This window comes from Lontra canadensis, unplaced genomic scaffold (genome assembly GCF_010015895.1).
Source record: "Lontra canadensis isolate GAN:19392208 unplaced genomic scaffold, GSC_riverotter_1.0 scaffold28, whole genome shotgun sequence".
Classification (NCBI taxonomy): Eukaryota; Metazoa; Chordata; class Mammalia; order Carnivora; family Mustelidae; genus Lontra; species Lontra canadensis.
This window is the reverse complement of record NW_022631022.1, coordinates 2749409-2820179: the sequence shown is the minus strand read 5'-3', so window position 1 is coordinate 2820179 and position 70771 is coordinate 2749409. Positions and strand designations below refer to the sequence as shown.

At 43.0% G+C, this 70771-nt stretch overlaps 2 protein-coding genes and 1 non-coding gene across 9 annotated transcripts; 1 reads left to right on the top strand and 2 right to left on the bottom strand.

Moving 5' to 3' along the window:
• The first annotated feature begins 18735 nt into the window (after positions 1-18735).
• DIS3L (DIS3 like exosome 3'-5' exoribonuclease) lies at positions 18736-51796 on the top strand. Of its 4 annotated transcripts, none has more exons than XM_032864644.1 (17): positions 18736-18945; positions 20300-20453; positions 31143-31271; positions 33132-33267; positions 36260-36436; positions 37579-37657; positions 38565-38744; positions 40817-40986; positions 42075-42236; positions 43898-44145; positions 44713-44805; positions 46446-46979; positions 48768-48922; positions 49023-49201; positions 50336-50481; positions 51178-51352; positions 51440-51796. In XM_032864644.1, exons 1-17 carry the CDS (start codon positions 18807-18809, stop codon positions 51746-51748), a joined length of 3165 nt encoding a protein of 1054 aa, XP_032720535.1. In that variant the 5' UTR covers positions 18736-18806; the 3' UTR covers positions 51749-51796. The 4 variants fall into 4 exon arrangements, with proteins under 4 accessions (XP_032720535.1, XP_032720536.1, XP_032720537.1 ...); XM_032864646.1 differs by lacking the exon at positions 18736-18945 and adding an exon at positions 19269-19461; XM_032864645.1 differs by lacking the exon at positions 36260-36436.
• A 1910-nt stretch (positions 51797-53706) lies between these two features.
• On the bottom strand, positions 53707-70138 carry TIPIN (TIMELESS interacting protein). 4 transcript variants are annotated; one of them, XM_032864650.1, is made up of 9 exons: positions 70030-70129; positions 68736-68893; positions 67165-67300; positions 66962-67040; positions 66476-66551; positions 62527-62649; positions 62234-62297; positions 55953-56159; positions 53707-53889 (listed from the first exon to the last, which is right to left on the bottom strand). In XM_032864650.1, exons 3-9 carry the CDS (start codon positions 67295-67297, stop codon positions 53708-53710), a joined length of 864 nt encoding a protein of 287 aa, XP_032720541.1. In that variant the 5' UTR covers positions 67298-67300; positions 68736-68893; positions 70030-70129; the 3' UTR covers position 53707. The 4 variants fall into 4 exon arrangements, with proteins under 4 accessions (XP_032720541.1, XP_032720539.1, XP_032720542.1 ...); XM_032864648.1 differs by lacking the exon at positions 68736-68893 and having other exon boundaries at positions 67165-67305; positions 70030-70138; XM_032864651.1 differs by lacking the exon at positions 70030-70129 and having other exon boundaries at positions 67165-67308; positions 68744-68981.
• Positions 61247-61380, bottom strand: LOC116872145. Its single transcript, XR_004383609.1, has one exon.
• Positions 70139-70771: the final 633 nt, after the last annotated feature.

The following is a 70771-nucleotide window of genomic DNA, read 5'->3' as shown; positions in this document are numbered from 1 at the left end:
TCTTACTGCAGCCGAACCCAGACAATCATAACTGATCTTACATATATGTGATGTCTGTATCATATATGTGATATATCTATCCTATATATTCGTGTGTGTGTGTGTGTATGTGTCCTATTCTTCTAAGATTGAAGAAAGCTTAAAACAAGTAGTTTGAAAGAGGAAAGTGTGGTTTGTTACAGTCTGCTCAGTAGTAATCAACGATATGACTAATAATACATTTCTATATCCTGTTTAGTTCTTTATCCTTTTTGCATTTTCACCAAGATGATGAATTGAATGCCAGTGGAAATGAAACATCATGTTTCCAATATCACCAATCTCACACTAGCCATAAACTAACAAACATGTTTGGTGAATAGGGGGGTCCATGGTCTTGCTTTTAAGTCTATAAATACCACTATGCTCTGCGTCTATTAATGAGGCAATGGGTTTCAGGTTATTCTCTATGTACATTTGAAATAACAGTGCTCTGTGGGCTCAAAGAACAGCCCTTCTCTCTTGCCTCTGGATAGGGGGGATTGGCAGGTGCTGCTGGTTTCAGGGAGGGAGGAAGTGCTTTTCTCTGATCAACAGTGATGCCTCAAGCTGATTAAAGAACATTGTTTGTGGAACTGGAAGAGGATCAAAACGCCTTCAGTTCTCCAAGCCAGAGAAGATAAGGCCTTGAAGGCTAAAATGGTAAACATTAACAAGAGCCTTATAGTTCCAGTGAAAGATATTGAAGATCCAAGCTGTTTCTCTCCTGGGCAAAAGAATATTTTTTAATGATATCTCTTAAAATGTCACATTTAACAGAAAAAAAAAAAAAAAGGAAAGGAAAAGAAAACCCTCCTGCTTTCCTCCATCCGAACACCAATCAGAGAAGCTTCCTTAATCATGGCTCTGACCCCACTGCAATTCTACAGGGAAGCAAGGCAGCAAACACTGGCTGCCTCCACCCTCCCAGGTTTGATGACGGCGGCTACTGCGCAATGAAAGACGCCGATGATCGTGACATCTTGCATTTGAAATTCAAATCTTCAAAAAATGCCACAGCCTCTACCACCTGTCACAGTGGGGTTTTAAGAGAGGATCCTAATCTGGGGGATACAACATAACTCCTCTTAGGTGCAACTAAGGGGGAAATAGAAGAAGATGGTTCCTACCCACAGGACGTGCCGGACACACTGCCCTCTCCAAGTCCTGTTAGCAGAAGGGGCTGGACTCCCTGCAGTGAATCCTGGGAGAATCTTGGGCCCCATGTAAACAGGTGCTACTTAAGACTAATACAAGGTGGGTTTGTTTTGGTGGAGTTTTTCCCTTCCTTCGCTTCACTAACAAAGCCAGCATGGCATTATCTCATTCATTTTTGTATAGGTTTTAGATCACAATCTTGGTTCTCTTGCTTTTTTTCTTTTTTTTTTTTTTAAGATTTTATTTACTTATTTGTCAGAGAGAGAGAGCACAAGCAATGGGAGTGGCAGGCAAAGGGAGACGCAGGCTCTTCACTAAGCAGAGAGCCCCTATGCAGGACTCGATCCCAGGACCCCAGGATCATGACCTGAGCCAAAGGCAGACGCTTAACCGACTGAGCCACCCAGGCATTCCCTCTTCTTTTTAAAGAACATCATCCATACTGCTCTCAGATACTTAATACCATGGTTTTAAATTGAGTTCAAATGTTTATTATAAGTCATTATGGTAATGCTAGGTTCTGAAAGTCTGTGTCCTTCCAAAATTATGTTGAAACCCTGATCCCCAAAGGCGATGGTACCAGTGGTAGGTGGGGCCTTTGGGAGGTGCTCAAGCCAGAAAGCTGGCTACCCCCTTGCACCCTATGAAGCTACAAGGAGAAATCTGCAAACCAGAAGAGGGGCCTCACAGGATCATGCTAGCTCCCTGACCTCAGACTTCCAGCCTCCAGAGCTGTGAGAATTAAATTTCTCTTGTCCATAAGTCCCTTGGTCTGTAGGATTTCGCTGTAGCAGCCTGAAGGACTAAGACGGGCAGGCAGAATTCGAGGATATCCCCGCAGGTTGCTGTGCCCTGGTGCACAGGCACCTTCTCCACGTTATTCAAACTCTAATCTAGATGCCGCTGTGAAGGGGTTTTGCCGAGGCAATTAAGTTCCCAAATCTGTTGACCTGAAAGTAAAAGATCATCCTCTGGTGGGGCCCGATGGAATCAGGTGAGCCCTTAAAGGGCCCAAGTCCTTCCGGTGAGAAGACTGAAAGTGTGAGAGGGCCCAGGGAGCGGCCACGTGGCCAGGAGCTGCTCGGGCCTCAACCCTCCACCTGCAAGCCCCTGAATTCTGCCAACAACCACGTGAGCTTGAAAGAAGAGACCCCCTTCCCCCCACCCAGCTCCAGGAAGGAATCAGCCCAGCTGGCACCCTGATGTCTGTCTTGGGAGACTCTTGAGTAGAGAACCTAATTCAGCCAAGCCCAGACTTCTGACCTGCAGAAGCTGCAAGATAATAAATGAGTGTGTTTTTTTCTGTTGCGGAGTTTGTCGTCAATTTGTTAGGTGGCAATGGAAATCGAACACGAGCAGACAGAGCGAGTTTGCTCTGGTCTAAAATGCAAAGGGACTTAAGCATAAATATAATTTTAACTTTTAGCCCTGGTGCTTCTTCCTTCAGAACTGGATGCAAACATGTAGTTTCATATGCCTTTTCTTTATTAAATAATGAAGGTTAAATCGAAGTATTTAATACTTTGTTTATACTTATCCCAAACCTGGAAGGCTTACTGGAGGCTAGGGTCATGGCTAAGTACTTCTTATTCTCTTTTCCATTTTTCTACAACCTTTCTATCGTGATGAGGAGGCTTTAGAATTCAAAGTCCATCCTTGCATGGATCAGGACAAATTCGAACACATGCAGTAACAAAACAGTAAAACAAACAGGAAAACTCCTTGTAGTACATTCATCCAATGAAATAACTATATGCCATGACTGGTGTTCCACTGGTAATAATAATCCTACAAGATGGATGAAAATTTAATTTCATCAAGTAACATCAATCCAAAACAAAAATAAATGACAAATGGTAATGTTTCTATTTTTGAATTATAAATGGCTATCCATATAACTGAATTTTTTTCTAGTCTGCTTCAAGACATGATGGATTTTCTTTTTTTTTTTTTGTATTAATCAATGAAGCTTAGTTTCTAATTAATTTCAGAGCATCCAGACCTTTGAGCTCCTTGAATAAAGGTATTGTTTAATACTAGGGTTTCTTGTTTATTTTTTTTGTCTCAAATAACTGGATGCATTTTAATGGTGGTATGTGAAAGGCCAAATTTCAACTACTCAAATAACAACACAGAAGGGACTTTAAGCTAAAGCACCCTCCCCTCCCGACCCCCCCCCCAAAATCAATGAAACAGCACCCCTTAGTGGTAGAAGAACAAAACTGTCGGTAGGTTAACAGTAGAGTAAAAATCTTGCTGAGCTAAAAATTGGTTAAGTACAAAATAATTTTCTCTTTAAAAAAATTAGAAAGAGTAAGGCAGAACACTTTAGAGCAATTATTGCAAAGTGGATTATGGGGAGTCATAGGGTGTTTTGAAAGCCAAAAGGGAGCCATTGTATCTGCTGGGAAAAGTGAAAATCAAAGATTAACAGCCTTTAACATATAGGGAATTGAATTATCCCTAATACTAGCAGCAGAGTGGTCTCAGCAGCCGTTCATCCTCCAATGACTCTTCTGCTGAGGTGGAGTGCCAATGAAAGTAAGCTGATTCTTCAGATAAATGGGGTAATTTTAGAAGCTTCCATGACCCTTTAGAATTGTCGACTCATTAATACTAATACTCAGAAACATCTGTCCTGCTAGCCATATTTTATAGTTGAAATCATGAAGGCTCCAGAAGATAGAAAAGTAGTAGGGTCAATATTTGAATGTCCTTGTTTCCAATTCCCTAAACCTAAAATAATTGGGTTCATCCATGGTCCAGTATATGGAATGTACCCCATTCTGTAACTCTCCCCATTTACTAGCTGAAAAGTGGCATGGCTGAGTTACTACTGCTTTGGCTGTGTAGCCCAACCACTTGGGTTCCAAGTCCACCTTTACCGTGGATTGAGTGTGTGGCCTGGGGCAATTATTCAACCCCTGTGTGCTTTAAGGTCCTCCCTTAGAACATGTGGCTGATAACAGGATCATGGTCAAGGCCTTTTTTTTTTTTTTCCAGATTAAATGGGAAAACAGGAAAAGTGCCTTGAGCAGAGCCTGGCACCCAGTAAAAGTCTGAGAAGCATGAGCTATAATTAGCTGACACAGCATAGATTGACAAGCTCTTCAAGAAGTTGCAAATGCTGGGCTCTATTTAAAGACCTCTAGGGGTGCCCGACTGGCTCCCTGGGTACAGCATGTGACCCTCAATCTTGAGGTTGCAAGTTCAAGCCCCACATTGGATGTACAGATTACTTAAAAGTCAATAAATAAGGGGCACCTGGGTGGTGCAGTCAGTTAAGCATCCAACTCTTGGTTTCGGCTCAGGTCATGATCTCAGGGTTGTGAGATAGATGGAGCCCCTCCTTCTCTCCCCACCCCATCCCCTCAAGTTGGGCTCCATAGTGGGCATAGAGCCTAATTAAGATTCACTCTCCCTCTCCCCCTCCCCACCAAAATAAATAAATTTTATAAATAAATAAATAAACATTTCCAGGATGTATACAAACTACCAACGATGGTAAATTACTTGGGAGGAATAGACGTTGGATATAAATTGAACTTCAATGTTTTTACTTGGTATACTTCAAAATTGGTGGACTGTGTTGCAACAAGCATCTTGTGCTATTTTAATTTTAAATAAATACAGAGTATTTCAAAGCCCACTTCAGGAAACCCCTGAGCCCTTGGAGGTCACCTTCCAGAATTTCTTTTGTACATTTAACCTCTCTATTCCCTTAGCCCTTTGTAAAGATGCCCCACCCTCTGCAGGCTAACCTTTTGATGAGACCTTTTGATTATAATCCAGCGGTTGCTGATGTCTGCACTCCCGGAGCGCATCTGCAAAAAGGCATGCAAATACGGCAAGCTCCTGCAGTGTAAGCACGCTGGGCTCCGCTTGAAGAAGACCGCAGTCATGTGCCAGGGAAACCGAGCCACAGGCAGAGATTTCCATCAGCAATAGAGTGCTGAAAGCTGTCACAGCGTTCTGCTATCTGGGCACCAGGCTGTCCATCAGTGCTTGGATTGACAAGGAAAGGGAAAACAGAAGAGAGAAGCAAGCGCCAAGCATTCTTCCCATTGTGGCCCTACTGTGGCACGGTAGCCCAGCCCCAACCAGAGCCCCGAAGACCACCGCTGCTTTCAGACCTCCTAGAGGAGAGTACGATTCATGACTGCTGTAGAATCCTTGAGCAGCTTCCCCAGGATGTTTAATGTCCAGTGAGAGGTTGTTTAAACAAAAAGGCAGCTCTTCAGCAAGTTTCTTAATCTCCTTTGTAAAGTTGGAGGGTATTAGGGTAATGCTAGCTGCTGTAACAAAAGTTCATGGCTCCCTTACAAGAGTGGCCTGTGGATGTTCCTGGATTGGAGAGGCAGGAATTTGCTCTGTACAGTACTTACAGGACCCAGGTTGAGAGGATGGGAGCAGGTCTTCTGTCTTCAGTACTGGCTTCCAAGATCCCCTGGGCTTTAGCATCCAGCTGGTGGAACAGGAAAGAGGAGTGTTCATGGGAGGTTTTCATGGGCTAGACCTGGAAAGGGAGCTCTTACATTCTGTGGCCCTACCTATCTATGTGCAAAGGAGACTGGGAAATGTGGTTCATCTGTGTGCCCAGAGGAAAAGAAGACATGGATTTGGTGAACAGAGAGCCAGTCTCTACAGATGAAATTACACACTTACCTTGAAGGGTTGTGATAAGGATTAAAGATGACGTGGGGAAGTGTGCTTGGCTCATTGGTTATTGGGGAGGAGAGTAGGGATGTAAAACAGAGGTAAGCAGTAGAATGCCCAAGCAAGTAGTAGATACTGGGATGAGCTGGAGAAGTCAGAGGCACAAGGTTAAGGTGATGGCAGAGCAGGCTGAATTAGAGCTAAGGGGTTTGAGTTGGGGGTCCTCAGGTTGTCACTAATGCTGCCCACCAAAGGGTTTCAGTTCTCTGCCTTCAAGCTATAAGGTAGGAAGGTACTACCCCCTCCCCTTGTCCCTACCCCCACCCCCTCCATCCCTCACCCACTTCCAATCCTCTACCTCTCCATCCCCCATCCCTCACTCCCACAGGACTCCACCCACACTGCTGAGGGTGTGGTCACGTGACTAGTTCCAACCAACAGGCAGAAAGGACATGTATCACTTCTGGACTGAGTTTTTAATTGCTGGTGTAAGACTGTCTAGAGGGCTCTTCTCCCTTTGCCAATGAACAGCAAAGAATATTCCGGAGAGGACCAGTTCCATCAGCCTGGGGCCAGAAGGGCAACGCCAGAATGGAAACTCTCGGCACTCATGTAATATCTTGTGTTGTTTTAAATTGTTGGGAATTGTGAAGTTGTGTATTACTGCACCATAACATATTTATTCTGACTGATACAGAAATCTTTTTTGGGGCAAGAGGCATCAGATAAGTCTATGAAAAAACAAATCAACAAAAAGTCATTCTTGTCCATTTTAGATCAGTTCTAACAATAAAGGGATCACACTTTTAAGGACATAATTTGTATATTATTGCCTCAATGCAAGGAAAGGAAGTGCTTTATGGGCTTTGCATTATTTTAAATATTGATAAAATCAACTTTCAAGAGAACTCCAGCTAGACTCTCTTCCTTGAAAGATCACTAGTCCCGGGGCACCTGGGTGGCTCAGTGGGTTAAAGCCTCTGCCTTCGGCTCAGGTCATGATCCCAGGGTCTTGGGATTGAGCCCCACATCGGGCTCTCTGCTCAGAAGGGTGTTTGCTTCCCCCTCTCTCTCTCTGCCTGCCTCTCTGCCTATTTGTGATTTCTGTCTGTCAAATAAATAAATAAAAATCTTTTAAAAAAAAGATCACTAGTCCCAATTTAGAAGAAGTTTCCCCCCACCAAAGATTTTATTTATTTATTTGTCAGAGAGAGAGGGAAAGAGAGAGCACAAGCAGGAGGAGTGGCAGGAAGGGCAGGTAGAGGGAGAAGCAGTCTTCCCCGTGAGCAAGAAGCCTGATGTGACACTCGATCCCAGTACCGTGGGATCATGACCTGAGCCCGAGGCAGATGCTTAACCAACTGAGCCACTCAGGCGCCCTTCAGAGCTCCTTTCTATTTGTTATATGGGGTACTGCCCAAGTCATAAATGATCGAATAAAGTTAATTTGATAATTTCCGTAGTTGAATTTCATTTTTAACAGATCTGGGCATCAGGGGGATCAAAAGACACTTTCGACAACTTTGACAACAAAGAAACATAAGCATGATACCAACGAACCTTTTGAGAGCTCTTTCTTGCTGTTTCCAAGGGCTGTGGGTAAGTTCTTTCAGTTCTGATCTCCACTGTCTTTGCATGGAGCTCCCAACCTTATTGGCTTTCCAGTCTGTGATTCCCCTTTTTCAAAACCCAGTCTAGTTTGCAGTCCTCATTTGGGGGGGTTGCTATTTTAGTCCTTTCCCCAGTATCCAGTTCCAGATTGGGAATTGCGGGTGGTGCACATAGGACCCTCTGTTGGCCAGTCCACAGTAACATCTCTTGGTTATTGCTGGTGTGTTTTCGTGCACGTGTTTGTTTGTCTAAATAGAGGTTATTGTTAACAGGGACCTCGGAAGCCAAAAATCCACAAATTTGGTGGGCATGGGTTGAGCACTTAAAAGACATTAGAGCACTTGCCAGCTAACCCAAAGACTCTTGGGTTAGGATAAGCTGGTCATGGAATGAGATAGATTGACACTAGACTACCCACCAACCTCAAGAAAATCTCTGCGCAAGGAAGGTAGTAAAACACCACATAATCTCTAACCCAGCAGTACATCCCTCTTAGATATTGGCTTGATTCCAAGACACCTAGAAACTTCGCAGGAGGAAGAAGGAGGAGGAGGAAGAGAAGAGGAAGGGGAGGAGGAAGAGGAGGAAGGAGGCGGGAGGAAGAAGAAGGAGGAAGAGAAGAATGGGTCTTTAAATTCTAAGAAGTTGAACATACCCACTTTCCAGCACACGTATTTATTTTCTGTCCAAGAACTATAGTTGTGGAAGCTGTGGATATCTACAAAAATGGCAAAAATCTCACTAAAAACAAACTAGAATTATATGGCCATTATGGGGAATGTTCCAATTAGACAAGATCCTTCATATAAGAAAGGATTCCTGAATTAACCGAATAGAATGGGATACCTATTTTCACTGGTATGTAGAAGCTTTCAAAAGTCTTCAAGATTTCAAAATTGCTTCATTAAAAAATTCATGGCAGGGACGACTGGGTGACTCAGTTGTTTAGGCATCTGCCTTCGGCTCAGGTCATGATCCCGGGGTCCTGGGATCGAGTCCCACATTGGGCTCCCTGCTCAGTGGGGAGCCTGCTTCTCCCTCTGCCTCTGCCTGCCACTCCCCCTGCTTGTGCATGTGCTCTCTTTCTCTCTGACAAATGAATAAATAAAATCTTAAAAAAAAATTCTTGGCAAATGGCTAATGAAAAATTAAAGACACAAGAGGTACCTCTGACAGGACTCCTACTGCCGCCTTCTGCCCTCATTTACCTGAATACTTATGTTCTACTATTTCTCTGGCTGAATTACCTTTCCTCTCTGAAGGACTATTCAACAATTCCCCTTAAAGATAAAACCAACTGGTATTACAAGCCATCTTCCTTCGGTATCTCTCACTCCTTGGTCAAATGCTGAACTAAGGATCACAGTTAAACAAATTGCCCAACCCTGGGGAAGATCCCCAAATGGTTTTTTGAAAAATTTAGAGTCGTTCTTGGGGCCTGTGACCCAGGGGGCCACATCCTTATGAGCTTGTACGCATGTGGGTAGGACCTAATGAAGCCCAAAAATGGATGCAGGAAGCAAAAGGGCAAAACCTCAAGGATGATATTCGAGATCCTCCATCTTCAATATGTTCCCCTCATGCACCAGAAAAAGCTTGCAATGCTCAGTGCTTGCAATGTAGTTATAAGCCATTCCAGGGGTGTCGGGCTGGCTCAGGCTGCAGTGCATGAGACTTAACCTCAGGCTTGTAAGCTGGAGCCTCATGTTGGCTGTAGAGATTACTTAAAAATAATAAAAAATCAAAAAAATCTAGGGGCACCTGAGTGGCTCAGATGGTTGAGCATCCAACTCAACTTCAACGCAGGTCGCAGTCTCAGGGTCCTGAGATCAGGCCCGCGTCGGGCTCTGCGCTGGGCATGGAGCCTTCTTGGGAGTCTCTCTCTCCTCCCACTGCCCCTCCCTCCGTTCCATCTCTCTCTCAAAAATAATAATAATAGATCTTTAGAAAAAGCCATTCCTCCAGTCTTCCCTGGCCACATCGATTGGGTTATTATTCAAACACACAAACAAAAGAAAGATAAACCTGTGGACAACTTGGGAAAACCCACCATGGAGGCCTCTAGGTTCCGTGCACTAAACTAGGTCACCTAACCTGCTCTGCTGCCCTATTTATAAATGGATGATCCTTTGAGATTAGTGGATTGATAAAAAGGCAGAAAATAGGATGCGAAGCCACCAGTCAGAATGACGTCATGACCACAACTGAGCACTCTGAAAGGACTTTGAAGCAAGACCATGAAAAAGTTCACTAGAACTACTTGGCCTTACGGCTACAACAGCTCCAAGGCCAGAGACTTAAAATGATCCCTGGGCCTCCAGCATTACACCTTCCTAGGGGTCCGTTATCAAAACCCTGGGCTTGAAATCAGCATCTCTACTGTAATCAAGGGGGACACTGGAAAAGAGATTGTCCTCCAAGGCCCAAAATAAATTCTTCCGCATCAACGCAAATGCCTTCATATTTGCCCCCAAATAAGGCCCCCATATGGTCCCTGCCCAGAGGAGATGGGGATTCCAAACTGCTACAGTAATCCCCTTCAACAGCCTATGGGAAACTCAAATTAAAATTAATGAGAAATCTTGCCAAATTCTGGTCGCTACTGGAGCTATCCCTTCTATTTTAAGCCCCACTCTCATAGGAGAGCAAATCCCACAGAATGAAAAGAAGGTTTCCATAGGAAGGTTATCTAATAAAATTCAGAGAGAGTTTCTATCTCAAGCAGTACAAATGACTCTGTGACCTTTCACTGAAAAACATTCCTTTTTGCAGTGTGATACAGCCCCAGTTAATCTATTAGGTAGAGATCTCCCTTCTAAATTAAAAGGGATAATGTGTTTTGTCTCCAATGGAGACCTCACCTTAGAATCTCCTGACCAACCTGAGCCTGATCTTTTATGTTCCCTACAATGTCCTTGACACAGAAGAGGAGGAAATTTCAACAAAGTCCCTGATGTAATCAAGGTGCCCCAAAACCCTGTGGGCTTGTGCTTTTTAAAATAAAGATTTTATTTACTTGAGAGAGAGAGAGAGAGTGAGCACAAGCGGGGGGAGGGACAGAGGAAAATCTCAAGCGGAATCTCAAGCAGACTCTGCACTGAGCACGGAACCTGACGTGGGGCTCGGTCTCACCACCCAGAGATCATGACCTGAACCGAGATCATGAGTCACCTGAGCCGAAATCATGAGCCAGATGCTTAACCAACTGAGCCACCCAGGGGCCCCTCTATGGGCTACTTCTAATATTGACATTGGGAGAATAAAAAGTTCAGAGCTTATAAAAATTCAGATAGACATAACTAAACCTCTTCCCAAGTGGCCTCAATATCCATTAAAGTTTGAGGCCACACAAAGCCTCATACCAATAGTAGAAGACCTAATCATTCCTTGTCCCAGCCTCTGTAACATGCCCAACTTGCCAGTCCAGAAACCTAATGAGGACTTGAGATTTGTCCAGGGCTTGAGAACCATTAACAAGGTAGCTATTCAGGGCCTGTGGCTGGCTCTGTCAGTAGAGCCTGTGACTCTTGATCTTGGGGTTGTGAGTTCAAGCCCCATATTGGATGTAGAGATAACTTAAAAGTAATATATTTTTTTAAGATTTTATTTATTTTTTTGACAGACAGAGATCACCAGTAGGCAGAGAGGCAGGCAGAGAGAGGGGGGGAAGCAGGCTCCCCTCTGAGCAGGAAGCCCAATGCGGGGCTCGATCCCGGGACCCTGAGATCATGACCTGAGCGGAAGGCAGAGGCTTTAACCCACAGAGCCACCCAGGTGCCCCACCTTAAAAGTAATATCTTAACACACACACACACACACACACACACACACACACACACACACGCACGTGCGACAGTTATGCCCCATTTCTCAGTTTTTCCAAGCCCAAGCATCCTTTTATAGCAAGTTCTACCTGACTCAAGGTGGTTCACTGTCATAAACCTTTGTTCATCCAAAGTCCGTAACAGCCATTTGCCTTTACTCATACTCTTTAAAGTGAATGTATTTCTAGCCCTGCCTGGCTATTGGAGACTATGGATTCCTAATTTTTCTCTGTTGGCTTCCCCACTCTATGAACATCCTAAAACATCAGTCCCTGAATGCCTGCCTTGAGAGGATAACAGGAGCAGTCCTTTCTAAAACGAAAACAGGTACTGCAAGAATCGCGTGTCTTGGAGCTACCTAACTATTCAACACCCTTCTCCTTATTTGTGCATGAGAAAACACGAGCCTGGAAATGTTTGTGCAAGAACATGGCAATGAACACAGACCTACTGCCTTGGATAGCATACAGCTCGACTCAGTTGCTCCCGCCTGTCCCAGTGGCCTTCAGGCTACAGTCTCAGCTACAAAGTTGGTAGAAGCCTTAGGAAATGACATTGATTTATACTTCACATACCTTTTTAACTCTGAATTGACTCAGTATTTCTCTGCAAGCGGACTCCTCCTCCTCCATCCTTCTGCTCCTGGATCCTTCTGCTTTAGCCACCTAATTTACATCTTAAATGTTGCAACATCCTTAACCCCTCCAACTCTACCACCCCTGCCTGATGGAGGTGGGCCCCACTACTGTGAGCTAATAATGTCCCATTTCGTGAAAACTCATCCTGATTTACAAGACGCCCCTTTGACTAATCCTGATCTAATTTTGTGTGCTGATGAGTCACACTATAAAAATGAAAAAGGGATTTTCCAAGCTGTTTGTGCTGTTACTATCCAAGAAGAGCTACTTGAAAGCGATAACCCCCCACAAGCTAAATCCAGCCCACAGAGCTCCATGCTTACTGGAGCCTGCCAGTTATCATCAAAAGGATGAGTTGTTAATATTTATGCTGAAAATGGTATGCCTTGGGGGTCTCATCCATGATTTGGAGATGTTCTGGAAACAAAGGGATTTTCTTATATCTATCTGCTGGGACCCCAATCAAAAGTGTACAACAAATAAATTACTTCGTACTGCTATTCTCTCATCTTCTGAAACTGCTGTCATCAAAATTGAGGCTCACACTAGAAAGGCAGAGCCTGAGCACCAGGGAAATGCCCTGGTTCACTCTCTTGGAAAGGCAGTAGCAACAGACGCAGATGAAGTTCATTCTGCTCCTGACCCCTCCTTGCCAGACTTTTGCCATCTTGACGTCCTCCTTGTAATGTGGCGGTCTGCTCCTGAATCAGAGACCACAATGGGTAAACAAGCACCCAAGACGGCTGCTTGGTTCTTCCCTGACCCTCCGACAAATCTCATTTTCCTGTTTTTGCATTGCTTTACTGCTTGTGGACCTCTACCACGGATGCCTGACCTGTCAGATCCATAATCCTGGGAAAACTATGTTTATTCCCAGAGGCCTCAAAATTGCCCCGGGGACCCTCTGGGCACCTGCAGTGGAACATCATTCAACTGCCACCTAGTAGGGGTTATCGATACGTCCTTGTTATTTTATATTTTCCGAATGCGTTGAAGCCTCCCCCTGCCACAGAGCCGATGCCCTTACAGGGGCAAAGAGATTGTTGGAAAACTTGTTTCCCACTTGGGGTTCACCTTGCATAATCTCCAGTGATCAAGGCAATCTACTCTTCTGTGGGCAATCTACAAGCTTTAACAAAAATCTTAGACTTCTGGGCATTATCACAGTCGCTAGCACCCTCAAGAAGGTGAAGAGAATGAATGGGATCCTTGAACTTGAAAATCTCTTAAACTTGGGGCCACCTGGGCAGTACAGTTGTATGTGTTCGACTCTTGGTTTCTGCGCTCAGGTTATGATCTCAGGTTGTGATCAGGTCGTGAGATTGAGCCCCGTGTCAGGCTCTGTGCTGAGTAACAGAGTCTGCTTAAGATTTTCTCTCCCTCTCCCTCTGTCCCTCCCCACCAATCTCTCTAAATAAATAAACAAATCTTTTTAAAAAATCTTAATTTCCTGAAACTACTAGACTCTGTGGGCAGGAAGTATTGCCTCTGGTCCTCTGGACTATTTGCAGACCCCCTTTGGGAAACATAAACTCACTCCCCATTAAGAGGGTTACCAGCCAACTAATGCCTATTGGTATACAATGGTTTGCTGATCCCTTGTTTTCTCATGCTAGTATGACCAATTACTGTAAATCTGTAATATCTTATGCCAAAGCCTGTCATGAACAGGTTAAGGAAGCTTTCCCAGATCCCAGTTCAAAGGGTCCTCTTGACCATAGTCTGGAACCTGCTCACTGGGTATTCTGGAAATGGCATCAGAAGAAGACAGCTCTTGAAACCTATTGGAAGAGACCTTCCCAAGAGCTCCCTATGCTGCTGTGAAACTAGAAGGCATTGAGCCTTGGGTGCATATCTCCCAAGTAAAGAAGGCCCCATGTGACATCTGGTCCTATGCAGATGCTGGAAACCTCCCAATCAAATTGGTGAGGAAGACAAGCAGCTGACATCGAGATAGACCGCTTCCAAGATGCCAGATCAAGACTTCATACTTTACTTTTTTTAAAGATTTATTTATTTGAAAGACAGAGAGTGGGGCAGTGGGGGCGGGGGGGGTGAACAGCAGGAGAGAATCTTTTTTTTTTTTTAAGATTTTATTTATTTATTTGACAGAGAGAGATCACAAATAGACAGAGAGGCAGGCAGGCAGAGAGAGAGAGAGAAGCAGGCTCCCCACCGAGCAAAAGAGCCTGATGCGGGACTCGATTATAGGACCCTGAGATCACGACCTGAGCCGAAGGCAGCAGCCTAACCCACTGAGCCACCCAGGCGCCCCAGGAGAGAGAGAATCTTAAGCAGATTCTCTGCTGAGCCAGGATCCCGCATGCGGAGCTTGATTTCATGACCTGAGCCAAGATCAAGAGCTGGACAATTAGCCAACTGTGCCACCCAGGGGCCCCAAGACTTCATACTTTAAACATGAAATCCTTTCTTTTCTTTCTTTCCTTTACTCTGGCAATGGCCTGGGAAGATAATATCATCATCTGTATCTCCCAGACCACTGTGACAGAGGGTAACCTTTCCAATGACTGAATTTGTCATCCAAAACTCCAATCTGTCCTTGAGTCTAGAAACCCTCTGGTCGTTCCTGTGACCAAGTTCTCTTCTATTCCCAATGCCACCACAACAATAGACACCCCCGTTAGAAGTCTCTTATCTAGTTCAACTCTTATGACCAGAAATCCAGTGCCTTGTTTTTACCTTTCTCTAATTATAAACTGTTCCTAGCCAAGTAGACACAAATACCTACATAAATCTCAGCACATTGGCATTGGCACTCTGACGTTCTCGTGATAATTTAACTCAGATCTGCCTCCAGTCGCAAAAAGAACTCACCAGCGGCACCCATCTTTGCAAGGTAATTAGAACAACAACTATGTGGTGCTAGGAGATTTACTTCCCAAATACACTGAAAATCCACCCGAGTCCTGGCTTGAACCGGCAAATGCAACAGTCCCTGTGTGTGACTCCACTGATGGTACCACCAAATCCAGAATGGGCTGCTTTATCTCTGTCTGTGGTGGTTAGCATTCTCCTTGAATCACATAGCTGGGCAATACCTCTGAAGTTCCCTAACTGTGCCCCTAACTGTTCCCAAACAAACTAAGCTACCTCACTAGTCAGCACCCCTAAATTTATTGTCAAGTTAGAAAGGACCTTCCAAGAAACCTTTAGGATTCAGGATTTGCTTCCTTTCATAGGGCCCTAGTTCCTCAGTTAGGAATTCATGTAAATACAAATATGATCAGTAACCTGCCTTTAACTCTTGAAAATATTGCAGAATGTGCTAAGACAAGAGCTGCCCAATAAAAATCCTTAGACTCTGTGGCCAAAGTTCTTCTTGATCATAAGGTGGCCTTCAAGTTTCTTGCAGCTGAGCAAGGAACTGTCTGTGCTGTGGCCAATACCACGTACTGTATTGGATTAACACTTCTGGAGAAGTTAAAACAATTACATATGAGCACTATGCATGCCACGTGGCTTAAAAAGGTGATGGCTTCAATTGGGGTCTTTGACTTTCTTGATTTTGATTGGGTTGAGTCTTGGGGACAGATGGGGTCCGTGATCAAAGGAGTGAGACTGATACAAAGCGAAGGTCAAGCAAAGCTTTATTTCGTGCCAGCACCAAGAAGCAAACCGACCGGCTGGGGCCATGTCTTATGCGAAAACCCACAGCCTCACAGACTAGCTTTTATAGAGCAAAGGCCATGTGGTTGAAACTGGCCAATGAGACTGTAATACATAGGGGCGCCTGGGTGGCTCAGTGGGTTAAGCCGCTGCCTTCGGCTCGGGTCATGATCTCAGGGTCCTGGGATCGAGTCCCGCATCGGGCTCTCTGCTCAGCATGGGGCCTGCTTCTCTCTCTCTCTCTGCCTGCCTCTCTACTTGTGATCTCTCTCTGTCAAATAAATAAATAAAAATAAATAAATAAATAAAAATAAATTTAAAAAAAAGAGAGACTGTAATACACAGAGAACGTTGCATAGTCATGCTAGGTCACACACGGGTGGCCAATTGAATTACAATTTACCCTATAGTAGCTGTTTGAACTAGCCTATCACTCAGGTCAGAATTGGTGCCCAAAAGGCAGGGTTTACATTCTTTGGTGCTTAGGGAGATAGTATGTGTGCTTTACCAATTGGATGTCTCCACTTGGCCTGACTCGTCCTTGCGTTCTGAGCTCTGTTATCTCCACCTGACCTGACCTGTCCTTGTATTTGGGCTCTGTTATCAGGGACTGGTCAACCATATTTTACTGGTTTCCCAGACTTGCTTTTAAGTAAGTTCCCCTGGGGGAGGGGCGGCAGGGTCACTTTAAGTTTTATTGCATAAACAACAAAATGGCTGTTTAGCCAAGATGGAGTCGCTCTGGCTAAGTAGGCCCCTACAGGGACCATGGCTACAAAGTGCACTCTAAGCACTGAGAATTCTTCTGCTTATAAAAATTACAGTGGTGGGGTGCCTGGGTGGCTCAGTGGGTTAAAGCCTCTGCCTTCAGCTCAGGTCATGATCCCAGAGTCCTGGGATCGAGCCCCGCCTCGGGCTCTCTGCCCGGCGGGGAGCCTGCTTCCCCCTCGCTCTCTCTGTGCTGCTCTGCTTACTTGTGATCTCTCTGTGTCAAAGGAATAAATAAAATCTTAAAAAAAAAAATTAACAGTGTTCTCCCTGGCACACTATATTCCCTCAAAAGCTTTAAATGCGGGGCACCTGGGTGGCTCAGTCGGTTAAGCGTCTGCCTTCCGCTTAGGTCATGATCCCAGGGTCCCAGATCGAGCCTCACATCAGGCTCCAGCTTGGCGGGGAGTCTGCTTCTCCCTCTGCTCCTCTCCCCTCCTCCTGCTCTTTTTCTTTCTCTCTCAAATACATAAATAAAAATCTTGGGGGGAAAAAAAAAGCTTTAAATGCAGGTGTATAGCCACAAACCACCAAGCAAATGATCTCCCTAAGACTGGAACTCCAAAAAAGGAATGACGAGAACGACCACCTAGAAAATGGTGAGCCTGGAGTCCTGACAGGCAAATACCACAGAGATTCAGCCAAAAACATCCTGACCTGTGAGAATCACACAGAGGATCAGTAAAAGCTGTGAGAACTCCCAGAGCGGTAGCTGAGAGGTGTGCTAATGCCTTTAATTTTGATCACACTTTTCAGTTGAGAGAGGAGGGAGAGGGAAAAAGAAAGGAACAATAGGCCCCAAATTGCCCCCGTGACAGCAAACCGAGCCTTAATTGCAGTTTCAGCCTCTCCCAGGAATGTGACCTTACTCAGCCTATCTGGAATTATCTAATCAGCACCAGTGGGGTAGTCCGCTTGACAGACTCCCACCCTTTCCGCAAAGCAGAGTAACCTTGTCTGAAACAATCCACTGTTAGAAACTTCCTTTTCCACTTTCCTTCTGCCTAAAAAGCCCTTCCGTTTTGCACAGTTCTTCGGTGCTCCTTTTCTGTGTTTGCTAGATGCAATGCCATATGATTCATAAATCCTTAAATAAAGCCAATTTGATCTTTAAATTTACTTGATTTTTCTTTTAACCAAAAGGAAGCTCTGATGTTCCCAGCCACCAGGGTAAGCTGCATTAACTAGAGCTCAACAAGTAGACTATAAAGTCCTTATATGCGGGACTTCATATATTTTACTCATCTGTGAGTAACACAGTAATTAGTTAAGAGCCTGCTTTGAATTCAGCCAGATTCTGGCTTGAATATTGATTCTACCACTTAATAACTGGGTAACCTTGGCCACTTACCCTCCCTAACCCTCCTTCGTCGCCTGTAAAATGGGGATAATAATGCTTGACTCCATTGACTTGAGGAAATTAAATGTGACACTTGTATGTAATGCTTCTGGTACAACTCAAAATACAAATGCTTGTTGAGTGCTTTCAAGAACAGCAGCTGGTATCCAACCAAAAGTGTGTGATCTCATAAGAAACTGTCTGAGTCTCCAGATTTAAAGGAAAGTTGCTTTGCCAGAGGCTGCAAACGCCATAGAGTTGAGATTGAACAGATAGTGTTAACCTCAAGGAAGTGGATTGGTTTTCCTTTTATCTGCATTGTTTGAATTTTTATATGGATTAAAAATGCATGAAATTAAAAATAAATACGACTTTTTTTTAAGATTTTATTTATTTATTTGACAGAGAGATCACAAGTAGACAAAGAGGCAGGCAGAGAGAGAGAGAGAAGCAGGCTCCCTGCTGAGCAGAGAGCCTGATGTGGGACTCGATCCCAGGACTCTGAGATCATGACCTGAGCCGAAGGCAGCGGCTCAACCCACTGAGCCACCCAGGCGCCCCTAAATACGACTTTTTTAAAGGGAAAAAATTGCTGGGTTGGCAGGGTTTCTGGCTTGCTCGCTGAATCTTTTAGCTCTTTTAGGAAAGCAAGAACGAGGAACAGAAAACACCAGTAATTACCCACCCAGCAGCCCCCATGCCCATAAGGACCTCGGGGTAGAAACAAAATCTAGTAATTGCTCCGAGTTGGACCAGTACCTTGTTCACAAGACTTTAGCTTCCACAGGTTCCACACATCTTATCTCCCTACGTCGTTTGGGCGGAATCCACCTCTCCCTGCCCCCAGGCCACGGTGGGCGGCGGCGGGGAGACCCAGGCGGGGCTGGAGCACCCCTCCCGCCGCTGCCTCCGGCTCTCAGGCGCGGCCTCTGCCGTTAGGGCGGTTCCGGGAACCCTCGGGGCGCTCTGGCGGCTGCCAGGGGTGCCGGGGTGCTGGGGTGCCTGAGAGCCCGCGAGCCCGCATAGACGAGGCCGCCCGGCCGAGGGGGCGGGCCTGTAGCCGCGGCCTCGCTTCCGCCCGCGCTGGGAGGCGCCCGCCACCTCCCAGCCGCTCTCTGGGGCCGGCCTCGCGGGCCCCGGAGCCGTGAGCCGCCGAGCGCCGCCGGCATGCTGCAGAAGCGGGAGAAGGTGCTGCTCCTGAGGACCTTCCAGGGCCGGACGCTGCGGATCGTGCGGGAGCACTACCTGCGGCCCAGCGTGCCCTGCAACAGCCCGCTCTGCCCGCAGCCCGCCGCCTGCCGCAACGGTCAGGGCCAGGGCCGGGGCCGGGCCGGGCCGGGTCGGGCCGGGTCGGGCCGGGTCGGGCCGGAGCGCGGAGTGCAGCCCTGGACGGCGGGAGCGAGGGCTACGGGGGCGGAAGACGCCGCGGCGCTGTTGGGGGCGGGGCGCGAGGTCGCGCGGGCGCCGAGGCGGAGGCCCCAGGGCCTCCGCTCGCCCAAGCAGCCGCTCGGGCCTGGAGTTGGGGCTACGGACCGGGAGCGAGAGGCCCGCGGCCCCGGAGCTGCCCCGACGACCGCGGCGCGCTGTTTCCTGGGGGTCTCCACCCCCGCCCTCCCGACGGCCCCCCTCTCAAATGGAAGGGCCCAGAGCCTGGCGCCCCCGCAGCCTGGAGTCCGAGCGAGCGGGGCTTCCCGACGGGCCCAGGGGCGCAGGAACTTGCCCCTTGTGCAACTCCCAGGATGGTGTGGTGGTGAAATTGAGGGGGGTGTCGAGCTGCGCGCCCCACGTGGAAAGGTGGGGCGCCATCCTGCGGTGCCGAGAGGTCCTGCTGCTTCTCGTTTGACACTTTACTTCCCACTAAGGTTCCGACCTGCTAGCCCAGGCGTTGTGACTTTTAGCCGGTGGAGAGCCCTCTGCACTAAAATTTGTGAATTGTCTTGGGTCCTCGTTGCACGGGAAGGTCACGGGGAAGTTGGATTTGGAGCTCCCGTGCGCTAGACTTTACCCCACTTGGTTTCTCGGCTGGAAGGGTGGCCGATTGAAGGAGAAAGATGACTGGTTCTCTACACTCTGGTGGGAGAGGAGCCTGGGGGTCCTTAGGATTTGGAGTCCTCATTTTAAGGTTAAAGTCAACATTTCAGGTACACCTTGGCTAAGCAGCTCTCTGAGATGCGGGCTGAGTAGAAAGCCTAACCACTGCCCTTGCCTTCATTGAGTATCTTTTTCAGTCGATTCCGGCTTTCTGGTCCCTGGGGACTTAGGAGCGTGTACCCAAGCTTGACTCAGAACCAGCCTGAAATTGCTAGGCAGAAACACGTGGTTAACATGTCTGTTTCGCGGGACCCCATTTGAATGTGAGTGTAGGTCAGCGAGTTAACAGAAATATTTAGGTTGTGCTGAAGATTTGCCTGTTTAAAAAAAAAAAAAAACAACAGTCATCTTCTGCACCACTGGCAACACCATAAACCACACTGAGCTTTTACTCAGCACAGCTTCAAACAAATGCAGATGCTGAATTTACCTGAGCTTTGGGCCTCTACCCAAGTAGATTTGTTGTGTCCTTTAAAAACTTCAGGATGTAATTAAGACTGGAAGTTATTTTGCAGTGATAAGCCAGGTTCACAATTGTCTAATTGCTTACATTTTGAATTATGTTTTAGATGGGAAACTCTTGTCTAGTGATGTGACTCATTATATGATCCCAGATTGGAAAGTTGTTCAAGATTACCTGGAGATCCTTGAGTTCCCAGAGTTGAAGGGAATTATTTTCATGCAGACAGCTTGTCAAACGTTGCAGCATCAAAGAGGCCGCAGGTATCCGTTTTGCATTATTTATTTATTTCTATATGGCATATTTTTCTTTTCCCCTTTAGAAAAGATCCGTCGTTGGAGGGGATGGGGAGGAATTCATTATTTTGTCTGAAAGGACTTTTTGAACTAATATTTGGTATTCTTTTCGCTGGTGAGGAATGCATTGACATTATTTTATATTTCTGCTTCAACACCTGGCCAAGAGATCTGACTGTAGATTAATAAACTGCAATGTCCCCAGTATATGGGTATTTAAGATTCTTGGCTTTGGGTTTGCATGTATTTTTTAGCTATATTGTTTCAGAAGCCTACACTTTTTTTGGGGGGGGAGTATTTTATTTTTAAAATTTAAACTGTTTATTATGGATGCAAATTGTACTTGTAGTGATTTATTTAATGAAAACAGAAGTAACTTGTTTTATTTTTACATTACTGGAATAACTGCCAGCCATACTCATTGTATTTGCTAAAGGATTTCTGATTGAAATCAGTCTAAAATGCTTACCTTATACCTAAATGAAGAACAGTTGTTCACCTTTTAAACAAATACCTAAAAACTGTTTTGCTTCATTTGACATTGGGAAAGGATTTATGACTTGAACGTGAAGACTGCATAGAAACAGCATATTAGAATTATACATCCAACCTCTTAGTACCCCGAGTTATTTAAAAAGCAGGAACTGTGTGTTTATTCTTTTTTAAATGTTGTGGTTTCCTCAGACTTGGTGGTAAAAGATGAAGTGTGTTTATTTGTATATGAAAATGATGAGTTGTCCTTATTATAGGCTCAGTTCAAAAAATGTGCATTAACTAGAGTACAGATTTTTCAGATAGAATATTTTTCAATGAGTTTGAAGTTGATTTTGCTCAGACACAAAGATATAGATGTTTATACACATCCAGGTTTGAATGCTACTCCAGGGGTCGTATTTCAATTTCTGCTACAAAAATCAATTTGTTGCTATCATTCGGATTGCAAGCACTCTGCCGAGCCCTTTCAACTTCTGTTTTCTGAAATATTTTTAATATTAAGGGTGGTTTTAAAAAACCAATTCCTGGGACATTCAAAAACAAAGAATTGGAATTTAAATGTCTTTTCTCCTGAACATTTCAAAAGTAGTTAACTTGATGAGAAACTATTGGATTTCCACCGCTTTACCGTGTCTCTAAAAATACTAAATGTGAGAACAAAGGATGAGCAGTTGTGAAATAGGCCGATATGATATCACCCTGGTTTTCCTATTTGGTCAGCACATTTTGAGCTCAGAGTTCCAGGCCTTATGGAGTACAAAAAGAAGTACAGTTGATCCTTGAACAGCATAAGGATTAGGGTCTCAGAGCACTGGACAGAGAAAAATCCATGTATAATTTTCAGTTCCCTCAAAACTTAATAGTCTGCTTGGACCAGAATCCTTACCAATAACGTAAATAGTTGATTAACATATATTTTATACATTATGTATATTATATGTTATAAACCGTGTTCTTAGAATAGAGTAAGCTAGAGAAAAGAAAACATTATTAAGAAAACCATAATGAAGGGACGCCTGGGTGGCTCAGTCAGTTGAGCACCTGTCTTTGGCTCAGGTCATGGTCCCAGGTTCCTGAGATCAAGTCCTCGGCCCCCAGGCATCTTCTCCCTCTCCATCTGCCCCCAGCTTGTGCGCTCATACACACTCTCGCTCTCAAATAAATAAGGTCTTTAACAAAAACCAAAACCATAATGAGGAGAAAATATATTTACACTGTATTTACTAAAAAAATTCCATGTGTCAGTGGATCCTTGTAGGTCATACCCAGGTTAAAGGGTCAGCTGTATCAGTCCCTCTCAACAAACCTGTTGTCTTGGTGGGTTAGGTGTGAGAAGGTGATGGTGGCACACCCTTCACGTAGGCAATATGACTTAATGTGGACTACGCAAAGTGCAGAAGTGAATACAGTGTGTGAGGGTTCAGCCCAAAGCCCTCTGAAGGAAGTAGGTTTGAGATTGGTCTTAAGGGACGCCTAGGTGGCTCAGTCAGTTAAGCGTCTGCCTTCAGCTCAGGTCATGATCCCAGGGTCCTGGGGTCGAGTCCCACATGGGGCTCCCTGGTCAGCAGGGATCCTGCCTCTTCTTCTGCCTGCCGCTCCCCCTGCTTGTGTGCTCACTCTCTCTCTCTCTCTCTCTCTCTGACAAATAAATAGATAAAGTCTATTTTAAAAAGAGAGAGATTGGTTTAAAGCTGGGGTACTGAATGTAACTGATAAAGGGAAAGAAGAGGCAGGCAAAGGAATTGGCATGTTTGGGGCTTGGTCTTCTGTTTACCTGGTAAGCAGCCAGCAGTTATATTCATGTTCAAAGAACTAAATGACCAAAATTACCAAAGCCCTAAAAAATGTTTTGTGTCCAAATCTGACTTTATAATTGATCACAGCCCTTGAATGTAGAAGACCCAGGAAATTCACTTTATTAGTTTGGACTTCATTAAGTGTTAAATGTAAGTCGTTGAACTTTTTATATTTAACCATAAGTGGCCTAGCAGAGGCCCTCTGGTGTTTTGTCTCATTTAATGTTGGGAAATGTCTTCTTATGTTTTTCCGTTCTTCTTTGGAGATTTTTGAGATGCTAGTAAATAATTCATTCTATTTGATATGTTTTGAGGAACATTTTTGCTTAAAAAAGTCTTGTCAGTAAAAAAAAAAAAAAAAACCTGGTTGGACTAGTGTCTGGTGTAAGGCTGCCTTGCTTTCTCTCCTTTTGCCCCCTTCCGGAATTCCTTCTTTATTAGACTCTCAGCAGTTCATGCCTCTGTTTCTCAGTATGTAACATAAGATTAGAATTAGGGAATATTACGGTTGGAGAAGATCTAAGAAGTCAGGTGATCTAACTCCCCATCCAACAGATCAGTGTTACTCAGTCCTTGTTTCTAAGACTTTTTATCAACTTTTTTTTCCCCCTGGAACCCAGTCTTAATTTGCTCTACTGTTACTTAAATATGTTTTAACATAAATCTGGATGTAAAGTCCTCAGGCTTAAGTACTTCCTGCAACCCTAAACCCAAATCAGACCTTCAAATTAAATAAGCAAAGCTTACAAAATAAGAAGACTGCAGATGAACGTTAATTTAACATGACAGATGACATTGTTCTCCTGAAATGAAATCACCAGAGTTGAGTTTCCCATTAAAAAGACATAGCCTCCAATCTGGTTCTGTACTTAATATGATTTTGTATTTTGATTTTGATACTGTCAGTGCAGAAAGGCCTGTTTTTCTAAGTATATTCCGGAAGACACTATGAAAGAAGTCACTTTTTTGATTGCTCGGGATAATCTTGTTCCATGAGGGATCGCTTGATGCCTCCGGGAGGCCGTCTTGTCCTTTGTGTTCATTCCTGTATGCAGGTGTTCGTCTGTTTATTCAACAAACATTTGCTGAGAGGCGGTGCGCGCTCACACCGAGGCTGCCGCACTGAACAGAAGGAGACACAGTGTTGGGGGGGAAACAGTGGTCCTCAGATAATCACACAAACAGATGGTGAGCTGTGGAGAGCTGTCACAGTGCCACGGGCCCCGAGGGATAGGGGCTTGCTTTCAGGAGAGCCCCTGTTCATCAGGGAGGCGAGGAAAAGCTTTCCCGAGGGAGAGACCTACGCTGGGCTCTCCAGGGTGGGTAGGAGTAAACCAGGCAGAGAAAGGAGAAAAGCTTTGCAGGGGAGGTCGGCTGCTGTGCAGGGTGGTGGAGAGGGAGGTTTGCTCCATTCAAGGAACTGAAAAAAGCCCCTGGCGTGGATGAGGGGTCTCAGGGATGTTGGTGCACAGTCGTAAGCTGGGTATGGTAATATATATAATCAGATGCCTATTTTGAAAAGACAACTAGGCTGTGGAGAAGAGGCTGTTCCTTTAGTTCACTTGAGAGGAGTTGGTAGCTTAGAGATGGAAAGAAATAGATACTTCCAACAGCATCTTAGTAGGTAAAAGTCCGTAGAACTTGCTCAGTCTTTAACCCAGAGAATTGAAAACATATCCATGCAGAATTTGTCCAAGAATGTTCTAGTAACTATTCCTAATAGCCCCCCAAATGGCAACGGAACCAAATGTCCATCACCTGATAATGGTTACACAAAATGTGCTTATCCGTACAGTGGGATATTGTTCAGCCATAAAAGGAATGAAGCATTGACATGTGCTATAACATGAAAATAGGCCAAGTGAAAGAAGTCAGCCACACAAAAAAAGTCATTTTTGTATGATTCCATCTATATGAAATGCCTGGAGGGGCACCTGGGTGGCTCAGTGGATTAAGCATCTTCCTTCTACTCAGGTCATGATCCCCAGGTCTTGCCATCCAGCCCTGCGTCAGACTCCTTGCTCAGCCAGCAGGGAGCCCGCTTCTGCCTCTGCCTACCATTCCACTAGCTTGTGTTCTCTCTCTCTCTTTCTCAAATAATAAAATCTTTTAAAAAACGAAATGCCGGGGTGCCTGGGTGGCTCAGTGGGTTAAGCCTCTGCCTTCGGCTCAGGGTCCTGGGATCGAGCCCCACATCAGGCTTCCTCCCCCCCAGCCCCTGCCTGCCCTTCTGCTTACTTGTGTGCGCTCTCCCTCTCTCTCCCTCTGTCAAATAAATAAAATCTTAAAAAAAAAAAAAAAGGAAATGCCTGGAATAGGTAAATCCAAGAGACAGAAAATAGACTAGTGATTGCCAGGGGAATGGGGAATGAGTGCTTGATGGATCTAAGTTTCTCTTTCGGGGTGATAAAACGTTTGGACTTTGTGGTGATGGTTGCATCACTCTGCCCACACAAAAGGCTATTGATTGTTAGGTTTTACAAGGGTAATTTTATGGTATATGAACTATATCTCAGTTAAGCTGTTATTTAAAAAATAAAACCTATAAAACTTAGTAGTGGCGCTAGATATGTAAGGAGAGGGGGAAGGTGGTGTCAAGGCTAACACCAAGGTTTCAGGTTTACATAACTGGATAGAGAAAGCACTAGAGGAGGTCTAGAGGGGTGGAGCTAGAGGTCATGAGTTTGAGGTTGTCTTTGAGTCTTCCAAATGGCAGTACAGCTAAATGGCATTCACATGGTCCAAAGTATACTCCATTGAGAATGTTTTAAGAGTACCACCCTGGGACAACTGACTGGCTCTGTGAGTAGAGCATGTGACTCTTGATCTCCAGGTCATGAGTTTAAGCCCCACACTGGGTATAGAGCTTACTTCAAAAAAACAAAACAAAAAAAACGAATACACCTATTATAAAGGAAAACACAAACTTTTAAAATTCTTGTGGAAAACTGAAGGACCTCTGAAAATAAGTCTACCAAAGACAACCTAGCAGGGTTCTGCAAAAACTGATAGAAGGAACACAGTATTGTGCATCTGCCTACTGGTTGGGGGAAGCCCACCTCTCATCCGCAGAGCATACAATCAGCAGGCCAAGGTGGGTAAGCTCACCATTGAGTGAAAACAGTACAAAAATCAATCTAAGGAAGGTAAGCATAGCCTTGCCGCTAAGAAATTGTTTGAACTCTTTAAATAATAGAGCTCTGGGGAATGCTTAAGCCAGTCCAGGGAAACTAGGGTTCTTCTGTAAGACTGGACCTTTTAAAATTTTAGATCGTTTTGTTGTACTTTACTCTCTGAAACTGCTGTTCTCCTGTCATCCAGGCCAAACTTGTTGAAGGCACCATGACGCTCTTTGCCAACTCCAGGTGACGTACTCATACATCTAACCCCATCGTATGCACCACCAGCCCTGACCGGCAAAAAATATGACTATATTGTATGCATGCCCCATTAAATTACAACCGTAAGCCCACATGCCTGCAAGGAAACCCGACTGTCACACTCCGAGTGATTCACTCTTTCCTGCTTTCCCCATTAATATTCTTGTGCCATTTGTTCATTCGTCTTACCGGCTGATAGGTAGCTGACAAATGGAAGCATGCAGGACACGTCCAAGGAAAATATATGGGAGCAAAACTTTAAATTGAGAACATCCTTTTTGTTATGTTCCATGTTTTGCTGTGTCATTCCTCTAATTTGGTGGTAAACACCCAGGGTCTGGCTTATGGAACATCGGTCCCTGGGGGAGGACAGGGCTGGAGGATCCCGGGTGCAGAGGGCAGGTGTCTGGACAAATCCGGGGATGTGTGCAGAGCTTGGCAGAACAGTTACAGGGTTCTGAAAATGTCAGGGTGGGTCCTGACACACTGCTGTCTTATATTTGGGTCGCTGTTGTCACAAGAAATTGTGAGTTCACTTAACGCATTTGGGAAACATTTCTCGGGCATGTGAATCTCACTGTCTGCTCTCCTGAACTTTGTGCCTCCCTCTGCTCCCTTGGGTGCTTTGTCTCACTGACTGGTCCTTCTCTCAGGTGTCCCCTCTTCCCAGAGGCCTTCCCCAGCCCTCCTGTGTTCTCTGCACCCTGCACTTTTCCCCTTCATGCCACTTCTCCCACTGAAATGAGTGGTGGTTCTTTTGTTTTGTTTTGTTTTGTTTTTATTTTGTTTTGCCACTTAGTCTAGCTGTTTCTTAAAACTGTAGTGAATTAGTGTCAGCTTCACTATTCTAACAATTTTTCAGCGAATAGCTCAGTGGCAGTGAGTACATTCACATTCATACAACCGTCACCACCATCCTTTCCAGAACTTTACTCCATCTCTGTAAACTGAAGCTCTCCACCTGGTAAACATTAACACCCACTTCCTCCTCCTCCAAGCCCCTGGCAGCAGCCATTCTACTTTCTGTCTCTATGAATTTGACTAAGTACCTCATCTAAATGGAATTATACAGCGTTTGCCTTTTTGTGTCTGGCTTATTTCACTTAGCAGAATGTCTTCAACATTTATCCATTCTTTTTTAAGATTTTATTTATTTCAGAGAGAGAGAGAGAGATTGGGAGAGCATAAAAACACCAGCGGGATGAGGGGCAGAAAGACAACCAGACTCCCTGCTGAGTAGGGATTCCCAACACAGGGCTCCATCCCAGGACCCTGGGATCACGACCTGAGCTGAAGGCAGACACTTAACCGACGGAGCCACCCAGGCGCCCCAAGGTTTATCCATGTTGTAGCATGTGTCAGAACCTCCTTTTTTAAAAGATTGAATAATAGTCCCTTGTATCTATACCCCACATTTTGTTTATCCATCCGTCTGTCATTGGACCTTTAGGTTGCCTTCTTGGTAACTCTTGGCTGTTGTGAAGATGCTGCCCTGAACAATGGAATAAGGACATCTGCTTAAGACCCTGTCTTCAGTTCTTTGGGGTATATGCTCAGAAGTGCGGTTGCTGGGTCATGCAGTAGTCCTTGTTTTAATTTTTTTTTTTTTAAGATTTTATTTATTTACTTGACAGACAGATCACAAGTAGGCAGAGAGAGAGAGGAAGAAGCAGGCTCCCCACTGAGCAGAGAGCCCAATGCGGGACTTGATCCCAGGACCCTGAGATCATGACCTGAGCCAAAGGCAGAGGTTTAACCCACTGAGCCACCCAGGCGCCCCTTGTTTTAATTTTTTTGAGGAATGTGTGATTCTGTCATGTTCACTGTGAGCAGGGTGCTGTGGATAAAGGACAGGAAGGAGATGCCTAGATGGAGTCCCCTGAGGTCATTCAGTGGCGCACAAGACCTGCACATAGAAGGAATGCAGCAGGGGCCCCTGGGTGGCTTAGAGGGTTAAGCCTCTGCCTTGGCTCAGATGGAGCCCTGCAATGAGTTCTCTGCTCAGCAGAGATCCTGCTTCTCCCCCACACACACCTCTCTGCCTGCTTGTGATCTCTGTCTGTCAAATAAATTTAAAAAATCTTAAAAAAAAAAAAAAAGAAGGAGGAACACAGCAAACATTTGCCAAATGAAGGATGCTTAATATGGAAGAAAATTAGCAAACAAATGAATGCACTAAGTTCAGGTGCTTTTTTAGGGGTCTAGAAAAATGTTATGGTCGATAAAGGAAGCAAAAACCATGGAGGATAAGATCAGGAAAAATAGGCAATATTTTTTCAGCATTTTCTCTGAAATAATTACAGTTGCTTATAAAGTCTCTTCTAAAATCTTTTTTTTTTTTTAAGATTTTATTTATTTATTTGAGAGAGAGGCAGTGAGAGAGAGCATGAGCGAGGAGAAGGTCAGAGGGAGAAGCAGACTCCCCATGGAGCTGGGAGCCCGATGTGGGACTCGATCCCGGGACTCCGGGATCATGACCTGAGCCGAAAGCAGTCGTCCAACCAACTGAGCCACCCAGGCGTCCCTCTTCTAAAATCTTTTATTGCTTAAGAAATAAGGCTCATTTAAAATTCATGCATTACAGAAATGTGTAAAGCAGAAAGTGGAAGTCTTCACCTTACCATTGTGAAGGGACTATTCGCTGTAAACAGGGTGGTGTAGGCTCTTCTATGCATATTCTACAAAGTTTTATTATTTTTTTTCAAAGATTTTATTTATTTGTCAGGGGTTGGGGAGAGCACAGGCAGGGGGGGAGCAGCAGGCAGAGGGAGAAGCAGTCTTCCCACTGAGCCAGGAACCCCATGTGGGACTGGATCCCAGCACCCTGGGATCATGACCTGAGACGAGGGCAGACACTTAACCAACTGAGCCACCCAGGCGTCTTTATAGAGGTTTTACTTTTATTTATTTATTTATTTATTTATTTTTTACGATTTTATTTATTTATTTGACAGAGAGATCACAAGTAGGCAGAGAGGCAGGCAGAGAGAGAGGAGGAAGCAGGCTCCCCTGCTGAGCAGAGGACCGATGCGGGACTCGATCCCAGGACCCTGAGATCATGACCTGGGCCAAAGGCAGAGGCTTAACCCACTGAGCCACCCAGGTGCCCCTTTCTAGAGGTTTTAAAACTGACTTTAAATATATCTTTGTGAAGGTGGGAAAATGACCAGTTACATGTCCTAAGCATTTCTGAGTTGGGGGGCGGGGTGGCTTTTGTTTGTACATGTGGGATGCTGTTAAGGAAAGCTGCCGCTCACAGACCTGAAACTAAATCCTTTTGTTTGTTACGAAATTGTAGAAGTGCTATTACTTGGTGATTCTTTTTAAAATAGCTCAAAATTAGAATTACTAAGAAAATAAAATCAGTGTTTCTTGTTTTCTAATTAAGTGCTAAGATGACACAGATATTGGTGATTAGCATTTATTTAAAGAAGAGAAGTTGGAGAGTTCTGCCTTTGCTTTAATGAGAAGGCTCTTTTTTTTTTTTTCTTTTTTAAATCCACAGCAGTGGGCTGGAGGTGGGAATGGAAGGGCACAAATTTTGTTATATTAAAACACATGTTAAATGCCAATCATCTGCCTTGGATAATTTATATGTTAATTTAACGTCTGGTTTAATATCAGTCCATTTTTAAATAAACAATAGGCCTCCTTTAAGATAAGTGAACATTTCTGTATTCCATATTACCTAGACTATTAAAAGGCACTTTTTAAAAATTAATTTTTTTTATTAACATATAATGTATTATTAGCACCAGGGGTACATGTCTGTGAATCATCAGGCTTACACGTTTCACAGCACTCACCATAGCATATACCCTCCCCAATGTCCATCACCCAGCCACCCTATCCCTACCCCCGCCCCAACCCTCAGATTGTTTTGTGCGATTAAGAGTCTCTTACGGTTTGGTTTGTCTCGCTCCCCGATCCCATCTTATTTCATTTTTTCCTTCCCTACCCGCCACAACCCCCTGCCCTGCCTCTCAGATTCCTCACATCAGAGAGATCATGTGATTGTCTTTCTCTGATTGACTTATTTCGCTCAGCATAATAACCTCCAGTTCCATCCGTGTCATTGCAAATGGCAAGATTGAAAGGCACCTTTTTTTTTTTTTTTTTAAGATTTTCTTTATTTACCTGACAGAGGGAGAGAGATCACAAGTAGAAAGAGCAGCAGGCAGAGTTGGGGGGCGGGGACAGGGAGCCCATGCAGGGCTTGATGCAGGGCTGGATACAAGATGCAGGGCTGATCCCAGGACCCTGAGATCATGACGTGGGCGGAAGACAGAGGCTTAACCCACAGAGCTACGCAGGCGCCCCTGAAAAGCACCTTCTTAAAATAAAAACAAAGCAAAGCATCATCTTAGAAACTGACCCACACGCGGCTGCATATTTGGTGTGAGACTTTGGCTAGCATTACTGGAAGGATCTCCTGATGGGAGAAACCTAAAGTTTATTCTTTATCTGACAGATGAAGCTAGACCTCATTCGTGTGAGTGAGGGGGCTGCCTAAATAGAATTCACAGATAAACCCCCAAATTTATTTCCTTCACATGTCCTTTTCCAGGCTGCCAGCAAAGAGTAAAAGGTACTTGTGCCTAATGCCATTTATAGAACAAAGTGAGGTACAGAAATAAAGCACTAAACCCTGCTTGCCTCTGGTCTCGCACGAGCCTTTGAAGAGGGGGCTGTGTGGGGCAGGGTCATATAATTCCATAACAAATGGCCAGAAGTCTAGAAAGGAAAGGATGGGGTGATTGATCCACAAGCTAATTAATGAGGTCCTGCCTGAGCACATTCTAGCAGGCAGAACCGAGAAACAGCAGCCCAGTAGTACTACGTGCACTAAGACCAATATAAATAAGTGTTTCTTAGGTTTTAAATACTCAATCTTTTGTCCTAAAATGCCTCATCTTTGATCCTTAGCACGAGCTGGCAGTAGATGATTGCCTGCTATCTCAGATTTCTTTTTCTCGGTGTCCCAGACAGTATAACAAATTGCGACATCTCTTGAAGGATGCGCGTCATGACTGCGTTCTCTTTGCTAATGAGTTCCAGCAGCACTGCTATCACCCTCGAGAGAGAGGAGAATCCATGGAAAAGTGGCAGACCAGGTATGGCTGTAAGCTTGCATGGCTCTCTGAACCAGCAGTTACTCTAGAACTCTGATACTGAACTGCTGACTGTGTCACTATTTTAGATCTATCGTTTGAATACATACGCGTTTTAGAAATTGTCATAAGGGAGCCACAGATACTCAGAGTGAGTTTGTCCTAGATCTTAACAGCTGGCTTTTATAACTTTAATGCTTGTGTATTTGTGTGTGTGTGTGTGTGTGTGTGTGTGTGTGTGTGTATAAGGGGGGGAAGAGGTCCACTTTGAAGCTAAGATCATCTCATTTTTCTGGTATAGGTTCCTCTAATATCCCAACCAGTCTTGTTAAACAAACTGGTAGGTTAATTCTGGTAAAGCTGTTTTAGAAAGTGTAATGTCACCATTTAGAACCGCCTATAAGCAGACCCTGAAGCAAGGAGTTGGGTGTGGGTTGTCGATGTAGGGGGCAGTTCCCTGAAACGGGTGAGGAAGTGCAGGGCCTGAGACAGAAGGAGGGAAAGCAGTTATTAAGGATGTGGGAAACTGAGGCTCAGTCCTACTGGGAACTTCTGAGAAGCTGTAAGTATGTGCCTCAGAAGGCGTCTAGAAGGGAAGAGGCGAGGGTGGTAAAGAGACTTCTGCCTTCAGCTGAGGGTCTTTCTGCAGGGGTGTTGACTCCACTCAGTGGGCCGGGGGTAGGATGGGAGTGCCGCCCCACTCCAGCTGACGTCCGGAGTGGGCCTGGGGCATAGGTGCTGAGCACCTATAACCTCTGCCACACTCTTCTGCAGAGAGCCCTTGAGATCTTGAGCTCTCAGCTGTCTTATCCATACAAAACATTTAAATTGTCTTTTTCCTTGTAATTCTTGATCTGTCTAGCCATTAAATATTTAAACTCTCTAAAGTGAAATAAGCACTGATGCGTACGGAGTCCTTAATTATAGTCCTAAGTTCCCATAGGGCTCGGTACCAGAGAGGGATAACAAATCGTTCTCTATATTAGGTCACATGTGAGTACTGAGAATGATCGTGCTTCCTAACTACTAACTACACAGGCTTGTACAGTATACATTAGTTGAATTTTTTATAAGATTTTATTTATTTGTCAGAGAGAGTGCACAAGAGGGGGAGCGGCAGGCAGAGGGAGAAGCAGGCTCCCATGTGGGACTGGATCCCAGGATCCTGACTTGAGCCAAAGGCAGATTTTTAACCAACTGAGCACCCAGACGTCCCTGGCTAAAAATTTTTTTTTTGACCTAAAACTATAGGAACCTTTCCTGGCATCTTACTTTGCAGAAAGGGAAACAAATGCCTATGGAAACTGGCCGTCCGAGTTTATAGACATCATCAGAAACCTAATTCAATTTCGAACACACGTCTTCAGGCCTAGGCTGCATTTCCCAATTCCGGTTCTTGTCAGGAAGATTTTCAGACATTTCCTGTGATTCCATGGCAGACCTTACTAGATTATGGTCTTCAGCTCTTTGCAGCCTTGTTTTGCTTTTAGCTTGTTTCTTCATCTTTTAAACCTCACATAGTACAGCTTGTCACCCGTGTGGTGCCATGTGTCACGGCATGCCAGTTAAATGGTATGAGAAGATGGCAGAGCCACATGGTTTCTAGGCCATATCAAGAAATGAAGGAGGCTGCTGTGGAGTTGGATGTCTTCAGGAAGAAGAGATGTCAGGTGCTCTCTGATTCATCATTGTATCCCCAGGGTGCCCACCCCAGGATATGTGTGTAATGGGTGCTTGGGAATTAGTTGTTGAATGAACAAATGGTTGTCTGCATATGCTGAAGGGGAGCAGGGTAAAAGCCAGGTGTGAAGCTTTGATCAGCAGCTTGTCTTGGGTGGGCTTACGTGCGCTTTGCTTTTCCAGGAGTATATACCGCGCCGCGGTGTGGTACTATCACCACTGCCAGGATAAGATGCCAATCGTCATGGTGACAGAAGACGAAGAGGCAGTCCAGCAGTATGGAAGTGAAACAGAAGGAGTGTTTGTGATTTCCTTCAAGGTACTTCATTTGTTGTGTCCCTAAGTGCGTCTGTGTGTGTTCGTGTGCTCGTGTGCTCGTGTGCTCCATGGTACCCATCATGCTCTCGATCCCAGTGGCAATACTGAAAAGGGGAATAGAAGAATGAAGGAAGACTGCGGCCAAGGAGTTCCTGTCTTTGTTTCTCTCCAAGTAAGCAATCTTGAAGTCAGCAAATTTAGGCAGACTCCCTGTGACTGTAGGATCCACGACATCTAAGACGTCAGCCCTGAAAGCCCCCTGTTGACCGTGAACTCGTGCGTAGTTATAACAGTAACAGTATTAGGAATGATGATGGTGAGAATAGGTTGGATCTTATAAAATTTCCAGGATTCTCTTGTTCTTGACCTACAAAATGGCAGTTTTACATGGTTCCACCTAATAGTAATAGCCAGCATTCATCTATGCCAGGCACCGTTCTAAGTGTATTGTTTCATTTAATTCTTGCAACAGCCCCGTGAGTTAGATGTTACTGTCCATATTTAATTGATGAGGAAACTGAAGCACAGAAAGGCTAAGCAGCTCGCGCAAAGTCACACAGGTAGTGAGTGGTGGAGCTGGGATTAGAACCCCAGCACTCTGACTCCCTTACCCACCCTGCTCTGTTTTTCTGAGTACCCATGCCGCATAGTTGTATAGGCCAGCCTTGTTTTTCTGCTGTTCCTTGCTCTTCCCCACTTAGGACTGTGCATTGGGGTTAGTAGAGATAGAGGAAGGGGTTAGCAAAGCTGTCATATCAGCTTGGTATCCAGATCATAGACAGAAGTAGCATTATTGGTGACCGTTTCTTGGGCTGTATCAGCAACACAGTTCTCCTGGTTTGGAGGGACCCTTTGGGAAAGTGGGATGGCTGTTAATCTCCCATTAGGTTACTGGTCTCGTGTTCTGCCCAGTAGGCATCAAGTTCCTGTGGTTGGTATCGGTTTTTGATTCAGAACCTCGAATGAGGCCCTCCATTACCCCTGTCAGTTTACAGAAAGTCAAGTTGGATTTTGAATTGTAGATTCTATAAGAGTTCCCAGGTGCATGTACTGCTAAAGATTTGCCAATAGAATTTTCTTGGCCCTGCTATAAAAAAGTGTTCTGGCATGCCAGAGAATTCCGGGGGCGCTGGATATTAATGGCAGTGTCACTTGTTTTTTCTGTTGCAATACATCATGTCTTGTTCCTGCAGAGGACAGTTGACTAAAATTACATTTTTCTACTTTTTGTTAAAATTACTTTTCTTTGTAGTCCAGTCCAAGAGTACTGTTTTCTTGGGTCTAGCATCTCCTAAGCAAACTGTGTGACCAAGGGCTTCATAGAGGCAAATGATGACAGGAAAAAAAGAGGTACTTGTGGAGTTCAGATGAGAAGGAAAGCCAGGATTTCCTTTGGGGACTTGAAGTTAGCTGGGAAGAGTGAAGACAATAAATCCTCACAGAGAGGTGGTTTATAGTGGCAAAGGCTTGGTGGTGTTAAGCGACCATGGAATCAGGGTACTGACTTAGCACAGGTACAACTTCTCAAAGGACTTGGGAAAGAAAGGAAATTATTTGAATAGGACCCTGCAGTCAGTGGGAAAAATGCCAGTGTTGACAAGAAGGATAATGTGTTTTCTTTTTTTCTTCTTTTTTTTTTTTATTTTTTTTTTTTTAGGATTTTACCTATTTATTTGAGAGAGAGAGAGACAGATCATGAGACAGATCATGATCAGAGGCAGGCAGAAGGAGAAGCAGGCTCCCCTCTGAGCAAGGAGCCTGATGTGGGACTCGATCTCAGGACCCTGGGATCATGACCTGAGCTGAAGGCAGACACTGAGCAGACTGAGCCACCCAGGCACCCCTATAATGTGCTTTCTTTCCAATTTGAGGAAAGAGAATGTGCTAGACTCTACCTTAGAAGACTCTACCTTAAAGTTGAGTTAAAAAACACCCGTAAAACTGATGTTATTCAGTGAGAGCCAGCCGTTTGGGGGAGTGTACTCCAGGCATAGCACAGCTGGCCTCAACACACCATCCTCTTGTGGGTGGTGCTGGGTGTTTGATCAAGGGTCTCTCTTACAGACATTACACCGAGAGGTGCAGTAACACTCAGTAAGTCTGCATGGAGGGGACCCTGGCTGCTTGTTTCAAAGATAACATTTCGTTCCAGGTCATCACAACTAATAGCAACGACTACCCGAGGAATGTTATCACATCTGTCGATGGTCACCAAGACTCTGGGAGCTTAGGAGAAGGCCTGAGAAGAATAGAAAGCCTTTACTTTGCCCCTCTCTGCTTATTTGACATAGCCAGTGGGTGGGGGGGGGTGGGAAACGTTTCCACAGACACTTCCCTCCTTTCTATTTTTACTTGCTTATTTAAGTTTCTTAGAAATTCAGACATTTCAAGATGAAAAAAATAAAAACAAAAAACAGGAGAGTGCACACAGAAGAGCTGTCCTCTCATTGCAGGCCATTGTCTGCAGCAGTGAGACGCATGGGAAGAAAGGAAGGACAGTTGTGCGTGCGTGCGTGCGTGTGTGTGCGCTGGGGGCGGGGGGAGGTGATTCGGAAGTGCAAAGTAAGCATTCCATGGTAGGAAGGTCCTCATTGGGGTAATTTGGCCCCCTTCGGGGATTAGTGAGGTGGTAGAAATCTCCAGGAATGTGAGGCTCGGGGAGGCAGTGCTCACCGAACACCCCCTCCAGCCCGCACGCCCGCAGTTCCCTGTGCAAGACTTTCTGTGATCCTGCTGGAAGGCAGCACCATTATCTTTTTTTTTTTTTTTAAGATTTTATTTATTTGACAGAGATCACAAGTAGAGAGAGAGAGAGAGAGAGAGAGGAGGAAGCAGGCTCCTTGCCTAGCAGAGAGCCCGATGTGGGACTTGATCCCAGGACCCTGAGATCATGACCTGAGCTGAATGCAGAGGCTTTAACCCACTGAGCCACCCAGGCAGCCCAGCACCATTATCTTCTGACCATGCTTCTCTTGTGCCTTTATTAAATGCAGAATTACCTGGACAATTTTTGGCCCGACTTAAAGGCCGCCCACGAGCTCTATGACTCTATCCTTCAGTCTCGACGGGAAAGAGAGAACGAGAGTCAGGAGAGCCACGGGAAGGAATACACAGAACATCTTCCCCTGGAAGTGTTAGAAGCCGGCATTAAATCTGGACGCTACATCCAGGTGAGGGCCGTCATGCAGCGAGGGCGTTGGCCCAGCCGGCATGTTTTCTTCTCTGCTTTACTGGCCTGTCACGGGCCTTTAATTTCAAAGGCCATAAACGAGATGGGCATGAGTAAGCCAGGACTGTCCATGTCCTAAGATGATTGGGGAGTCGTTCTTCCTGTGGACACCTTGTTGTCTGGTCTGGTGCTACTCTCTCATCTTAATCGGGTTGGATATTGAGCGCCACACAATTAGCCTAGTAAATGCCTCCACGTCTCTGTAAAGAGAAGATGTTTTTGAATCAAGGTATGGAGATCTGACAAAATGGTGAAGTTTGGCTTCTTTGCTCCTTTGCAATTCTCCTGCCCCTTTCAGGGAGTCTTTTGTAGTCCTCCAGGACCCAGAACCCTGAACCTGGAAGCTGTCAAGCTATCTTGAGAAGAAATCGGGTAAAATTACTATTCAGATTTTGACAGTTTGACATGTGTGCGTGCGCAGTTCGATTACATCAGCAGATTTGTGTAACTGCCGCCGCTATCAAGATACAGAACTGTTACATTGTGAATCTGACATTTTGGACAAGCAGCTCAGTTTTTACGTAGTCCAAAGTTTGAGAACACGCTGAAGTCCTTCTCTAAAGCGTGGGCATTTTAATTATTATTATTATTTTTTTTTTTTAAGAGAGCGTGGGGGTGGGGCAGGGGCAGGCAGAGGAAGAGCGTGAGAGAGAATTGTAAGGAGGCTCCACACCCAGCAGGAAATCGGGAGTCAGACGCTTAACTGCCTAAGCCACCTAGGCGTCCTAGGTGGGTATTTTAAATGAGCGTATCTAGAGCAGCTAATGCTTCCATCTGGGTAGTAAAGTTTACAGCATTCCAGGGAGGATGTTTGAGGAAGAAAATTTTTTAAAGACCACTCATCACTTAGGTAAGATAGATCCTGGCACTTTCAACACCTGGTGTAGCCAAGAATACTTCAAAATGATGGTATGTTCTCTGGAGAAAAGAAACATTACTGATGAATACTTCTCCTAAAGGAAGGGATCCCAGACCTTAAAAGAATATTTTGGGGATATTTTCACACACTTTTTGCAAACTGTACCTTTGGAGGCAAAGTGGGCAGAAAAAAATTTTTTCAATTGATTTTTATTATGATTTTAGGGAGTCCTGAATGTCAACAAACACAGGGCACAAATAGAAGCTTTCGTTCGACTTCAAGGAGCCAGCTGTAAAGATTCAGGTTCAGTATAAGCCTTACTTAAATTTCCGTACTTCATCTCTATTCTGGTATTACACAGTGAAGAAAACAAAGCTGAAACTGTTGCATTGAAAATGCCGGTCAGATTTCCCCCCCCCCCCCCCCCGCCTCCTGTTTTATCCCTAGTTTCTGATTTTATTGCAATCAATTTGTAAAAATGAGAAGAGCTAAATTTTATTGAGTACCCACTTTACATCAGGCACAGTTCTAAGCACTGAAAGTAGATACCATCATTGTCTGGCCCCTTTTCTTCCTGAGGATCCACAAGGTTACTGGGAGGAAAGTGTAATAGAGAGAAACAAAGTAGCTTGCCTGAGTTCTCACACCTGGCGAGCAGGCGGACACTGGATGTGCTGTGGAGGCAGTGTCACTGTGATTTCAAGACACTGCCCAGTGCGGCCTAACTGGAATAATCTTAAAAGTGATGAAAATGAAAATGTGTAAATGAGCTGTATCATAATAGCATATAGGTCCTGGTCTTCAATGGCAGGGTACAAACACCCTGAAAGTCGAGGGGACATGGCTGGATGGGAGGAGAAGGAGAACTTCTCCCGCTGGCTGCTGCTCAGGAGTCAGGTGGGGCCTGTGGTTCATTGGGCTGCTCGCCACTCCCTGGCTGCATGGCCCCTGTAGGCCTGACAAAATTCCAGCGTGGGCTTCCATAGGCTTGTGCAGGGAATGGTCACCTGCCATAGAGATGGGCAGAGGAAGCCCTTCTAAAAGCACGTGGCGTAAGAGGACATGTTGGCTGTGTTTCTTCATTCCTAACCTGTGGGACAAAGTTTGGCCTCCCCTTTGAAGGAGGAAGCTTTTCTCTGCAGGGCCAGTGTGTTGCATGTGGCATGCCCCCGCAGCTTTATGGGGTCTCTGTGTGCCTGCCCAAACACAGGTTTAGTCAGTGACATCCTTGTCCATGGAATGAAGGCTCGAAATCGCTCGATTCATGGAGATGTGGTAGTTGTGGAACTCCTGCCTAAAAATGAATGGAAAGGAAGAACGGCTGCCCTATGTGAGAATGACAGTGATGACAAGGCCTTGGGAGACCCCCCGAGTGAGCCCATGCCCACAGGTGAGCCCGCCGGCAGGCCTCTTGGTTTCTGGTATTCCGTAGGACGTTTGTTTGTTCTCTCTCGAACGATCTAGAAATACCACAGTTATTAAGGTTTGCTGTCGTTTCTTTTCCTCCATTACCCATTTCCCCATCTCTGCTGATTGATGTTATTCTCCTCAGCATCCAAATAAGTCATCATTTTTCCCATCCTAGAATAGAACAAAATTCAAAATCCTCTCAAGTCCCTCATCCCATCCAGCTGCTGCCCTTTCCTCTGCTTCAGTGTGTGGCAAGACTCAGGGAGACCACTACCACTGTGTTCTCTCTACTCATTGTCTCCTGAAGCCGCTACATTCAGGTGTCCCCACCACCCAGAAACCCTTGACCTCTTGTCAAGGGCGCCAGTGACCTCACTGCCTACAGCCCCGGGCACTGTAACCCTTGGCAGCATTTGGCCAACAGATTGCTGTGTCATCTTTGGCTTTAGGTGCTTTGCCTTCCCTGCTGGGTGCTCCTTCTCGGTCCCTTTGCTAGAGCTTCTCCATCTTGCGGACCTCTGGGATGTGCCTGGGCGGCTCGCTGAATGTCCTCTACTCCTCCTGCTCTGCTTCTCCAACCCAGAACCCCTGCTCGGCCTCTGGTGTCGTCTCCTCAGTTGTCTGTTTGGCATCTTCCCTGGAATGTCCAATGGGTACCTCCTACTTAACACGCCTGATAATAAACTCCTGATTTCTAACCCCAAACCTGCTCCTCCCCAAGTCTTCCCCCTCTCAATAAATGGCAGGTTCGTTCTACGCGTGGCCAACCCAAAGGCCCAGGGATAACCCTCCACATTTTTCTCACTCATAAGGGAGTCCCATGTGGACTGAATGTGGCGGCTCCCACGCTTTGCTGGATCTCTCCTGATAGGGTCTTCTAGAACCCCTTGATGTGGTCACCCAGTCTCCCCCTCACTGGTTTCCCTGCTCCCTCCCTTGCTCCCAATGGCCTCTTCTCCACATGGGAGCCAGCCACAGGAGTCCCTTTAAAGGGCTTTGGGTCCTGTCATGTCTCTGCTCAAAGCTCTCCAGTAACTGCTTCCTGTTTCTCTCAGAATAAAATCCAAAGTCTTTACCATGGCCTGCAGGGTCCCACTGGCTTGGGCTGCCTTCTGTCACTGTCCTCATCATCACTGCTCTTGCCACATTGACCATCTTGACTTCTGCACCACTGAAAACGGGATTTCCCCAAACCTCCTCTCGCCAACCTCCCTCACTTCAACTCTGCTCAGATTGTCACTTCCCTTAAAATAGCTGCCATTGCTGACCCTTTGTCACTCTTGGTCACCGCATCCTGTTTTGTATCTTCCTTAGCAAACATCGCTACCTTTCCTGTATTTACTTTTTATTGTCTGTTTCCCACCCCTACGGACACCCAGACTAGAACATCCACTCTGGAAAATCAAGGATTTTGTTCTGATGCTGCTACATTTCCTGCACCTAGAACAGGGCTCATACCTGGTAGGGGCTTAATGAGTCAATCAATACTTAAATAGTTAATAGGTAGCACTTTTAACTATTGAAGTTTGTTTTTTCTTGACCTCAGTCAGTGATGCTGGGGAGTGTTGTATATGAGAGTTAACAATTTGTGCAGACTTCACTGTATGCAGTGTTGGCCCAAATGATCTTGGCTGGTGGGAAAATGCAAGACAGTGAAAATGCACAAGAGAGGGCATAAGTTAAAAAATAAATAAATAAAAATCACTGGCTTTTCCTGACACCCTCACCCTGAGATTGATAAGGGAAGGGCAAAAGAGAAAGTGGAAAGTGGGACTAATGGATGCTAAGTGTCACATCAGATCCCACAACAGAAAGGGCAAATTGATGATGTTATTAAAAAAAAAAAGATCTGTTTTTCAAAAAATTAGCCATCTTAACAGTAAAAACGCCAGGAAGGTGAATGTTTAAGCATCTCTCAACTCGCGTGGATGTGCTTGAGACAAACGGAACGTTGTGTTTCCTGTTTTCCTTCCTCACTGCTGAACGAGTCCGCATCCAGAGAGGTAACATCTCACCATCGAAGGCCTTGTTTTGTTTTGTTTTTTCCCAAAGGCAAAGTGGTGGGCATCCTTCAGAAGAACTGGCGGGATTACGTGGTGACATTTCCATCCAAAGAAGAGGTCCAGTCTCAGGGCAAAAATGCTCAGAAAATCCTAGTTACACCTTGGGATAACAGAATTCCCAAAATCCGCATCAGCACTCAGCAAACGGAAGCGCTACAGGTAGCTGCCATTGTACTTCTCCTCCTGTCTTTGCCGGCCTTCCCACTCCACCAGGAAACACAGTTAGTGCCTTTGCATAAGAAGGGATGAATTACTGATGGCATCTGGCATTTCGAGATCCTGTTTTTTAAAAATTCTAAATATATAGATCCATCTGTTCAGCAGTCCTTGGTTAATAAATGAAAGCCAGAGAGAAACTGTCCTAGAAAGAGCCGTGTAGGACAGCTACAGAGTCCATACATTATCTGGCTGTCCAACACAGAAACTTTCAATAGATATGCTTTGCCAACACTAACAAGGTTTCTTCCAGCCAGCGATACAGAAATACGATCTCTCTTCCCTGTAGGGATGATCTAGTGGTACTTGACCAAATTGATTATCTATAAAGGAATATAGCACTGGAGGGAAGATATAAACAAGGAAGTTAGAAATTAACCTTTACTGTGGCAAAAAGCACAGGCATGGCCCAGTTTCATTTGCCTGATGTTCTGCAGTTTGTAAATGAGACCTCGTAGCCGGACGTCCCCAGCCAGTAACTGGGTCTTGGTGCACCCTTCGCATCCCTGGAGGCCTTCTGTGGGCTGTCGGAGGCTTCTTGCAGCCCTCGCTGGTTTGCTGGAACTTGGGGGCGGTGGGGTTCAGTTCACACTGACCCCTCCCTCCCCACCGAAAGATGCCCATGAAACTTAGAAAGTCACTTCAGACAGAGTAGAAAGTAACTCCCACGCTGGCAAAATTGAAGATTTTTGTTTTGAAACGGAATTTGTACTATGCACCATGGGGTTTTCTTTTGTGTTGCAAATATTAACTAGAATGTGTCGCAGTTGGCTTTCTTTAACAGATGTTTGCAGCCTCCTTATTGGATGTAGAAGGGTATTGCCTCCTTCCAAAGCCTTGGGCTGAGTACTTCATAACCATCTGGCAGTTTAGTAAAACAGCAAGAACCAAAACAAAAAGCAAAGCCCACTGTTCAGTCGGCCACTCTCTTTGGAGCTTGACGCTGTGTATCTTGTGTGTCTGGTGCCTTTGACTGACCCACTTAATTCCTGGAGCTGGGCTGGTGGGGTTTCTTTTCTCTTTTTGCGCAGGACTTCCGGGTGATTGTGCGCATCGATTCCTGGGAGTCGACATCCCTGTACCCAAATGGACATTTTGTGCGTGTTTTAGGCAGAATCGGGGACCTGGAAGGGGAAATCGCGACCATCCTGGTGGAAAACAGCATTTCGGTTGTCCCTTTCTCCGAAGCTCAGGTCTGGTTTCCCGGAGTCCTTTGGTCTGGTGAAAGACTTCTGTACAGTTTCTTTTTGCATTTGTTTATTGTTTGTTTCATTGTTAAGAAGAAAAATCTCTGTACTGAGTTACCACTCACGAAAGTCACAGATAATGGAAGCAGCTCACTCCTCTCTGTTCTGTGTGTGGACCAGACTGAAGTCAGCTTCAAGTGCATAGTTTCCCAGAGCCTCACAGCTCTCAAATTTTTACATTTTCCAACTGTGCTTAAAAATGGTATGTCAGTGGCTTATTGTCACTATACATTCATCGTCCCCAGCTGCAAAGGTGCCTGGTTACAGACCCTACTGGGTTCCACTCCCCATCCTAATCACTCACCCACAGGCCTGCACAGAGCCACGGGGAGTAGCTTCTGGGATCCCATACATCTCTGACCTGCGGGTCACCAAGTCATGCTCACGAAACAGTTTTTGTAACCTTTGCAGAAAACACACATTCAATAAACCTAAAACATTAGCTATGTTCATCACTTTATGATCTTTTACAATCCTCGTAGATCTTGTTTATCATTCTTGCATAACTAGATCCATAGTGTGCCTGTGCTATTTTCTGTTCTGCTTCTTTCACTTCCGACTATTTCTGTGTATTGATACAGCTGTGTCTTCCTAGTTAATGGCAAATTATCGCATATCAGTGTACTCTGCTTAAGTCTTCCTTAGTTTTTGGGCATGGGGCTGTTTAATTTTTCAGTAGTAGAAGAAATGCCACTTCAGACATTTTTCTAAATATTGCTTTTTTTTTCTTTTACATCATTTTTCTTGGGATATAATCCTTAAAGTAAGATTACCAAGTCAAAGGGCATAAAAAATTTAAGTGGCTTTTATTTGTATCGGCAGATTATTCTCCAGAAAAATTGGACCAGTTTGCATTGCCATCAAGAACGTATGGGTGTTCTTATTTTCATTATAGTCTTTGACAGAACAGGAGCTATAATAGTAAAATATTTTAGGATATTTTACATTATTAAATTTTTATGCTTAACATTAGTTTCTGGAAATTATTTGTTGACTTGTTTTGACAGCTCTTAGTGAAAATGTTAGAATAAAATAAAGCATGGGGTAGACTTCATAGGACTAGAATTTTCTCTTTCCGCGTAGCCTACTTAACTGCAAATTGATGGCCTAAACAGGTAATAATAGAGAGAAAGTGCCCTAGATTGGTCCTACTTAAATTATCTTTAAGGAACAGGCTTTTAGTACTTGGGACATGTTGAGGTTTTTTTTCAGAGCTTGACTTGAATTAAAAGCTCCACTGCATTTAAAAAGTGGATCATTTGAAAGTGGGCAAGAGGTTGCACTCTTTCTAAGCCACCATTCATCCTTGTTCTGGCCTGCATAACTAAAGAAGCTGCTGGAAGCGGGCAGACTGTAAGCATCCTCAAAGACAGGGGACTGTATCTTTCCTATTGGCTCCTGACCTTTCCAGAGCCTAGCACAGTTCCTGACACACATTAGGCACCTAATAAATAATTATCAATCAAAAGAAGTAAATGGGTTAATTGCAAAAGGTAACAGGGAATGAATGGGATTTCTGTGAGACTGCAGTGAGAATGTTCCAGAGCAGAGTTTCATAGGAAGCTTGTGGTGCGAGAATTGGTGAATATCTGACTGTCATCATACAGATGTGTGAAATGCCAGTCAACACACCAGAAAATCCCTGGAAGGTGAGTCCAGAAGAGGAACGAGAACGGAAAGACTTGAGGGAAACCCATCTCGTGTTCAGCATTGACCCAAAAGGCTGTGAAGATGTGGACGACACGCTCTCAGTCAGAACCTTAGCTAACGGCAACTTGGAACTTGGGGTCCACATTGCAGACGTAACGCACTTTGTGCCACCAAATTCTTACATCGACATCGAAGCTAGGACAAGGTAATGCATTTTGAGACCAGCGGTGTGAGTTCATATTTGGGACCCTCACCTAGTTCATAACTCCCTATTTTCAGAGTCTCAAACCAAAGATTTCCCAGTTTTGTGCAATTCTGCAAATCCCTTCTAGAAAAAAAGGGAAAAAATGGAGGTCCACTTCCTCTTTCCCTATAGAGAAATAGTTCCTTGATCAATTTACCTTTCCTTTTTTTTTTTTTTTTTTTTTCAACAGAACCTTTTCAAACCCACTTTCCTTCCAAATTGCAATGAGTTAAATTTTTCCTGGATGGATACTCTTTCCTATAAATACCGGCTCATTACACTCTAATTTTTCTTAGCTAAGATTCATGTCACTTTTTCTTTCTTTTCTATATCAGTGGAAAAATATTCAGCCCAAGGCAGTCTCCCTTAGAAAAGTGGGAATGTGGGAATAGCTCCATTACCCAGTCTGCTGCGCTTTATGAAAAAACAACAGCCTTGGGGGATTTGCACTGCGGACTTGGCGGTTTCCCTCCCCACGGCCCCTGCGGCCAGCTGAAGGTCACACACCCATGTATGTGTCGTTCACAGGGCCATCACTTACTATTTAGCGGACCGTCGCTATGACATGCTGCCCTCCATCCTCAGCGCTGATCTGTGCTCCCTTCTGGGAGGCGTTGATAGGTGAGTTTGTTCATGATTTTTTTTCTTCAATCATCAGGGCTTGTCTTGGCTCTTCTGTGCTGCCCAGTACTTTGCTTCTGGTCTCTTTCTTCTCTTCTTTTGAATACGCTCTGCCCCCTGTTCCCTACCTCCGTTTTTCCCCTGTGCCCTCTAGAGCGCCACTCATTTGTAGGCGGTTTTATTTCTCTAGACTTCCCTGCCCTTCCTGTCGTCTTTTCTGTATGTCTAGGTGTGGGGCTGCTTCTCCCCCTGTTGTTGGCTTTTTAAAACTCAGCTAAAGGCTAGGAACAAACGTGGATGACTTTGTGCATATATATTCCCTGGCTGAGGCTGTTTTGTATGAGGACCATGAACTTAGGGAGTCTTTTATTTGTGGTAGTTAACATTTATATCTGTCTTTGAATACATAATAAAACCATATAGTCCAAAATTTATAGGTTCCAAAAGATATTTCATGAAACGCTCCCCTCCTGTCACTTTCCCTCAGTACCAAGTTTTTATGTATTTTTCTGGATATAGTGCATATACACACAAATGTAGACATGTGGTCTCTCTCTCATACACAGATTGTGACTTATATGTATGGATGCTGTTCAGCTGCTTGCTTTTTATTTCTCTTAACAGTGTAGCTTGTCGATCATTCCGTATTAGTAACAGTTGCTTGTCTATGGAAATTTGGATTGTTCTCAGTCTTTGGCTATTACAAACAAAACTGTACTAAATTACATGGAACATAAGTCATTTCATATTTTTAAAAGTAGAGTATAACTGACAGATAAATTCCTAGAAGTGGCATTTCTGTGTCAAAGGGTAAATGCATTTGTGTTTAGATAGATGTAATCAGATTGCCCTCCATAAAGATTACACGAGTTATATTCCCACCACTGATGTATGAGAATGCTTGTTCCCCAACAGCCTTACCAACACAATATGTTGTATTTTTTTTTTTTTATCTTTGCCAATTTGAGATGAAAATGGTATCTTACTTAGGTGGTTTTAATTTGCACTTTTCCTATTATGAATAAGGTTAAACATTATTGTGTATATTTAACACTCATGTATGTATGTATTCTTTTCTGTTTCTATAAAAGGAACTCTTTCAGGTTCCGTTCCTTTCTTTTTGTGCTCTCCATCTGTTTGTTATTGATTTGTTAGAATTCTTTACATATTAGGAAAATTAGCTCTTTGTTTTTATATGAGGTGCAAATGTTGCATGTGTTTTTAAACAGAGTGATGGTAAAGTGGGTCTTTATTAAGTTAACTTTTTTTGCTAATTAACCCTCCATTGAGAGTGATATGATAGTTCATTGTTATTCTGTAGGATTTGAAAGGCTTTCTTCTTTACTAGCAAGCCTACCAGACTTGACTCTCTCAGTGTACCCTAGTCTAATCAAAATGGAGAACATTGTAACATTACATGTGAACTCGTTTCAGATTTGCTCAGAGCTCAGCAGAACCTAGACTAACTTTGTTGTTTTAATTTTAAATAATTTTTGAGTTAATAGTGGAGTGTTTGAATTGAGACATTGGTCCAAAAACCTGTAGCATTATCATTTCTTTTAAGTTACATTTAGGGTCTATTCTACGTGCTTCAAAAATGGAAGAATTGAATAATGATGTCAGTGTTACTGGTTTTATAGGTATGCCGTAAGTGTCATATGGGAATTGGATAAAACCTCCTATGAAATTAAGACAGTGTGGTACGGCAGAACCATTATTCGATCAGCATACAAACTGTTTTATGAAGCAGCCCAGGAACTGCTGGACGGAAACTTCCACATTGTTGATGATATTCCAGAATTCAGAGACTTGGATGAGAAGAGCAGACAAGCCAAGCTAGAGGAGTTGGTGTGGGCCATTGGAAAGTTGACTGAAATAGCACGCCACATCCGGGCTAAGCGAGACCATTGCGGAGCCCTGGAATTAGAGGGGGTAGAGATTCGTGTTCAGCTGGATGAAAAAAAGAACATCCATGACCTCATCCCCAGGCAGCCCCTGGAAGTCCACGAGACGGTGGCTGAATGCATGATCTTGGCCAACCACTGGGTAGCCAAGAAGATCTGGGAGAGTTTCCCTCATCAGGCCTTGTTGCGCCAACACCCTCCTCCACAGCAGGAGTTTTTTTCTGAACTGCGAGAATGTGCTAAAGCAAAAGGCTTCTTCATAGATACACGGTAACTCCTCTCTTGAGGGGGCAGAGGAATGGAGGGAGTGCTGTACACTTATTTATCTTATAGTAGTTCCTAAAATGGGACAGCCAGATCTTTGACCAAAAATAGAAAACTTCTTGGCTCTCTTCATTTACTACAATGTAGGTATAGAGATTAAAATTAAAAGAAGTTTATTTAGGCATAATTTTGATCCACTACAATTTGTGATGCAGAAGTAAGGGACCCGTTACTCCTGGTGTAATTTCATAGACCCCTTTGGCAAATACCAAGAAGTAATCCTGTTTATTTCAGTGCTGTAAAAATGCAACTTATCTTTGAGGCAACATCCTAAAATACCACACCAAAGATAAATGTATACCATCCCTTCATAGAATGAGACATTTTTATCTGCCCCTCCTCCAGAAGAAAAGATTTTCCCTATTGAAAATGCTGTACAGGGGCGCCTGGGTGGCTCAGTGGGTTGAAGCCTCTGCCTTCGGCTCAGGTCATGATCCCAGGGTCCTGGGATCGAGCCCCGCATCAGGCTCTCTGCTCAGCGGGGAGCCTGCTTCCTCCTCTCTCTCTGCCTGCCTCTCTGCCTACTTGTGATCTCTGTCTGTCAAATAAATAAATTTAAAAAAAAAATCTTTAAAAAAAAGAAAATGCTGTACAGGGGTTGGCTCAGTAGAGCAATGTGACTTTTTTTTTTTTTTTTAAAGATTTTATTTATTGGGGCACCTGGGTGGCTCAGTGGGTTAAAAGCCTCTGCTTTTGGCTCAGGTCGTGATCCCAGCGTCCTGGGATCGAGCCCCGCATCGGGCTCTCTGCTCAGCGGGGAGCCTGCTTCCCCCTCCCCCCCGTCTACCTGTGATCTCTCTCTGTCAAATAAATAAATAAAATCTTTAAAAAAAAAAAAAGATTTTATTTATTTATTTGATAGAGACACAGTGAGAAAGAGAATACAAGCAGAGGGAGTGGGAGAGGGAGAAGCAGGCTCCCCACCGAGCAGGGAACCTGATGCAGGGCTTGATCCCAGGACCCTGGGATCATGACCTGAGCTGAAGGCAGACACTTAACGACTGAGCCACCCGGGCACCCGTTAGTTTCATTTTTAATATTCTTTATTTCTGGGTTTTAAAGATTATTTGAGTAAATAAGCAATATTCCCTGTCCCTTTCTCTTAAAAAAAAAAAAAAAAGGGACTGCACCTCAGGTTTGGTTTAGTTCTGTTTTTTAAGTCCCTCTGGCTCAGTAATTCTTTTTCTTTTTTTTTTAAGATTTTCTTCATTTATTTGACGGAGATCACAAGTAGGCAGAGAGGCAGGCAGAGAGAGAGGAGGAAGCAGGCTCCCTGCCAAGCAGAGAACCCAATGTGGGGCTCAATCCCAGGACCCTGGGATCATGACCTGAGCTGAAATCAGAGGCTTTAAGCCACTGAGCCACCTAGGTGTCCCTGGCTCAGTAATTCTTAATTTTCAAAAAGTCCATTCTTTGATCTGTAAGGGATGTTTCACATTAAGTGTATTAGGAATTCAGTTCCACAAAAGTATTTGACACCTACTATGTGCTGGGCATTAACCTAACCACATAGGTATCAGTACATGGTTCTTAACTACTTTGGAAATATTATTTAAAATTATACACTTTCTTAGTTTCAACCTTAAAAGCAGACTAGATTTCTGTAGTTGAAAAGCGTTGCATCTAAAACGTATCCAAAATAAAATTTCTTCAGAATGAAAGATTGCCCTTAGAGTATTGACTTGTACATTGTTGCTAGGGACTAAATAAAGGTCTTTCGGGTTTTTTTGTCAGGTCCAATAAAACACTGGCTGATTCTCTGGATAATGCGAATGACCCCAACGATCCCATCGTAAACAGATTGCTGCGATCCATGGCCACACAGGCCATGTCTAATGCACTGTATTTCTCTACTGGGTCGTGTGCGGAGGAAGAATTCCATCATTATGGTGAATGATAGCATTCTTTTGTGTGGCCATAACCTTGAGCAGGTCATTTAAAAAGTATTTTTGTTGTCGTTGATTTCCATCTTTTGGTTTCTTTTTGAAGGCCTTGCATTAGATAAATATACTCACTTTACGTCTCCGATAAGAAGATACTCAGATATCGTAGTACACCGATTGCTGATGGCAGCCATTTCAAAAGATAAGAAAATGGAAATTAAGGACAATTTGCTCAGCAACAAAGATCTTGAGGAATTATGCAGACATATCAACAACAGAAACCGAGTAAGAAGGGATTTTAAATTCTCTTCCATCGTCTCTTTTGCTTAGAGAGTATCAGCTTTATTTTGTGATGGAATGAAGGGCCATATAGTCTAGCACATAAAATCCTAGCATTATTCTACCCTAGGAAATAAGGTGAAAAATTGTAATGTCTTTTGTGTTGCTCTCAATATTTACAGATGTTACAAAGTCACTTAATGTGGGTTTAGGAGATTTGACAATAGGTCAGATGTTTTTCCCAAAACAGGACTGTAAAAGACCACGCATCATCTCCCCACCCCAAGATAGCCATTATTCACTATTCCAGACCGTGATTTTTATTTATGACAAATAGGGTAGCATACCTGCTCTCTGAAATCTTTTGCACTTGATACATCTGTTACTGACAATACCACCTCAGAGTAATGACAGGTTTCTTTTAGAAGCTGCTTTGTATTTTATTTCCTGTTGTTGGCTAATGGCTACAATATTGTACAACACAGAAGAGAGCATTTGGTGATACAGAAAAATTGGAAACTACCTCAGTATTTAATACAATTTTTGTTCCTTGTATTCTAGTTCACTGCTATGCAGTATTATAGTCACTAGCCATGTAGGCTAGTGTTCCGTTCTGCCCAGATTCTGTTGGGCAGCGCTGTTGTCCTGGGCAATCCAGTTGACATCCCTCCTTGTATATACACCTTACCGACTTCTCAGACAGTTGCCCGGATTGCTGACTCAGAAGGTGTGCACAAGTAAATCTTCGGTGCATATGACCAAATTGCCCTCCGGGATAGCAGTACTAATTTATACTTGGCACCAGCACGATTGTGGTAGGACAGACAAAATGAAGGGGAGGCATGGATTCAGATACTTTCCTTTACCTGAATGAACTGTAAACAGAGTCTAAGTCACATGTTATTTTCTTAAAGAATTAATTTTCTAAAGGACATTTTTAGGCAATGTTTGTTGGATGGTTAGGTTCCCACAAAACTGATTGAATTCATGATAGGGAAGAATATTTGTATTAATACTTAATAATACTTTAGTAAGTCCAGCCTTTTTAAAGACCTCGTTTCTGTGTGAGTATGAATTCTGCGTTTCCCCTGGGGATGTCCTGGTGTTTTAGCCTGCTTTGGGTTGTGCTGCTTCTTCCAGGCAGCCCAGCATTCTCAGAAGCAATCCACGGAGCTCTTCCAGTGCATGTATTTTAAAGACAAAGACCCAGAGAATGAGGCGCGTTGCATATCTGATGGGGTTATATATTCAATTAGAACAAATGGCGTACTCGTATTTATACCAAGGTATGTTACATCTAACATAATAGTTGTTAAGAAATCATAGTTATAATAGAGGCACCTGGCTGGCTCAGTGGGTTTAAATATCTGCCTTCAGTTTGTGTCATGATCTCAGGGTCCTGGGATCGAGCCCCGAGTTGGGCTTCCTACTCAGCCAGGAGTGTGCTTGTCCCTCTCCCTGTGCCGTTACCCCCGCTGTGCTCATGGTCTCTATCAAATAAGATCTTAAAAAAAAAAAAGAAATTACAGTTAAATTAGTGTAGAACACAAAGTCTGTGTCAGATGTAACTTGTTAAAATATAACAACTATTTGTAGGTACAGATGTACGTACTGTAAGAGAATAATGCACTATAAAAGTATAAAAGGAGGGGCACCTGGATGGCTCAGTCAGTTAAGCATCCGACTCGATCCCAGCTCAGGTTGTGATCTTAGGGTCCTGCGTTCAGGCCCTATGTTGGGCTCCTACTTAAAAAAAAAATTATAAAAGGAGATTAGCATCTAGTACATCTGTATTAGTGTTAAGAAAGGATTTTACTTCCTTATTTAGCAAAATAGTTTTCCACCTGCTCAGTGAAATATTTGGAGGTGAGAGGAAAAGTTGGTTTTAATCTAGAATAAAAACTAGCATTCTAGATTGAGGGTACAAGATTTGTATACTGAGAATACATTATCTCTGGATTTTTATTCTGGCAATGATTCAGGTTTGGAATTAAAGGTGCCGCTTATCTAAGAAATAAAGATGGTTTGGTGATCTCGTGTGGCTCAGACAGCCGTTCTGAATGGAAACCAGGATCCCTTCAACGATTTCAAAACAAAATCACCTCTACCACAACAAGCGGGGAGTCTGTTACGTTCCATTTGTTTGACCATGTAACAGTAAGTCCATATTTACATTAAGCCTTGCTTTCAATGTCGTGTATGAAGAATGAGATTTGGTAACATGCCTTTTCTCCTCTGTGATAGGTGAGAATATCCGTACAGGCCTCCCGTTGCCATTCTGATACAGTCAGGCTTGAAATAATAAGCAATAAACCATACCTGATACCAGATAAAGACCTTTTTCAGCAGAGCTCCCTCCTGTTAAAGAGCGATTTAGTGAAGGAAGTAACTAGATCTGTGGAGGAGGCTCAGCTTGCCCAAGAAGTCAAAGTAAACGTCATTCAGGAAGATTATCAGAAATACTGTCAAACAAAGGGAAGAAGCCTATACACACTCCTGGAGGAGATAAGGGACCTTGCTCTCCTGGATGTTTCCAACAGTTATGGAATGTGAAATATTCTTTTTGCTTCATTAAAAGAACTGTTTTGTGAACACTTTCAACCTTCTTTTTTACATTAACATCTAATGTTCTTTGTCACCTAATGTTCTAGTCATTTGGGATTCAGTCGATAGTTCACCAAGACGCAGAACATTTTCTCATCATTAATTAGAGCTTCATTAAAGAGCAGTTAGGTCCCTGTGGAAACTGATTTTTCAGAAGTGGATAGATCATGATGGGTGACTCTACAGTCAGATTGTCAGTCTCTTTAATAAATCCAGAATTGATTTTTGATTAGCTTATCTCAAATCCATTCTTCCAAAATAACTTAATTTTTCTAATAACAGCTACTCTGGGCCATTTGGATCCTAGGCCCCTCCGACAGCTTTCAGATTAACTTTTCAGGTTGTCTTCAGGTAAGACTTAGTTCTGTCCACCTACTCAACTTTAAAACTCCTATTTCATGTGACTCAAACGTCCCCTGCTGTCCCCATACCAGTTGGGGATAAAGCACAGGGAATGGGGTGGAGGGCAGAGGTAAGGTCTGTTTCCTCAAACTTCCCCTTTCCACCCTCTCATTTTTCTGAGTACTCCTTGGATGGAGCTGCATTGGCCTTGCCCTTGTGGAAGACTTGTTACTTTGCCAGTGTATCCCACTGCTGGAAAAAAAACTTTTAGTCCTCCACCAGGCCAGTCCCCAGCCAGCCAGAGGCCCCCTCACCCCAGCCCATATGTTCTTGTGCTTAACTTCTGGTTTTCAGCCCAACCATCCTTGTCACCCTCCATCACCAGCAGAAGTCAGCAGACTCGACAGGATTAAGAAGCCTGCGTATCCCCACTTCAGAGATAAAAGCCACTTCAGCAGCATCACTGTGCCAGTCTCACACACACAGAGCAGCCTTCCTGTGGCACCTGGCTGGCTCGGTTGGTGAAACATGCAACTCTGGATCTCAGGGTTTTAAGTTTGAGCCCCACGTGTGTCTAGAGATTACCTTAAAAAATGAAATCTTTTAAGGAAAAAAAGCAACCTTCCCATCTCCTAGTTTGTAAAAACTAGCTTTGCCTTTCCTTGTTGCCCATCGGAATCTGCCATGAACTAGACAGACCTTTAAACTCAGTTGTTAACGTGTCACTTCATCTGTAATTCACTCCTCCACCAGGCTGATAAACTCAGGCAGGAAAAACTCCAATGAGATCTTCTCACCATCTGGCCCTAATACTTCTAAGCTTGTATTTGCCATTCCCAAGTCTTTCATATTTCCTAGGATTTCCATTTCTGTATCATTATTGAACATGTCCTTCCCAGTCTTGTGTGGATCCTCCTAGGTGTTCTGTGTTCCCCATAATGCTTTGCAAGTTTCTCCCACTTGTCGGTAAGGTACCAAGGAGCATCTGAACTCCCCTAGAATGGACAGATGCAGGCCAGGCAATACAGCTGCCTTTCAGGTGACCCTTTTAAGTATTAAGTTTCTCCAAACACATGTAAACACATACAGAAACCTTAAACATTTTACCAAAAGTGTAAATTGCAGAACTAAATAGCAATAAGAAACTTTCATAAAGCCTCTAGAGACAGTCTATAAGATTTCTTTTTTTTTAATGGACATTAATATTTATTATACATTTACATCTCAAAATCCCCAATTTAGTGAAAACGACATTCAGTGGCACTCTAGGAGCAGAAGGTGCTTCTTAACTACTAATAACTTTTATAAAGTCACACCTATATAAAAATAAACACTAAATAAATAGGCTCAACTAAAGAAACAAGTATAAATACAAATAATACAATATTTAAACAGGAATCTGTGAAAGTCTTACTACATAAGTATTTTCACTCCAAGTAGACAAAATATATACTAATCTAAAACTCAGAGGGTAAGAAGTTAATAGATTTTCTCTTAGTTGAAGCCTATCCAATCTCAGTAACAGTTCTGGAGAAAGCATAAAGTTAATGACTTTTAAAATACATTTTAAAAGGAATGGTCCAGTTGTGTTGTCTCTGTCTTTAATTCGTCCTCTTCACTTACAGTATTAGCAGCAGCAGCAGCAGCATGTGGACTCTCTACAATGTCTTTGTTAAATCCATCCAATGACTCCTCTTGATCCTCATCTGTATTAACCTCTTCAGTGGTCTGTGTGTTTATTAACAAGTCTAAAGGAGAAATCATCATTATTACTCATTATAAGCACCTGATCCAATCTTACCTGATAAATACAAATCTCTCCACAAACTTATCTCAGTGGAAATGAAATCTGTGATCACTTCCTTCCAATAGTCACTTGTATAGATGTATAAAGTTCATTCAAAAATGCAAGTCTTGAAAGGTACCAAGCTCAAACTCTTGAATTGTACCTAAATGCAACTGTTTTCTTTCAAAAATTGCAGCTATTAGACAAAAATTTTTAAAAATCAAGTGCTCTTAACAGCTATACATCAAAGTGATCTCTAGCAAAGAAAATTTAGGATCCTTATTTCTTTTTGGGCAAATTTTAAAGTCATACATTATAAATAGAAGATGGGCCTTAGGGGCACCTGGGTGGCTCAGTGGGTTAAACCTCTGCCTTCGGCTCAGGTCATGATCCCAGGGTCTTGGGATGGAGCCCCGCATCGGGCTCTCTGCTCAGCAGGGAGCCTGCTTCCCTTCCTCTCTCTCTGCCTGCCTCTCTGCCTGCTTGTGATCTCTGTCAAATAAATAAATAAAAATCTTAAAAAAAAAAAAAAAGGGACTTAAAATGCTTATTGCCAGGTATACTTTGATAATGACAGCAAAGGAACTGCCATCAATGATAGTTGGATCTTCATGTCATTTTTCACCTGGTAGTAATAAAATACCCATTTGTAAAGCTGAAGATTAAATTCATTTTAATTGGAAAGAATAACAATGTAGTCACATTAATTTTCACTTGTGAATTTCATAATATCTTGGGTGAAACTTGTTTTATAACATGGTATCTTCACTATTTAACCATAATTCTTATTTTTCCATTTCAAAAGGAAAACTACATTGGAAATGGAGAAAGACACATGCAGTTTGCTTCACTCAAAACCAATCTGGATTATTTTTAAATGTAGTTTTAATAATCTTGTCTAGTTTCCAAACTCACAGTCTGTTTAAAAACAGCAAATTTTAACAGTTTTAAAAAGAGAAGAGAATGCATCAGATAAGCAAACTGACAGCTAAGTGACACAGTACAATAAAAATTAAGGACCTATTTAAGTCACAGCAAATGGCTCTAAAATCCTCAAAAGGTGCAGAAGGCATTTTATAGGTTTAGAAAAGTACCATAATAATTAATGTTCAAAATTATGATCCTAAAGATAAAATATGGGGTCCCTGGGTGGCTCAGTTGGTTAAGTATCTCCCTTTGGCTCAGGTCATGATCCTAGGGTCCTGGGATCCAGCCCCGAGTCACAGCAGGAAGCCTATTTCTCTTCCTGCCCCTCCCCTCCTTGTGTTCTCTCTCTCAAATAAATTTTTAAAATCTTTAAAAAGGGGGGTGGGGCACCTGAGTGGCTCAGTGGGTTAAAACCTCTGCCTTCGGCTCAGGTCATGATCTCAGGGTCCTGGGATGGAGCTCTGCATCAGGCTCTCTGCTCAGCGGGGAGCCTGCTTCCTCCTCTCTCTCTCTCTGTCTGCCTCTCTGCCTACTTGTGATCTCTGTCTGTCAAATAAATAAATAAAATCTTAAAAAAAAAAAAAAAGAAAAAGGGGGCGCCTGGGTGGCTCAGTGGGTTGAAGCCTCTGCCTTCAGCTCAGGTCCTGGGATCCAGCCCCGCATCGGGCTTTCTCCTCAGCAGGGAGCCTGATTCCTCCTCTCTCTCTGCCTACTTATGATCTTTGTCAAATAAATAAATAAAAATGTCTTAAATAAAATCTTAAAAAATAAATATAAAATACGTGCCACATACTTTAAGGAGTCAGGGAAGAAGAAAGATTCAGAATCAAGTTGAAGGGATTAAAATAATTTTTAAAGCAGTCCCCAGCTATCCAGAAAACTATCTTAGACTCATTTATTCTTTGAGGATTCCAGATAGCTCACATACACACACACACAGACACACGCGTGTGCTCTTTCTCAAATATATTTTAACTTAATACATCAGATTTTCCTATTCCTAGAGGCATTTTATCTTGAGGATAGTAGAAAAGTTAAAATTTCTAACATGCCCTTGATATAGTAATGGTAGCACATAAAACCCAGCATAAAATTTACCATTTCCAAGGGACTGACTATTACTCAATAGCTTTGCCTGCCTTCTTTCCAAGGCCAGTTGTTTATTTCTCTCAATTCTCTGTTGTTGTTCTTCTGTTAGGCTTCTACTTGACTCAGAAGCAAAATTCTCACTTCCCAGTGAGTTTGTTGAGAAAGGATCTAATTGGGTAGCCGTTACGTCATGGCCATGATTTTCTCCTTCTTCATCTGCAGTAGAAATGAAAGTTACTACATCTTGTGGTTAGAAAAAGAGCTTAATGCAGCTATTAGTTAAAAGCCAGTTTAAAGTAACAAGGTGCCAGAACTGAAGAAACTTTCTTCAGATTGTTCTGGGAGAATGATCTAAATACTGATGACCCTTGAACAACAGAGGAGTTAGGGATGCCAACCCCCAGCACAGTCAAAAATCCACAGAGAACTTCTGCCTCCCCAAAGCCTAACTACTAATAGCCTACTGTTGACCACAATATGAATAACATAGTCAATTAACACATATTATCTATATTATATGTATACATATACTGCACTTTTCAAGTAAGCTAGAGAAAAGAAAACGTTATTAAAAGCATAAGGAAGAGAAAATACATTTACAGTAATGAACCATAAGAAATCTATAAGTAGACCTGCTCAGTTCAAACCCATGTTTTTCATGAGGTCACCTGTATGTGCTTGATTCAAGCAAGTAAAAGGAATACTTATGAATCATTCTAAAGAGACAAGTCAAATGGAAATACTAGTTTTAAAATATGCATGAACAGGGGCACCTGGGTGGCTCAGTGGGTTGAGCCTCTGCCTTCGGCTTAGGTCATGATCTCAGGGTTGTGGGATCAAGCCCTGCATCGTGCTCTCTGCTTGGCGGGGAGCCTGCTTTTCCCCTCTCTCTGTCTACTTGTGATCCCTCTCTGTCAAATAAATAAATAAAATCTTTAAAAAAAATTTTTTTAAATAATAAAAAATTTTTTTTTAAAAGCATGAATAGAAAAAAAAATAAAAAATAAAAAAAAAAGCATGAATAGAAAGCAAAGTTCCTAGTTATGATTAGAAAATATTTTCTGAAAAAAATTTTTTTTTTCTGCTTGGGCTAATGAACTTAGAATCCAAATCATATTCTTGCTTTAAACAAAAACATTAAAAAAAAATTTAATACCTTGCTATAGTGTCTATATAGCACAGTAATAATTTTATATAAGCTATTTTTTAATAGGGTAAAACTCAGACACAAAGTAAAAAGGAGGGGTGCCTGGCTCAGGTGAAGCATGTGCCTCTTGATCTTGGGGTTGAGTTTGAGACCCACATTGTGTGTAGAAATTATTTGAAAATAAAATCTTTCCCAAATAGTGAAAGAAAAATTTAAAGATCTATGGACAGATTTCCACATTAATTAAAAAACAAAACAAAACTGTGCTTTCTACATTAGGCCTAATAAATTCTTAAAGCCCTATATGCCAGTTATCTCCAAGTAGGATGCCCCTAAAATGAACCACAATGGTATAGAAAGTAAATATTGGATCTTCCATTTTTATTTAAGGATTCAGAAAAACTGCTGAACTAACTTAAAGACAGGCAGTGACAAACTGTCATTTATCCATATGACAGGTACAGTATGCCCTGGATGCTACCTTAAAAGCAGACAGCTCCACGCTGCAGAAAAGCAGGAGAGCTGGGCCCTCACTCGTTTTTTAAATTTCAGCATACTGTGAAATACAGCTAATTCTGATCACCCAGTTAAGCAAACTGCCTAGTTGTAACACCAAAACAATCCCAACAAAATGCACAAGTGGTAGCTTAAAAAGGGTTTTGCAAAATAACAATACATAAAGAGAAGGTAGACAGAAAATAGAGAAACAAGCAAGAACTTCACACAAGCACTTCACCTTCTCCCTACATCATTCACATTACAGGGTTAAAGGAAAAAAAAAAAGATAACGTCATCTGATCTGACAAGTGGACAAAAACAAACAAACTCAAAAACATATCAACACCACCATTTGAAATACGAATTTACACACACTAACCTTGTCCTATGTGTATACTGTGCCTTAAGGTAAAAACCATCAACTAGCAAAAAATTTAAAACTGAAGACAAACCTATATAATTATTCTGGTGAGGTTTAAAAATCCTATGGTACTGGGGCACCTGAGGGGCTCAGAGGGTTAAAGCCTCTGCCTTTGGCTCAGGTCATGATCCCAGGGTCCTGGGATCGAGCCCCAGAGATCCGGCTCTCTCCTTGGCGGGGAACCTGCTTCCTCCTTTCTCTCTCTGCCTGCCTCTCTGCCTACTTGTGATCTCTCTCTCTGTTGAATAAATAAATAAAAAATCTTAAAAAAAAAAAAAAAATCCTATGATACTTGATTTTACAACCAAATCCTTTTGAGGTTTCTTCCTTAACAGTGAAAGAAAAAGCAATACACTTGTCCTTCCTGACATAGAAAAAAAAAATGTAGCAAGAAACTAAGATGCATTCCTTTGTCAGGAAATATTGATGGTATACAGGGAGAAAACATTGCTAGAGAAGTTAAACAAGTATTAGAACCAATTATGCAATACTGGGGTTTCTACTATGCTTCACCTTACAAGGTGTACAGGATTCCGAATAAATAAGGATGACATACGTAAAGAACTACTGTTTTGTAAGCCATGGAAGGAAAGATCTCTTCAATAGTAAATGGCCTCTTTAATACAATGTTTTATGGAAAACCAGTGTGAACATAACCACTGATGAAGCTTTGACTGATAAAAATGGGATTAAAAAATTTTGACATTCACTCACTGCAACATTAGCAGGCATGCAACTGTGGCAAAGAAGCTTAAGACAAATATTTAGTGTGCTAGAGGATGCCATCATTTTAGCACACATAAACCAACAGAGAAGCAAATACACAATAACTGAAAGGAAGTAAGTACTATGGGGTAAAAAAGGATAGGGAATCAGGACTGGGAGTGGGAGTACGATTTTAATAGTGTAGTCAGGGAGACTGCACTGAGTTGACATGTGAGCACAGTTTAAAGGGGGTAGGAGAGCCATGTAGACTTGGGGGTGGGAAGGAGGACGAAGGATGTGTTCAAGGCAGAGTAAGAATGCAAAAGCCTTAAGACAAAAACGTGCCTGGAAGGTTCGATGAATAGCTAGGAGGCAACTAAAGCAGTTATGAGTGGGGAACTGTAAAAGATACAGTCAGAGAGGCAAGGAAGATAGGGTAAGGAGTAGATACTGTAGGGCCAAGGAAGACATTGTGAGGATTTTGGCTTTTGCTCTGGGTGAAATAAGGAGCCACTATAGGGCTCTAAGCAGAGGAGTTACAGGACTATATATATGCCAAAAATATTAAAATTTAACCCCTGATTGACTTTTAAGAAAACTGATTGAAAAAAGGTAGATGATAATTTGCTTGTGAACTTCAACAAGAATCCTTGCATTAGTGAATGGGATGGGAAAATGTTAAGTGCCATTAATGATACTCCACTTCTACTTGGATGAATCTTAGTAAGATAAAACTAAGATTTGTTGAGGGGAGACTGTATCTACCACACCTTCAAATCATCAATCAGGCTATCAGCCCAAAATTTTGGAGGAAAGAAAATATTCCAAAGAGCATTAAGTCATATTGTTCTCACTTTAAATCATGGTAATAATGTTCTAGTGAGAATTAAAATGTGCATTATTGGGAGCAAGGGTGGCTCAATGGGTTAAGCGTATGACTTTGGCTCAGGTGATGATCTCAGGGTCCTGGGATCAAGCCGCACATTAGGCTCCACACTCAGCAGGGAATCTGCTTCTCCTCCTTCCTCTGCCCCTCCCCCAGCTCATGCTCACTCATGCTCGCTCTCTCAAATAAAACTTTTTTAAAAAATGTGTTATTTATCACATAAGTAGTGCATGTATTATAAAAATAAATAAAATGCTCAAAACACTTTTACTGTTGTAGTACCTTATCCAAAAGATCTGAAGACCATTCTCTTAGGATACAGAGAAGACAGATTCAACAACAAACAAGGCTGTGTGACAGAGGCCTCTTCTAAGTACCCAGTATTTCAGCAAGCCTATAATCCCATCAATAGTCCCATTAATTTATTGCCTCTGCACAAATGAGTCCCTCTCTCCAAAATCACTTTTGTCTGAACTCTCCTGCTTATCATTCAAAGTACTTGTGATTTGTCTTCTGTGAGGATTGCTTTCCCCTCCCCTGGGTAAAAGCAACTATGCTCTCCTTTGCGCCTTACCCTGTGCCCTGTTTCTAATTTCAGCACCTATCAGAATGGAGGTGATGTTATATCTCACTCACCCACTAGTCTGCTAGCACATGAACCAAGGGGTCTGATCTTATTCATCTTTTTTTTTTTTTAAGATTTTATTTATTTGACAGAGAGAGAGATCACAGGGGGAAGCAGGCTCCCTGCTGAGCAGAGAGCCCAGTGCAGGGCTTGATCCCAGGACCCTGAGATCATGACCTGAGCAGAAGGCAGAGGCTTAACCCACTGAGCCACGCAGGCGCCCCTTATTCATCTTTATCCCTGAAACACTAACACACATTATGCCCCTCAAAAACTCCTACCAAATGAACTACCTGACCCAGTGGTATGTGCTATGGAATTTAGTTACTAATTCCTTTCCGTATACCAAATCCTATCCCACAGAAACATACCGTATCTTACCAAAATATTAAATCTTGGATTATATGAATCACAATTTTTCATTTTTTTTAAATTGGTTTTCAGTTGATTAGTGTATTTTTTGAATTCTAACACTTCTTCCAAGACACTGGTAAAGAATAAAAATCAATTTCAAAACTAAAAATGAATCAATCATTTTTAATATTGCTATCTCATTTTTCAAATGTATTTTCATAAAAGCTGTTTAATGTTAAAAATCTTTTTTAAAGAGATTCTTTAAAAAAAATTTTTTTTATTAACATATAATGTATTATTTGCCCCAAGGGCACAGGTCTGTGAATCGTCAGGCTTACACACTTCACAGCACTCACCACAGCACATACCCTCCCCAATGTCCATAACCCCAATCACCCTCTCCATACCCCTCCTACCCCCAGCAACCCTCAGTTTGTTTTGTGAGATTAAGAGTCTCTTATGATTTGTCTCCCTCCCAATCATGTTTCATTTTTTCCTTCCCTACCCCCCCAAATCCCCCACTTCCCTCTCAAATTCCTCATATCAGAGAGATCATATGATAACAATTTTTCATTTTTAATAGCAACTTATAAATAACTTGGCGGCATTCTACAGGGAGCCTGTATTTTCTACCACATCTATTAAAGGTTTAAAAAACAAAAATAAACATGTATGGAGCCATCGCACAGAGAATCTGATAACTATACAGACCCTGTCGGCAGGAACCATGTTTTGATGTGTGTGACTACCTATGGTCGCACTGTACAACTAACAAATGCAACCAGTACCAGGAACAGTCACACAGGTCTTACGGAAGACCTACAGAGATCTTCCTCAACTAAAAATGGGGTTACATCCTGATAAGCCCTCATCAGTTGATAGTAAGTCAAAATGGATTTAATATACCTCACCTATCTTAAACGTGCTCAGAACACTAACATTACCCTAGTTAGGCAAAATCATGCAACACAAAGACTGTTTTATAATACAGTGTTGAATATCTCATGTAATTTATGGAATACTGTACTGAAAGTGGAAAACACTGTGGTTGTATGGGTACAAATCGGTGGTTTGCCCTCATGTGTGGCTGCTCCTGCCCCGCATCACAAGAGTATCACAGCACATATGCTAGCCTGGGGGGAAAAAATCAAAATCTGAAATTCTAAGTATGGTTTCTAGTGAGTGTGTATCACTTCTGCACCATCATAAAGTCGAAGAATCATAAGCCAAACCACTGTTAAGTTGGGGACCATCTATGTACAGGATCTATACTCTTAAGAGAAATGTAAACTATTTCACCATCAAATTATTCTAATTCCCCAGAGCCACTTTTAATGGTGTGTGTGAATATGAACTAGTGTCATTTATTTTCATTAACCAAGCACTACAAAGGATAAATGGGTATCAGTTCTCAAAGGCTCAAGTTCTATAACTAAATATATTTCTACATCTCTTAATGGCACTGCAGGCATATCTTTAAGAAACAAGTGTCAAACAATAGATGTACCAAGGCATTTTAACTCATTTCTATTTACTGTAATTATGTCTACTCAATTACTCAATATAGATGAAGAATCCAGTGCTTAATCTACCCCTGCCCCAACTAGATCTATTTCTAACAGCGAAATTGTTATAAATAAACCTGTATTCTTACCATTATTGCTAATAAAATCTTCATGTAAAATAGGCAGGTCAAGTCGAATTCGCTTTAAACAGGTCTGAAAATAAAGAGATATTTTTACATTTTCATCAGGAACACTTGGGATAAAATGAGAATTTATTCAATTCTTAGTTTCAAAAAAGTTGTTCTTCAAATAACTACTATTTTTTTCCCTCCATGACAGATTTCAAAATAAAAACACCAAACAGTGACTTAGCCTCAACTAAAATCCAACCTTGGCACTATTTAGCATCATGAATGATATTCATAATAATCTCAACACCTACCTGAACTTCCTTTTTACTTCCCAGGTATTCAACTCTGTCAATAAAATCCTCAAATTGCAGCTTAGGGAATAGCCTATGTGCCCAATGCTCCATGTGTCTGATTAGAGTTTTCAAGTCTTCAGCCTGGCACATAAAAATAAAAATGCTAAATAGAAGACTCATTCTCAGAACTAACCTTGTCAGCAGATTTCAGAATTGAATAGTAATGCCAAAGTCACTGGTGTCATTTTATATTTATAAGGTTAAGAAACTTCTGAAGAAACTTTAAGAAGAGGAACTATTCATTGAGTTTAAGAGGACTACAATCTAAAAGAGCACTGGATATAGATTAAAAAAAAAAAACAGTACAAAAACATGATAAAAGTTAAAAGATAATCATATATCTTTTTAAAAAAGAATTTATTTATTTATTTGAGAGAGAGAGAGAGAGAGCCCACAAGAGAGCACAAGCAGGGCGGGCAGCAGAGGGAGAGGGATAAGCAGGCTCCCTGCTGATCAGGTAGCCTGATGCAGGGCTCGATCCCAGGATTCAGGGATCATAACTTGAGCTGAAGGCAGATGGATATCATGTACCTTTTCAGAACTGTAAAGGAATATGTGAAAATAAGCTTTAATAAAATACGTCAAGATATCTTTTAGGAATAATTAAACAAAATGACAGGTCCCTAAATCATACATAGAGAACAAAGCATTGAGAATTCAAAACTACAAAAATGTATTCGGAAATCCCAAGGGTAAGTACAAAGACTAGCAACAACAGTTAAAATGTTCTCAGGGCACAATTCCTCTTTATATATGAAATTTTAATTTAACATTTAAATTTTTTAAAATGAAAATGAAAAACAAAGTTTAATAAACTGAACTAAGGAATAACAAAATTGCAAATTCCTGGTTTTAATGTAAAATATTTTATTCTTCTTTTAATAGGATTTTAAAGATTTATTTACTTATTTTTGAGACAGTGTATGTGAGAGAGGACGCTTGCATACATGAGTGGGGAGAAGGGCAGGGGGCTAGAAATCCCCAAGCAGACTCCCCAATGAGCACAGGGCCAGAGGTGGGGCTCCCTCAATCTCACAACCCTGAGATCATGACCTGAGTGGAAAGCAAGAGTGAGACACTCTTAACCGACTAAGCCACCCAGGTATCCCTTAACAATATTTTAAAACAGAATAGTCAAGGGGTGCAGGTGGCTCAGTTGACTCAGGTCATGACCTCAGGATCCTGGGATGGAGTCCCACATTGGGCTCTCTGCTCAGCAGGGAGTCGTCTTCTCTGCCTCTGCTTCTCCCCCTGCTTATGTGCTCTCTTTCTCTCAAATAAATAGTAATAAAAAAAAAAAATACAACTGTCAAAAGCACAGGCTCTGGATCACACTGTATAGAATCAAATCTCAATCCTGCTACCTAATAGTTCTGTGACTTTAAGCGAATCACTCTACTGCTGTGCCTTCTTTTTCGCATTAAGAGAGTATTTTACACACTTTGTAGGATTATGAGAAATAAGTAATACAAGTAAAGTGCCTGACACAAAGTATACAGTCAAATACTGGCTACTTTCCTGTTATCTGATCTTGTCTGAGAAGGCAATGGTCAACCGGCCAGTAACTAAACATATAATACCAACAGCATTGTGTTTGCAGCACATACATTAAAGTAATACAGAGGGGGCGCCTAGGTGGCTCAGTGGGTTGAGCTGCTGCCTTCGGCTCAGGTCATGATCTCAGGGTCCTGGGATCGAGTCCCGCATTGGGCTCTCTGCTCAGCAGGGAGCCTGCTTCCCTCTCTCTCTCTCTCTCTGCCTGCCTCTCCATCTACTTGTGATCTCTATCTGTCAAATAAATAAATAAAATCTTTTAAAAAAAATGTATAAAGTAATACAGAGAATATGTGTTTTCCTTCTCATTCTGATAATAAAGGTAAGTTTATTTGTTCGTATTTAACTCAATCACCTAAGATTATTTTCTAATTGTTGGGGGGTAGCTGGTCAGTCACCTCACAATATCATGTTAGACCTAAGGGTCACAAGAGAAACACCTAAATACACCTAAATATGTCCTAAGTCATACATGGAGAAAAAATCAGCGAGGATTCAACTCTGTGACAAAACAGGAAGAATTTCCAAGGGCAAAACACAGAAGACTAAACAGCATAAACTCCTGGAGCTCACCCTCACCCAGTGAAGAAACACAAAATTTGTATCCTTCATATAAACTCATTTATTTTAATAAAGTACTTATTATAAAAATGATGAGGACTTCATTAAAGTCAAAGCACCAATTCATCCTTACAGCCTGAAAATTTCAACAAGGGCAATGAATTACCTGGGATGGTTTTGTGGGTTTTTTTTTTGTCTTTTTAGGTAAGCTTTATACCCAACATGGGGCTTTAACTCACAACCCCAAGATCGAGTCTCATGCTCCACTAACTGAGCCAGCTAGGTGTCCCTCTTTTTTTTTGAGATGGGTATGCTTTTAAAATATCCTGATTTACATTTCGTTTTCTGGCAAAATAGGACAGACTTCTATTCTCTCTTCCCATCCACTGAAGCTGAGCAAAGGTACTACAATTTTTCAGCCTCCCAGCCTTAAAATCTTGGATTTTTTGTTTTTAATTTTTTTTAAGTAAGCTCTACATACAATGTGGGGCTCGTATTCACGACCCCAAGATCAGGAGTTACACGTTCTACCAACTAAGCAAGCTGGGGACTCCTCCTGGGATTATTTTTTTACTTCTTTTTACCTCCTTATATCCAACTGCCTATAAGTACTGTATGTTGTTTATGTCTCTACTACTATCCTATCAGGCTATCTTGACCTTGTTCATCTTCACCCTGGTAATGCGATAGTATCTGAATTGCCCTCTGCTTCCAGTCTCTTCCCTCTTTCCCATTATCCTGCATACCACACTAAGATGGTGCTCACTGTTACATTAACAGTACTCTAGCTGGACTATGAAAGGGGAAGTCTTAACTGTTAGCTTTGGACACTTAAACCTCTAAAATTCCCGGCATCTGGGTGGCTCAGTCACTTAAGCATTTGCCTTCAGCTCAGGTCATGGTCCTGAGATGGAGCCCCACATCGGGCTCCCTTATCAGTGGGGAGTCTTCTGCCACTTCCCCTGCTTATGCTTGCTCTCTGTCAAATAAATAAATACAATCTTTAAAAGAATTCTAAAATCTCATTTCCTCAACTAGATAATGGGACCAACAAGCCCACCCACAGGTTTGAGAATTAAAGAATATATTTGAAAATACTTCATGAACTGCAAAGCTCTATAAAGATATCCGCAAAAAATTATATCTACACTCTACATTATTCAAAGATAAGTGACTTTTAGGGGTGCCTGTGTAGCTCAGTCAGTTAAGCTATGACTCAATCTCAGCCCAGGTCTCAATCTCAAGGTCATGAGTTCAAGCCCCATACTGGGGGCTCCCAATTAAAAAAAAGAGAGATAAGAGACTTATCTTAAAAAAAAAGAGAGAGAGATAAGAGACTTTTAAAATATACATTTAGACAGTGATTAACAGTTAAATGTCTTCATTTTTCAACTTAAATGATGCCTATTATGAATTAGACACATATGACAAGATATGTGTCATTATCTTGGGGACATGTAACTGATACAAGTCAAGTCCTTGCTCTCCCGAAGCGTAAAATTGCTCTTTCAGGTGACTAAGTCAATTTTATTCCTAGGAATTATAAAGTACAAACTCAAAACTTACAGACTTAGATGTGATTTTCCAAAGCCATAGAGTGGCAAAAATGAGACTATAAGACTTGTTTTCTGACTCTTAAAGCAGTGCCCTTTCCACTACATCTTAGCTTCTCAAGAGATATGATAAAAGATAGTATCTGTGAAACATTCTAAGATTCCTCAGAACATGATAATGGGCCCACAGTTCTACCGATATTCAAAAGAACAAAGAATAAAAATCAGACAATTCTTACCTCATGACCTTTACCTTTGAATTTCGCCTTATCAAACACATGCCTTAATGCTGGAAGCCCTCTTTCTGAAATTAATCTGTGAAGAGAAATATGTTCTTAATTTCAAGTTTTCTAGAACCACCAAGGCCAAAGCAAAACCATTATTATCCACTGAACTGAAAAACAAAAGTGCCTGGCTGGCTCAGTCAGCTAAACATCCAACTCTTGATTTCAGCTCAGGTGATGACCTCAGGGTCCTAAGATTAAGCCCTACAGTGGGATCCACGCTCAGTGGGGAGTCTGCTTGAGAGTCTCTCTCTCCCATTCCCTCTGCACCCCCAACAATCTCTCAAATAAATAAATAAATAAATAATTTTTTTTTTTTTCCTAAGGACAAATAACTCCAAATCATACCAACTGAAAGTTTTTTATATAAGGGGTAAAAAACATAATGTGAAAGAAAAAAAAAAAGAAAGAAAGAAATGTTTAGGGAAATAGTAAATGTACCTCTGAGCATCCAGCTTGGGTATATTCCGTTTAACTGTTCTCTTTGGAGGTACAGGAACAGGTACTCCTCTCCCTGACTCTGGTAAAATATACCAAGATTTAATATTACTTAAATAATTTAAGCCTCATTTATAAAACACATCATTTCTATGCTAATAGATGGATAACTGAACACAGGCACTTTCTTAGAACTCTATAAAGACCTTCATCAGGTTCAGTTCCGTCACCATCTTCTCTCTGTGGAGAGGCTGGAGGTGGAAAAGGAGGAAAAGTTTCATCTTCTACATGCTCATAATCTGGTAGGTCAATCAAGCCATTCTCCTGTGGCTCCAGCATCTTCTCCTCTACAGGAAAGAAAAAATAAGCATGTTTATTCATCCAAGTAGTCTCCCTATTACACAGTTAAGTTCTACCTGCAGCAAAATGCATGTGGTTCCGTCAGTTAAACACATCATGAAAAGAAGTGGAGACTGGTTACAGGGGAAAAAACTACTGGTTTAGAAATCGGAAGTGAGTTCTAACATAGACCCTATCACCCAATAACTGCATGATTTTCAGCAAACCATTTTCCCTCAACTGTTGAGTCTCCCTTCAGAGGGCTTCAAACTATGGTTCAAATGGGTGTGAAAGAGGCAGGGTTCAGGTACCTCATCCCCACTTTAAACAGAGCAGCTTTTTAAAAAATCTGTTTACATATTCATCTTTTAGTTAAGGTTTCCTGTGACAGAAGGGAAATAATCCTAAGGCTGATAAATTGAAAGAAGCCTTTTCAGTGCCATCAAACTTGACATCTAACACTTTTGATCAGTTCCTTTCTCCTTTTTCTGGAAAGGTATTTTTGTTGGTTTCTGAAACACAGCACTTACTTACTTTCCTCCCTTTCTGAACACTGCTCCTAGATCTTCTGTGCAGATTCATCTTCCCCTAACCTGGTCAGCAGGTATTCAAGACTCCATCCCAGGCCCTCTTCACTTGTTCATGTGCATGGTTTTAATAATCATTGATAGATGAATATTTATCTCTAGTTTTTTATCTCTACTCTAGGCATCAAATCTGAGCTCCAGATCCCTACATCTCCTTTTACAGCTCTTCAATTTCTCAAAGGCAACTATATCATCTCATGTACAAAACCAAACTTCTAAATTTTCCCAATTCAGTGAGTGACATCTATCCATCCATGCAAGTAAGAGAACTGTAAATCATCCCTGATACCTCCTTCCCCATCCATCCTACTTATCCTGTCCATTTTACTTCCTAAGCATCAGTTAAGTCTTTCCATTTCTCCCTATCTCCACAACCACTTCCTAACATTCCTTCTTTTCATTACTCCATTACTCATAACCACTTTTGCCTTTTTCAAACCATTCTCCATACTATAGCTAGACTAAGGCTCTGGAAATGTAAAGCCAATCACATTACCACTTAGCTTAAATATTTCAATGGGTTCCTACTGCTCTTGGGCTAATGAAAAAACGCCAAAGCTCTGCTTGGTTTGGCACCTTCCTACTTCTCCAGCCTCACTTCAAACAATTCTTCCTGCTCTTTTCTTTATCTTGAAAGAGCCATATCCCTCAGGCCATGGGAATGGGAAAAATGGGAAAAAATTGGGAAAAGGTCCATTGCTAAGGTTGTTTCCTATCTTGAAGGCTCTTCCCAGACTTCTTGTCTCTTTCAGATCTCAACTCTCACCTCCTTAGATAAGTCTACCCCAATTTCCCTGAATTAAATCTCCTGTAATAAGCATTCAAAGTACCAAGTACCAATTTCATGGCACTTACTCAAGTTTCAATATTATTTTCCATTTCTGTGATTATTTGACTGTTTGTCTTCCATACTAGACTGCAGCTCTAAAAAGGCAAAAACCAGGTGAGTCTCTTTGTGCTCCACCACTGTATCCCCAAAGCTGGTATACAGCAGGGGCTCCACAAATATCTGTTGAATGAAGGAATAAAGATTCCAAAGCTTCCCTCAAACTGTAAAGCTACTAGAGCTAAATGATCCCTAAAATCTCTCCAATTCTAAATTTCCATGACCACAGATACAAAAAAAAACAAAAAAAAAAAAAACAAAACAACGTATCAACTCCTGATGATGACCCACCTTTTATCTTCAAGTAAGGCTCAATAACCATAGATTTTCAAAACTGGAAAGGCAGTCAAAGGTTATATAATCTCTAAAGTAGCTTCCTAGCTACAGTAAGTATAGTCAGGTTAAGTTTGATCCTAGTCAAGTTTCTTTGGGAAGAAATGGGGTTCACACTTTTGAGAACAGGGAGCCGTGAGTTTGATGGCAGGGCACAAACTATATTAAGTGTAGCAAGATGCAGCGTAAGGAATTGGCCAAGCATGAGGGTGGCGTTTGTCAGTAAACTGGTTGTGAATAAGGCTGCTCTCTGATCTTTCACTTCTTGACGGTGGTTGCATACTGTTTTTAGACACTGATGAAATCCTAAATTCTCTTAGTTTCCCCGCTCTGGTCCTCAAACTCTCAAAGAAGTCAAGGTAACAAAGAAATTTAATATCCAAACTCCAATTCGTTCCCAGACCCTTAAGGGGTCCAATGTCCAACTTCATCCAAATTATCAAAACAGTAGCCCGTGTCGAAAAGTGATGACTCCATGTCCTCCTTTGCCAGCCACCCTAAAACCACTCTGCCACCCCATCTCCCTTCTCCACCCTACCATCCCCGCTGCCCTAGTCTCCCTTCAACTTCATTCATCCATCCATCCCACATTTACAGGACGCCTTCTATGCCTAGAAGCGCCGGGACAGAAAGTAGCCCGGGACGTAGAGGTGGACTGACGACGCACATTCCCTCCCGCTACAGGGCGGAGTTTGGCGAGAGGCGGACCCGAAAGAGAAACGACAGGGAGAAGTGCCCGCCCTCTTCCCCACAGGTCGCGGCCTCTCCGGTCCCCCTCCGCCCCGGTCCGTCGCAGTCTTCTCCTCCAACCTCCACACTCCCACCCCGCGACGCCCCAGCACCCCTGCTCTCCCGCCCCCCTCGCTCGACCACCGCTCCCCACCGCTCCCCACAGGCCCTCCACTGGCCCGCGTGCCCGCTCTCACCTCACGCTCGCGGCGGCGGCCACCGCGCGGGGGTAGACGCGGCCCCCAAACCGCGTTGATCGCGAGACTCTGGAGATCGCGCCGCGAGAAGAGGCCTCCGAGTTTGGCGCCAAATCTGCGCAGGGCTTGGGCGGAGCCCGCGCGACCCGCCTACCCGCCCCTCCCGCCCCCCCAGGTGCCGCCCGCACGCGTTCGTCCCCGCCTTTCCGGGGTCCCGCCTTCCCACCGCGCCTCGCCCGCAGCTTCCGCCCTCCGGAATTCTTTAGAGGAGGTGGACTTCGCTTACTTCAAGCTCATTATTTGTACTCTCTAGGCAGTTGAGAGTTTCGGGAGAGGTTTGTTTTCTAGAAAACTGGCTTGTGGATGGAGCAGAGGGAATAGGGCCGAAAGAATTTGGTAAGAAACTACCGATTCTTCAGAGTTAATAACAATTCCTTGAACACTGAGTTTTATTGTTTATTGAATAATGAGCTGAGAAAAGAGGTGGTAAAGAGTTAATACATTATATGTTAACTTAAAAATGGGAAAAAAGGAGTTATGACACAAAATGTAAAAAATTTTACAAAAAATGTAAAAAATTGCCTTTAATTTTAATTTTTTTAAAGATTTTATTTATTTATTTGACAGATCACAAGCAGGCAGAGAGGCAGGCAGAGAGAGAGAGGGAAGCAGGCTCCCTGCTGAGCAGAGAGCCCGATGCAGGGCTCAATCCCAGGACCCTGGGATGATGACCTGATACGAA

What these genes read in the sequence shown, in the direction of transcription:
- DIS3L (XM_032864644.1), top strand. Translation starts at nt 18,807, where the DNA reads ATGCTGCAGAAGCGGGAGAAGGTGCTGCTCCTGAGGACCTTCCAGGGC. An exon ending in CAGCATCAAAGAGGCCGCAG is followed by an intron (nt 20,454 to 31,142) that starts GTATCCGTTTTG and finishes TCGGTGTCCCAG; the next exon opens with ACAGTATAACAAATTGCGAC. An exon ending in GACATCGAAGCTAGGACAAG is followed by an intron (nt 44,146 to 44,712) that starts GTAATGCATTTT and finishes TGTCGTTCACAG; the next exon opens with GGCCATCACTTACTATTTAG.
- TIPIN (XM_032864648.1), bottom strand. Translation starts at nt 67,297, where the DNA reads ATGCTGGAGCCACAGGAGAATGGCTTGATTGACCTACCAGATTATGAG. An exon ending in CCCAAGCTGGATGCTCAGAG is followed by an intron (nt 66,552 to 66,961) that starts GTACATTTACTA and finishes TTCTCTTCACAG; the next exon opens with ATTAATTTCAGAAAGAGGGC. An exon ending in TAGTCAGTCCCTTGGAAATG is followed by an intron (nt 53,890 to 55,952) that starts GTAAATTTTATG and finishes TTTCTCCTTTAG; the next exon opens with ACTTGTTAATAAACACACAG.